This window comes from Tachyglossus aculeatus, chromosome 18, assembly GCF_015852505.1.
Source record: "Tachyglossus aculeatus isolate mTacAcu1 chromosome 18, mTacAcu1.pri, whole genome shotgun sequence".
NCBI classification, from domain to species: domain Eukaryota; kingdom Metazoa; phylum Chordata; class Mammalia; order Monotremata; family Tachyglossidae; genus Tachyglossus; species Tachyglossus aculeatus.
The window spans coordinates 30,607,249-30,679,337 of NC_052083.1; the positions used below are offsets into that span (position 1 = coordinate 30,607,249).

At 43.1% G+C, this 72,089-nt stretch overlaps 1 long non-coding RNA gene across 1 annotated transcript; it reads left to right on the top strand.

The window, feature by feature from the left end:
- Window positions 1–26,743: 26,743 nt before the first annotated feature.
- LOC119939988 lies at window positions 26,744–53,147 on the top strand. Its single transcript, XR_005454869.1, has 5 exons — window positions 26,744–26,942; window positions 30,932–31,073; window positions 49,936–50,000; window positions 51,089–51,281; window positions 52,671–53,147. It is a non-coding gene; the product is annotated as an uncharacterized LOC119939988 (long non-coding RNA).
- The last annotated feature ends 18,942 nt before the right edge of the window (window positions 53,148–72,089 follow it).

Here is a 72,089-nt window from a genome sequence, read left to right on the forward strand (position 1 = left end):
GTGCTTACTGTGTGCAAAGCACTGTACTAAGTGCTTGGGAGAGTAATATAACAATATAACAAAGTTGGTAGACACTTTCCCTGTCCACGAAAATACAAAAGCCTCAACATGTATTTAATAGTTGTAATATTTGTTAAGTGCTTACTAAGTGCCAAGCCCTGGGATCTAACTAATCAGATCAGACACAATCCCTGTTCCACATGGAGCTCACAGTCTAAGTGGGTGAGAGAACAAGTATTAAATCCCTATTGTACACATGAGGAAACAGAGGCACGGAGAAGTTAAGTGACTCGCCCATAGTCATACAGCAGGCAAGTAGTGGCGCCAGGATTATAGCCCAGGACTCTTGGCTTCCAGGCCTGTGCTCTTTCCACTAGGGTCACTCTGCTTCTCCACATTTCTTCTCTTGGGGACAGAATATGCCGCAGTTAAAGCCATACCTAGAAATCTTATCCAGTTCTGGCTTAGCTGAGCAAAGTCTTGATGGTCAGTCCGTTGGCCAGAGTAAAAAATAACTTGTATTCCTTCGGGTTTTAACTTGCCGAAACTCAGCGTGGTTGCACTCCACTCGTCAAATTCCCACACTCGAAGTGCTTTAGCAACATTTCAGATGGAGTCTAGTCTGTGTGAGGGTAAACTGAAGAACAAAGGGGGCATTTATTTCAAAACACAAATAAAACACTTGAAGTAATAAAGTCATTATAAAAAATGATTTTCCAAACACAGTCTAGGGTGGACAGTGGAGGGGAAAGCAGGGGGGAAGGGATGTGTGTGGATTGACAATGGAGCTCAGCCTATAGCTAAAGTTGACTTGAATCCTCAGGGTTTGTCCTGTTGGGCCTTGGGCATCAACATTGCATCTTCCTGGGGATTTCCTCCCTGAGCTCAGAGGTAGAAGGGTGAGGGAGTCCCCTGGGTTGAGGTGGGACCCACGAAATTGGAAAATCCAGGGTCCTGAACTTTTCAGTCTTTGGTTTTGCACCGCAATACCAATGGTGGTCCCTCCTGGGCCTGGTTCAGCCCAGGCCAACGATGTTTGGGAGACCTTTTCTAATCTCCGCTGGCATTCCGAATGAGCAGTGGGTTCCTAAATAGGGCAGCTCAGACACCCAGAGGCAAGTGGCCAGGGCTACTGTCTCTCCAGCAACCCAGCCACCCATGTCCTGGGCCACCTACTCCCCTAGAACTTATTTAGATTTCCTCATCACCTGCGGGACACCTGCTTGAGTTGTTGTTGAGATAATAATAATAATCACGATGGCATTCATTAAGCACTTACTATGTGCCAAGCACTGTTCTAAGCACTGAGGGAGGAGACAAGGTAATCAGGTTGTCCCACATGGGGCTCACAGTCTTAATCCCTGTGTTAGAGATGAGGTAACTGAGGCCCAGAGAAGTGAAGTGACTTGCCCAAATTCACACAGCTGACAAGTGGCGGAGCCGGGATCAGAACCCATGTCCTCTGATTCCCAAGCCCGGGCTCTTTCCACTAAGCCACACTGCTTTTGCTGAGGTAGTGGATATGGCTCACGTTGAACGTGTCAGGCAGGACAGTCGGCTGTATTGTACTCTCCCAAGCATTTAGCACAGTGTTCAGCACCAGTAAGCTCAGTAAATACCATTGATTGATTCTTAATCGCAAGTGAAAACAGCAATGTGCAACTGAGGCTTCCTGGCACTTTTGTATGCCACTAATGGTCAGAGCAGGGGAACCCAAGCACTCTTGTGATTGCTTTCAGTTGCTTGCCGTTGGTTCCCACGAGCCCATAGACCCTGGCCATCTGTATTCCCCCCCCCTTTTTTTTTTACCCTCCCAGGGGTTATTGGACTCCTATAGTCCTTTGGTTTTATTTGTGGGTTAATAAAATATTTAACCTGCTAGGGCAAATCTCTCTTCCCCCAAACCTCCCCACATGTGGCCATGAAGTTACACCATGTCCCCCGTCTGCTTAGTAACATCACAGAGAGGCATTTGCCGTTGTAAATAAAAATACTTTGCAGCTTTTATTGTTGCCTCCCTTTTAACTTCTGGCCAGCGGTCAAAAAAAAAAAAAGCCTTTGTTTTTTTCCCTCTGGGATGCCGTTTTCTTGCAATCATTACTTTGAATGCACTTTTTGTGTAGTTTTTTTGTTCATACAGCAGGACACCAGCCAAACAAGGGTTAATGCATCATGATGTTTTCCAGCTGACTCTAATTGGTTTGATTTCGGAGATATTTTAGAGCCACCCACCCTCCAATTAAAAAAAAAAAATCTGGTGTTTGTACTTATTTTCTGCTGTCACCTAAATAAAAATCAGAACCCATCACATTCACTATGTCAAAGTTTTTTATTTTTTGATTTTTCAAGGAAAAAAAAAGACCTAAAAAATGTCACTTAAAATAAAACAACCTTTTTCCCAACCTCCATAGTTGTCATTCCGTAGTGTTTTGTCTGTCAGTCCACTCCCTGTTTTAATGTCAAAGTCAGCGTGGTTCTAAAAGTCAGGGATCAATTTGGTGTGTCTACATTCAGTATTTGTGGATATATGAATGGCACGGTAATCATTTCCTGTCCTTGTGGAAATTACGGGTATTGTCTTCCCTGTATAAAATCAGGATATGTTCCATTTTTCCCTTTTGCTAAACTCATATCAAATAGCTTTTGATTGAAAACAGCCTCTTAATGCTGTCGACATAAAACTGATCCTGGTCGAAGGCAGAAGGAATCTTTTTAAGACCAAACTCGGCCTAAAATGATGCACATGTGGAAATGAGCAAAAGATTGGGAACGGGATTTGAAGCCCTCAGATGAAAGGTGCTAAATAAACACAGGATACTGTTCTTATTCTAGGACTATTATCAGCCATGTACAACATTAAAAAGCAAAACATGAAAGAACCACGCTGAACGCAAAAGAGCATAATCTTAAAATATGAAGGCTTCAATTTCCAGGGTTTTTGCGATGACCTGCCTCAAAAGCATTAGACATTAATCTTGGTGGCCTTACCCGAGTTATAAGCTGATCCAGGGGTATCCTAACTATGGTCTTGCCAGCAGTGGAGGGTGATTAGATGCCGTATTTATTTACATATTCCACTGTTTCACTTTTTCTTTTGATGGTGGAATCACCTTTGAGATTCTGTGTCATCCAAATGTTGGATGTTTTGCACATTCACTGGGTGGGAATAGACCAGAGTTATTGAGCTCCTTATTTTTTTTTTCCTCAATTAGGAATTGTTCCCGCCCTTTGCACCGAAGACTTCCAGAGCTTTTCAGATGTTCACCCAACAAGGCTTGATGGTCCTCTTCGTGGATCTTATGCTAGAGGCGACTTCATCTGGTGCTAAAATATCTTGGCCCGAGGTAGGTAAAGTTCATCAGGGGTTCATTTATAACTTTCGACAAGACCCTACTACTGTCTGATTGCAAATGTGACTCATGAAATCCATTACCCTGAAGAGGGGAGCCCTCCCCAGAAGACGGGGTCTCCAAGACCCAGGTCTTTGAGGTGCCTTATCTAAAAGCCTTGCTCAGTGGAGCTCCATTTTCATTCTCCTCCTGTAACAAGCACCATTCTGCATGATCATCTCAAGTGTTCTGATATTTGAGACATGACGGTGAGTATTGTATTTTTAGTACTTCATTTTCTATGAGGTGTAAACACAGGAAGAATAATACTCACCAGTTCTATTCTGGAGGAGGGAGGCAATATTTAGAAGAATTCATCAGTGGTGTTTATTGGACACACTGTATGCAGAGCGCTGTACTAAACCACTGGGAGGGTGCAAGACAGTTGGTAGACAAGACCCCTGTCCTCGAGGAGCTTACCATCTAGTGGAGGAGCATATCATCTAGAGCACTTGGTAAACATTAGAACTTGGGGATGTTGGATACAGTTTTGGAGCCCAGGAAATTTTGTCATATGGGATGTCCTTTGTCTCCTTTCTTAAGTGGTTGAGGCGGGAATTTATTTCTAGGTTTACACTTTTAGGTGAACAACCATTTTTGGTGGAAGTAACATCACTGAGAAAATTCAAGATTTTATTCTCATAGTGGATGTCTCTTCTGTTCCATTTCTTTTGTCTGTTGTTTCTCTCAGGAAGCAAGCATTTCTTTCCATCCCTCTTCAGGCTGCCTAGTCGTTGAAGATTAAGTTTCTCTTGAAAAGGTTGAAATTCCCCAAAATTTTGATTGTATCTTGCCAGATCAGTTCTGCTTTGATTTCTGCAAGGCTGAAGATCTTTTCTTCCCCTCTGCAGATGGTTTCTGGATTCTACTACTATTAATAATAATTGCAGTATTTAAGAGCTTTTTATGTGCCAAGCACTGTACCAAGCTCTGGAGTAGATATTAAGATGATCAGTTCAGATAGTCTGTCCCACAAGGGACTCACCATCTAAAAAAGAGGGAAAACAGGTATTGAAACTCCATTTTACAGGTGAGGAAGCTGAGGCACAGAAAAATTAAGGGACTTACCTAAGGTCACATCACAGGCAATTGGCAGACCCAGTATTAGAACCCATGTCCTGTGATACCCAAGCACGTGATCTTCCCACAGGCTATGCTGTTTCTCAACTTACCCCCATTACCTCTTCAAAATACCACTGCTCCTCTTAATCCTTTTCTGGCTTCCCTGCCGTTTCTCAAAAAGAAATCCCTCATTTCCCTCTAAATCCTCTCTAGAGAAGCAGTGTTGCCAAGTGGAAAGAGCACGGCTCTGGGAGTCAGAGGACCTGGGTTCTAATCCTGGCTCTGCCACTTGACTGCTGTGTGACTTTGAACAAGTCACTAAACTTCTCCATACCTCAGTAAACTCATCTGTAAAATGAGGATTAAGACTGTGAGTCCCCCATGGGACTTGGACTGTGTCCAACCAAATTACCTTGTATCTACCCCAGTGCCGGGCGCATAGAAAGCATTTAACTAATACCATTAAAAAAACAAAAAATCAATTTCCTCCACCTGGGCCTCTGACGCCATCCCCTACCTATCACCTCCTCAAAGTGTTTGCTTTCACTATCCTCATACTATTTTGTTTTTTAATAGTTCTGTTAGTTATCTGAGCATAAGAGCAGTCACCATATGTATGAAATGCAAATTTCATGTGCACATTTCCTAGAAGGCAGGAATCGTGTCTACTTACTCTGTGTTTCCAAATGCTTTAGTAAGGTGCTCTGCTGACAAAGTGCTCAGTAAATACCATTGATTTGTGATTGATTAATCTAGAAGGGCCGTCATACCAAATTCCTTAATATTGGGTGAGGGAAACTCATAACTGTAATACCACCTTGAGGGTGATTCAGGAGACACTTAAACCAAACATTGTTCTCAGACTTTTAAGGAACAGAAGAAAACCCAAATCATTTTTCAGTGGAGCAAAGGGAAACGGCAAGTAAGCACGATAATCCCACCACATGTGAGCAGCTTTACTTCACAAAAGTCCCGCTGGCTAGAGCATACATGCCTTGATATTGCAATCCAAGAAACCATGCACTATCCTCCAAAAAGACATTTTTAGAGCCAGGCATCTCCAATGGAGCATTTCTGTGTGACTCCAAAAAGAGAGGTTGGTACAGTTGGCATGGCTGCAGGAGCTGGCTGAAGAGTCTAAGGTATTCCATAAGAGGTGTTTCCTGGTGGAATCTGGAGTCTTACGCATGAGTGTGTACACACACACACACACACACACACACACACGACCAAAGTGCTTCAGATTCGCACTATTCTTGAAAAAGAAATACTAGGATGAAACTGTAGTCATTTGTGCATTTACTATGGTTGGCCTCTTGTTTGAGACAGGAGATCAGTCAGGAAGTTAACCAAAGGTCCAGATGGTCATGGTTTGGAAAAACACATTACTTGGCTTCTGTGTCTCCTAGCTGCCAAGATCCACCCACTCACTCACCCAATCGCTCCCTCAACCCCAGCTTGCCACAGTTGTCAGATGGGGGATAGATAAATAGATGGAAAAACCTGAAGGAGAACCCACATTCTTCTTCTCCACAGTGAGCCGGAAGAGAACAGACCAAGCCCTTTAGGCCAACTTAGTTCCACATTTAAGCTCTTTCCTCAGGAAATTGGGTTTGAAGAAACCTCTTCACTGCATGTGTTGCCCTGTTTAGGGATAATATCACAAAGCCTACATGATATCCTCAAATGAAGCTTGGAGATCCTAGCCAGAAAGAAAATCCACTAGACTGTTATCTCCTTGAGGGCATGGATCATGTCTACCTGCGCTATTGTACTATGCCCTCCAACCCCTTGGTTCAGTGTTTGGTGCACACAGGATTTTGAGTATATTTTTTCTACACCATCCTGTGTTTTATGTGAGTTTCCTCACCTGCAATGAGGATTCAGTAGCTGTTCTCCCTCTGCCTTAGACTGGGACAAAGGCTGTTTCTGATCTGGTTGTATTAAAGAATAATAATAATAATGGTATTTGTTAAGCACTTATGTGCCAAGCACTGTTCTAAATTCTGAGGTAGATACAAGGTAGTTAGGTTGTCCCACGTGGGGCTCACAGTCTTAATCCCCAATTTTCAGATGAGGTAACTGAGTTACAGAGAAGTTGAGTGACTAGCCCAAAGCCACACAGCTTACAGTCAAGTGGATTTTCTTTCTGGCTAGGATCTCCGTGCTTCATTTGAGGATATCATGTAGGCTTTGTGATATTATCCCTCAACAGGGCAGCACATGCAGTGAAGGGGGTTCTTCAAACCCAATTTCCTGAGGAAAGAGCCAGGATTAGAACCCATGACCTCTTACTCCCAGGCCCGGGCTCTTTCCATGAAACCACAGTGCCTACTTTGCACAGTGCTTGATACACTTGAGAGGATGGTACAACAGAGTTGGAAGGCACGTTACCTGTCCACAATGAGCTTACGTTCCTGGCGTCCGGGGAAGGCTTAGGGGAGTCTCTGGGGTGAGGGCTTGCCCTGTCCCAGGTGGCCCTTTTTAGGCATCACCCCTCTCCTCCATACACCCCACAACTCTGTATAGACACTTCAATCTCAAACACACTCCTCTCTAGAGACACCCTAGTCTCACAAGCATACCCCTCAAATGACACTTCAGTCTCTCACACACCCCAGACTCTCATACACGAGCTTCCATAGACACCCCGGCTCTCTCCCATACACACCCCAATCTCACATATATACACACAAGCCTTCATAGACATCACAATCTCACCCATAGTTTCAAAAGCAGCAAGGTAAATGGGTGGAGAAGATGACAGACGCACTCCCCTCCCCACCAAAGAAACCCAACTAAAAGTGGGCTGAAAAAAAGAAAGAAAAAACTCAGCACAGAAAACAAAGGAGTGTAAGATATACAGATTAGGAGAATAACCTGCAGGAAATCAAAGGGAGAGAAGCGTCAAGCCAAAAGCAGGTGGGTGGAAGAAAACATCAGGTGTGATATGTATATAATGAGGAGGTAAAATATGAAAACTTGAAAAAGAAAAGGGAAAAACAAAAGAGGGAGGGCAGGTGTGATCATAGGCAGATGAATAATACAGAAGGTCTCATTTTGTGGCCACAGGACCTTGCTGTTACTGAATTGCAAGTTTCATTGTCATTAATGACCTAAAAACAGAGAATCCATTTCATGTGTAGAAATTCAATTGATATGAAAAAGTGGAAAGTGGGGAATGGCTTGGAGAGGCCCCAAACACATTTATGGAGCTTTTAGCCAGGCAGAGTTGGCCTCCATGCCTCTGACCCCACTTGGCCTATGATCTTGGCTCTCTCCTGCGGAGCGAAGGTCTTGAAGTGAAACCACGCAAAGTTTTCCTGTGTTTGATTCTGTGCAGGATATCCAAACTGTTTCATCCAAACATTTTCTGGTGATTTCAAAACCTAATTTAGCTACACCTTGAAATCAATCTGTTCTGGGCTTCCCCCCCGGCCTGCAGGAATACCCAAGAATGACACCTCGGGGCCCCCACTGAGGGACTGCAGTAGGATGGTGGCGGGTCAGAGGGCGGAAGTAAGATCGATTGAAATCCCCTCCCTTCCCTGGTGTGTTTCTGGGAAAGGTGGGAGATGGAACGGGATTAGGATGGGGCAGAGAGTAGGGGGTGGGGATAAGTGGAAAGGGGGAGAGGGAAGATGTGGGGAAAAATGAGGGAGATTGGGAAGGGAAAGAGGGCAATGGAGGGAGAAAAGAAAGGGAAGAGGGGAGAATGGGGAGGATAGAGAAATGGGAAAGAGGAGAGAGGAACAAGGGGAAAAAGGGGGAGAGGAGGGTGAGGAAGATTTACTTTGGCCACTGGAAGCCAACTGCTGTTGACCTACTGCCCACCACCAGCCCAGCAGTTTGGCCAAGGCATGACTGCCCCGCTGCTGTTGCCGTTTTATCCACCCTGCTGTAAAGCCTTAAGGAGGCAGTACCCCATTTTTGGGTACGGGCTGAGTCTGATCTGATTGTATTAGACCCCAGTGCATTGCCCAGTACGTAGCACATAGTAAGGCTTAGCAAATTCCTTATTGTTGTTGTTATTGCTATTATTTTTATTGTTACACTCTTCAGGGGGTGAGACAGAAGCCCCAGAAACTTGTTAGTTCTGCCTAAATGTGGGGTTGTCTGGCCACTTAGGGAGAAGGGAAGGGAAAGTAAAAGCCAAGTGGAGGGGGAAAATCTGGTGAGGGAAGATTTTTCCATCACCACTAACAGCATAGCTCCTACAAGCACTCTTGATGGTTTGCTGCTTTGCTCGCCGAACCTCAGTAAGTTGTGAGTTGGACTTCGGAAAAGGCTCACTAATTTATGGAACAAAGAAATTAGTTTGTTGTTTTAGTTGTTCTCCCTCCCCCCTTAGATTGGGTGACTCATATAGGACAGGGACTGTGTCTGACCTGATCATCTTGTATCTATCCCTAGCTCCTAGAACAGTGCTTAGCACATAGTAAGTGCTTAAGAAATACCATAATTACTAGGCTGGAAAGGGCAGAGGCAGGTTACGGGATTAGTGTGACCGTGGTGCCTCTCTTCAAAGCTGTCCAAGAACCGGCTTCCTCGACAGCTCTGATTCAGGGTCCCCAAAATTCCTGACCCGGTGAATCATGCTTCCCTCTGGAAATGACAAAACTTCCTCCTCCACCTTCTCCAAGCCATCCTCCCTATGATTTCTGAACCAGCAGGAAAGGGTTGTAGGATATGGTGCATTTTTTCCGTGGTCAGGAAAGAGAACTATCTTTCTGAGTCAAAGGGTGACACACTGAAAATCAGTCCCTGGGCCAGGAGGAAATAGCAAATTGCCTCCTCTCTCCTCTCCCAGCCTCATCACCAACTTCAGATACAACCATCTGCTGTACAAACCTCCAGAATGGAGAATCCACTGGGAAGTATATTGTTGCCCTGCACCTCTCTCCCCTGGTGCCACACTTTTCTTCCGCTATGTGCCATGATCCATACTCTGCCTGGTCCAATACCTCCCACCCCACTCTCTCTCTTTAATGCCATGCTCCTCTCTTTCCCCAACATAATGCACCCTGCCCCTCTCCCTGCTGGTGCCAGGTCCCTTCCTCCCCCTTGCCCGTTTCTCCCCCTGGTGCCAGGCCTCTTCTTCCCTGTGGTCCCTTTCTCCCCCGGTGATACGCCCCTCTCTCTCCCCTTGGTGCAAGAGTTGATCTAAAGGTTTCTTGTTTTGGAGAAGTAGAATTAGGATTAAAGTTGCAAAGCTTAGAGTATTTTTCTTCTTCCATAAAAGAGGTCCAGAGTTCCTGAATATTGTAGGGCACTAGTAATTTGGAAAATGAACAAGAAATCAGCTGCTCCTGCCTACATGTCCAGGAAAACTAGTCTGACAGTGGCCTTTGAAGGGTAGAAGGGGGTGGTTGCAAGAAAAGGATGGGCTTGCCCAAAACATTTTGTCCTTCTAAAGTCTGTGCTACCAACAGTTCCCTGTCAGGGCAATAACAGACTTCATATCTGAACAGTAGATTGGGCCACACGGCATCCATTAAAAATGCTCAATTTTCAGAAGGGACATTAATTTGCATTGAATTCTTTGTCTTACATGAAAATAAGTTCTAAAGATGATCATTTTAAGCCACTGATTATACTTCTCAGGATCGTGTTAATGGTCAGTGAATAGTTGAGAAGATTGATATTTCAATTTTGTGTCTCCAGTGGTTTTCAAAAGTGGAATGCTTCTGACTTTATTTCTGAGCACAGAGCATTCCTTCTTATCTGCCTTATTAATTTTTCAACCTTCTTGTGAAGTGGGTCGGGGTCATTATCTTCCCTTTGAAGACCTGGAGACTGAGACACTAAGTCTCATCATTAGGGTGAAGGACTTTGCCCTCTGTGGGTACCCAAGGGCGGAGAGGCCGGGATCTTATCATTTAGGTCTACCTCAAACAGTCCTGATTGGATCGCAGGTGGTCCAGGTCTGGGGCCCCAGCCCCCACGTCAAGCTTGCCTGCTTGGCCACTGAGGTGGCATTTTGGAGCAAAACATGGGGGACACAGCCAGGGCTACTGGGAATCATGGAAGTCCCTGCGTAGTCCCAGTGGTCACAGGAGCTATGGAGGCAACAAGGAGTGGAGGAACAGTGTATGAATCAGATTCCCCACCCCCTATGCCAGAACATCCCCCTTTTTCTTTCCTTTTGTCCATACCAAAATTCCCTCCTCCCTCAACATCCTTTCTCTGCTCAGTTAAGTATCTGTCCACCACACTTTCAGCCCCATCTCTTCTCCCTTCATACCAAATGTCCCTCATTCCTTCCCTTTCCCCTCTGAGTCTGTCACCCCCTCACCTCCATTCCCTCTGTTGAACCTGCATTATTGTATTTATTGAGCACTGTAGTAAGTGCTTGGGAGAGTACACTATAGACAAGGTTGGCTTACCAGTCCCTTCTCCTCCTTCCAGTCCTAATTGTGAAAAATCCCTCTTCTCTCTCCACTGAAACTCCTTCCTCCTTCCATCTCCACACTCTCCACCTTCCCATTCTTATCTTCCTTCCTTTGCTTTTTACCCTCACTTCTCTCCCTTCCCCTTTTCCCCTCTTCCTGGATTCCTTTCCACAAGCCCGACTCCATTTGGGGCTGCCCCCTTGGAGGTCTGTGTCCATTTTCCCAAACAGGTCCAGATTTCTGGTGGCCTCGATGCTGAGAAGGAAAGCAGGACTGTGAACCCTACGTGGGACAAGGCCTGTATGCGCCTGATTTTCTTGTATCTACCCCAGTGCTTACCATCTAGTAATAATAATAATGATGGTATTTGTTAAGCATTTACTATATGCCAGGCACTGTACTAAGCACTGGGGTGGATTCAAGCAGATAGAGTTCGACACAGTCCCTGTCCCATGTGGGGCTCATAGTCTCAATCCCCATTTTACCTATGAGATAACCGAGGCACAAAGAAGTGAAGTGACTTATCATTGATTATTATCAGGAGCTCAAGTTGCTGCTATGAACCTCTGAGGTGTCCTTCCTGTCAGAGAATAATAAAGAATTGGATCAGATAGTAAGCTCCCCAAGGGCAGGGATCATATCATAGTCTCCAAGTACAATAGTCTGCATGAAGTAGAGGCTTGGTAGACGATGGCAATAAGTATAATGAATTAATCTGAGAGCAATTTCTGCATTAAATAGGGATTTGAAGGATCTAGAATTCTAGCATTGACTGACATAGGTATTGCAGTATGATTTTCCAGAACCAAGCCCCCTCGGTTTTCTTCCGTTTTTGTTTTTCTTTAGAGGGTGGAAGAGTAATGATCGAACCAAAAGATTGTTTAGACATAGAGCTTCTTTGTTTTAGTATCAACTGTGGTATTTGTTGAGTGCTTACTGTGTGCAAAGCACTATGCTAAGCGCTGAGGTAGATACAAGACAATCAAGATGGACACAGACCCTGCCCCATAAAGGACTCGCTGTTGAAAGGATAGGAAGAACAGGTATTTAGTCCCCATTTTACAGATGAGGAAACTAAGCCACAGAGAAGGTAAATGACTTGCCCAAAGTCATCCAGCAGGCATGTAGCAGATTTAGGATTAGAATCCACGTCTCCTTGCTACCAGGACTGTACTCTTCCCACTAGGCCACACTGCCTGTTTTGTGTTTCAGTGGTCCCCTAGAGAAAAAACAGCCTTGGAAAGCCTAGGGAGCTTTCACATCCTCTACTGATACCTCAGAATTGTACCACCCTTTTTAAATTTCTCTTTCCTGTAAAACAAAATGGGAGTGGGAAAGAGAAAGTTAAATCTCAGTAGAGCCCCTTCGTCTTGATTTTGATGAAGCTTTTTTTTTCCAACAGAAAGTGAAATCTCTGTCTAGTTGGCCCCAGGAAATGGTGAGGACTTCAGAAAGCAAAAACAGTGGTGATTTTTTTTTTCTCAGAATACCCCAAAATCGGGTGCATTTTCAGTCTTGCTCTCAATGCATTGACGGGTTTTTTAAAAATATTTGTTAAGCTCTCTCTGTGGGCCAGGCCCTGTACTAAGCACTGGGGTGAATACGAGCAAATCAGGTTGGACACAGTGCCTTTCCCACATGGAACTCACAGTCTTAATCCCCATTTTCATTCATTCATTCATATTTATTCTGCACTTACTGTGTGCAAAGCACTGTACTAAGCGCTTGGAAAAGTACAATGCAGCAATAGAGACAATCCCTGCCCACAACGAGCTCACAGTCTAGAATTTTACAGATGAGGTAACTGAGGCACAGAGAAGTTAAGTGACTTGCCTAAGGGCACCCAGCAGACAAATGGTGGAGCCAGGATTAGAACCCAGGTCTTTCTGACCCCCAAACCCATGCTCTATCCATTAGGCCATGCTGCTGAATGGTGGTTTCTGTAAGAGTTGCTGAACGGCTGATATCCATCTTGTTTCTCCCATTCAAGTGGGCGGCTTCTCCTGCCTGGGCCTAGATAGGTCCAGAAAGCTGCCTCATGGACACTTTAAGTCTTTCTATTCCAGTTCCCTTTCCCCACCACACTTCATTCTTCAGAGAAGGGTTGTGCAAAATATGAAAATGTGTTTTTCTCATTTTTTTAAAATGGCATTTATTAAGCGCTTACTATGTGCAAAGCACTGTTCTAAGCGCTGGGGACGTTACAAGGTGATCAGGTTGTCCCACGGGGGGCCCTCAGTCTCAATCCCCATTTTACAGATGAGGTAACTGAGGCACAAGAGAAGTTAAGTGACTTGCCCAAAGTCACACAGCTGACAATTGGCGGAGCTGGGATTTGAACCCATGACCTCTGACTCCAAAGCCCGTGCTCTTTCCACTAAGCCACACTGCTTCCCTCATTCTTAGTGGAGGCAGAATGCAAGTAGTTGGTGACACTCTAGATCCAAAAGGCAGCTTATGCAAGCACCGCTGTAGTACAGGAATCCAAACTATAGGATCAGGGAGGTATAAACTCTGAGTTTCTCAGAGTTAACCAGATGAATCAAGTCCATAGAGGTGAGAAGTGAGAAACCATTTTATGCTCTAACTTGGGCCTCTCTTCTTCCTTCTCCTCCTCTTGTTCCTCCTCCCCAACTTCTATCCCCTCATCAGTCAAATCAATCAATCAATCGTATTTATTGAGCACTTACTGTGTGCAGAGCACTGTACTAAGCCCTTGGGAAGTACAAGTTGGCAACATATAGAGACAGTCCACTACAGCATGTGTGTCCCTCCTTCTCTTTCTCCTCCTCCCATCTCTTCCTTCTCCTCCTCCTCTTTGTCCTCCTCCTCCCCAACTCCTTTCCCCTCATCTATGCCACATGGACCACATGAGAGAGGACTGAAAAACACGAAAACCAAGACCCATAAAGCTCAGAGCAATACCAGCAGAACTTGAATGCCAAGGCAGGGCATGGAACTCCCTGACTTTCTATCCTGCGGAGGAACTGACCAGGGTCACGGGGGTAGACTGTGTGGGAAGACTGAAGGAATGTTGACTCCCAAACCCTTGCTTTCATTTCACAGAGCAAACCCTACCATCAATTTTTTTGGCTCTTTCAGGAGGTCCCGTGTCCCAGCCAGATTTAGGACAGAATTGTAGCCGGCAAAAACAGATCAAATTAGACTTGCCCCTTCTGAGTATGGAAGGCTTTCCGAAGATCATCCTAAGAGCTCTGGGTCCTGGGCACCCAGAACTGACCCATGAGCTTTTACTGATTTCTCCAGTGCTTTTTATCAGCAGCATGACTGATTTTTTCTCTAACTTCTAAATGCCGTTCACACTGGCTCTAAGTTCCTCCCTTGCACGTTTGCCGTGCTTTAAGATTTCTGTAAGGATCCAATTGGTACCGTGGGCCCATAATAAGAGTTACTGGGGCCAAACGTTTCTCTTGAAAAGAAGTCCTCGGAGTGCTTATTTCTTGCCTGAGAAATTTCTTTTCAGATGATTAGATAAGTCCACACCTACAGTTTAAATATTGCAAAAAGGCTCCCAACCGCAGCATTTTGGACATCATGGGTGCTCAAGAGATATGAAACATGTGGAGATGAGCAACATAGTGTCCATTTTCCCAGAATCTCTGTCCACTGGGGAGCTGTGTTAAGCCATCTGCTTTCTTACCTTGCTCGTGTGTTCTTAGAGGATTTCACTGACAGGACACTGCGTCCCACGGCCTTAGATTTTGGGGGTCTTGGGGTTTTGTACACTTATCTAAAAGACTTTTAGTTTATTACTCCCGTGGTTCCAGCTCGAGTCCTTTTTCCGAGGGGAGGTAATGAAACAGGGGAAAAGGGCTGGCCTCAAATGAGAAACTTCTGTTTCTGTGACTAAGGACTTAGTCAGCTACCTGGTTTAGGATCTGTTACTTGACAGTAAATAGTTTGGAAGGAAACATCAAACTTTGGCAAGGATAATTAGTGCATTTTTCAGGCATGAAACTCCAAAAGAACGGAGGGTCAGTTTAACCTTGTGGTTGTGGTTGCAAACGAACAAGGAAGTTTCAATTATGGCCAAGGAGATCATTCCTTTGCAGAGCGCTACATTCTCCTTGGGCTCTTTATAAAAAAAACGAACGCATTTGGGGTTTCGACCAAACACTGGAAAAACCAACAAGACGCTATTGTCGTCTTGTTGCATTATATGGGTTGGGTTTTCCTCTCAGGAAAAATCAACAATTCCCTTGGTGAGAAAGGGCAAAACTTTCAATTGTTTGGGGATAGTCAGACATACAGTTTGTGGCTTTATAATTGTGGTACTTCTTAAGCACTTACTTTGTGCCAAGCAGTGTACAAAACTCTGCGTATCTAAACACGATAATCGAGTTGGACACAGCCCTTGTCCAAGGGGGAGGGAGACTGCTATTGAAGCCCCATTTTACAGATGAGGAAACTGAGGCCTGGAGATTTGCTTTGACTTGCCCAAGGTCACACAGTAGACAAGTAGCAAAGGTGGGACTAGAATCCAGATCCTCTGACGCCCAGGCTCTTTCCACTAGGCCACACTGCTTTGCTCCTCCTCCAATTCTTTTCTTCCAGCTGCCCATCTTTGGGCCATTTTCGTACTCCTTCGTCCCATCCCGTCCCGTCCCCCAGCCCCCAGGAGAAGTATGGAAAAACAGAAGCTAAGGTCCCAGTTTGTTCATTTTTCTACTTGTTTAACCATTTGGGGGGAAAAAAAAGATTTGAAAATTTGAAACTATGAGCTAAAGCAGTGGTTGGGATTTTCTCCTGCCCCCATTAACACAGATAAGTCTTCTCTGTCCATGGAATTAATTTAATGAGTGGAGTGACTGAATGCTTCATCAGATGGTTTCCATTTCATCTGGATTCCTTGACTCTACAAAAAAAAAAATATTTTAATTAAAATTCAAAAGTATTAAAAATATTTTAAATGTCATGCTTGGCATCCATCAATTGCCTTTCCAAGGTGTGGAGGTATTAATGTAACGTCAAGGAGGTTAACAAAAGAAACCTTGATGTTAATTAACCCAACCACTGGTGAATTTTTTCCTTAACAGTATGAGCTGCTCTAAATCATTGGTTTGTGCAAAAGAGGTTGTTTCATAAGCCTAGGTTTCACAGGCCTTATTTCAGGCACTGAAATTCTGTGGAAACTCATGTCTCTTATTACTAACCACATGTTTGGGTTAATGTGCATTTACTCACCTTCCTTCACTCATTTATTCTTTGCCTCTCAGTCAAAGCAGTGTTTTTCACAAGACAAGTTCCCCTTGGCTCAAAAAGCTACACTAGAGGGTTTTTAATGGGTCTGGCTTTTACCCAATCATCTTACATGTTCTGAAAACTCTGCTAGACTGAATACTCCTTGAGGGCAGGAATCCCGTCTACATATTATGTAGTACCCTCTGAGGCACCTAGGACGGTGCTCTGCACAGAGCGGGCACTCAGCGAATACTATTGATTGATTGACCCTGTTTACCCCAAAGCGGCCGGAGTGACCCACTTCTTTCTCAACAATTTTTACCTCTTGGAAAAAGTTTTCTTTGGAAACTGAATCTTTTCCAAGTTGTCTCGAAATAGTCTCCACTGAGAGGTATGTTTCCTGGAGGCAGCCCAGGGAGGACCTGAAAGTAGAAAACTTCTACAGCGCTTTCAGGAACTTTATGCCAAGTAGGTGGTTCATTTTCCCCACCCTGAGCCTTTGGGTTAAGCTTCCAAAAACACCACCTCAGCATGGCCTAGTGGATAGGACACAGGCCTAGGAGTCAGAGGACCTTAGTTTTAATCCCGGCTCTGCTGCTTGTCCGCTGTGTGACCTTGGGCAACTCACTTCACTTCCCCGGGCCTCAAGTTACCTCATCTGCCAACCTGTGACTGTGAGTCCCATGTGGGACATGAACTGTGTCCAAATTGATTAGCTTGTATCTACCCCAGCGCTTAGAACAGTGCCTGGCACATAGTAAGCGCTGAACAAATGCTATTATAAAAAAACTCACTAAAAGCTCACACATTCTTAGAGAGATAGCAGTATGGTATTTTTGGAGTGCTCATTGGGTGTAATGCGCTCTACTAAGGGCGTTCAAAAGAACAGTACAGAGCTCCTGCACACAAGGAGCTTACACTCTTCAGGGAAGACGGACATCCCCCCTCGAGATTGTGAGCTCATTCTGGGCAGGGAACGTGGGAACTCCATTGTATTGCACTCTCCAGCGCTCTGCACAAGGTAAGCACTCAATAAATACAATTGGTTGAGTGATTGCTAGGCGGATCTACAACTAGAATAATCAGAATAAATACTGGAATGTCCACTTGTATTAACTGATATACCCAAGGGATGGGTGGGCTCTTAAAAAAGCAGCTTTAGTATTTAAGCACTTAGATGCACAGCACTGTGCTAAGCACTAGAGTAGATACAAGGCAATCGCCATGACATAGGAAAGTAATGTTGAAAATGAGCATCGAAACTGAGAAATGCAATATTAAGGCTCCCAAGCACTTAGTACAGTGCTGTGCACAAAGTAAGCACTCAATAGATTGACTGATTCAGCCTTGAATCAAACTAGACAGTGGTAGTGCCCCAAGGCCGTAGAGAAGTCCATTTTCTAGAGGGAGTTTAAGGCACCTCTCTTTTCCATTGCTCTTTCACCCCCCAAGTACACCCATCCTCTTCGCAAGTGATATCTCCTTCTAGACATAAGATGACATGTGCCTTGTCCGGACAAGTTCAAGGGGTAAGTGAAAGAGAAAATCCTTGTTGGAAAATGTCAGCTCCTCTGAATTTCTTGGGAATCTGGCTCCCATTCCTCTAGCCCACTGATCCTGCTTCAGAAAACCATTTTAGTAACCCCTGCACACTTAAATGGCTTTATCATAGCCGTGATTCTTTTTAAGCGCTTACTATGTGCCAGGCATTCTACTAAACCCTGGGGGAGCTACAAAATAATCAGGCTAAGGCAGAAAGAGAATAGGCATTGAATCGTCATTTTACAGATGGGGAAACTGAGGCGCAGAGAAGTTAGGTGACTCACCCAAGGTTACAAAACCGGAAAGGGAAAGAGCCAGGATTAGAACCTAGTTTTCCCAACCCCCAGGCCTGTGCTCTAAGGCCAATCTGCTTCACCTTTATCTTTTGCAGATGAACATTTTCTACTGGGGAAAAAAAAAATGTTAGTACATTGAGAGGGAAAATGAGAATATCTGCCATTCTTTGATATATTTATGTGTTGTATTATAATTTCCCCCTCCTTAACTACAGCATGGACTTCAAACCCGGGAGCAGTGTTTCCTGTGAGAGAACTCTGGAATCAAACAGAAAAAAAAAATAGCTCATTAGAGTTTCTTAGCTAAAGAACCAGCTGTCGTTCACTTAGACTAATTGTTGTTGTAAGGAGGTGGATTTTGGGTTTGTTTATTTGCTTTCTGCCGGGGGAGGAATGAGAGAAAAGGAAAACCACATCTTCCGCCCCACCGGCTCCTAACCTCAGTTGATTTTCATTCGTTGTCTCTGTTGAAAGAAGGAAGACTGAATTGCCCAGCTAAAATGCAAATGCAGTTTCTGAATGTCCCTTCCAGTCTGGCTTTGTTTAGGGGTGGGCAGTGGGAACTGAGCTCCCAAAAAGTCTTTCCACTTGTTCTTAAAACCTCTCCCCCCTCTTACCTTTGCTCCTCTCCAACCCTTTCTACAGCCCAGCTCATTCCCTTCGCTCTTCTATCACCAACTGAAGGAATCAGCATGGCCTAGTGAAAAAAGCAAGTACCTGGGAGTGAGAGGACCTGGGTTCTAATACCGACTCTGCCACTTACCTGCCGTGTGACCTTGGGTGAGTCACCTCACTTCTCTGTGCCTCAGTTCCCTAATCTGCAAAATGGGGATTTGACACCTGTTCTCCCTGCTATCATTCACTGATTGTTTGATCATCCCTGTTGACTTTGCTGGAGGCAGAATTCCTCCATCCTTAGATGGTTCATTGCTCTGGCCAAGTGTGGCACCCCTGATACTCTTCTATACTTCGGAAGTGAGGTTGAAGGACTGCAGATGTTTTTGGAGAGGAGGGGCATTATCAATGCTCCGTGCTTCACTCTACCTACGCATCTTGGTTAAGGAAGATCTACGTCCAAACTTTATCTGGGCTCGGGTCACTTTTCGAAAAAGATCCGTGTTGACTGAGCCCATTCATCTCTGTTGCCCAACCATATTGTTAAGTGACTTAACGATAGCCCTCCACCTCCTCCATTAATAAATGACAGGTTGAATTGGGGAAAAAAAGAACAGTTAAACTGAAGAGAATAGTTGAAATAATTCGGTGGAAAAGAGATGGGAACTGGCCTAGCGTTGTCTTATCTTTGGCTGCCTGGAGGTTGTCGGCCCAGGTGGAGGGTGACGTAAAACATTTTCAAGAGGATAGATCGCTGACATCAAGATCAGTAGTACACTGTGTATAGTCAGTTCTGCCAAAGCATGTGTTTTCATTAAGTGTTTTGGATGTAGATTTGTCCTCCGGTTTGAAACCACGATGCTGACGATAAGACAACATCCATGAGCATGACTGTCTTTGCCAGAGAATCTCTTGTACGCTTGCAAAATTCAGTGAGGGAGCATTTCTGGCCACCTGGCATAAGCCCCGAACCCCCTTCTGGTTGAGAAGCAGCGTGGCTTAGTGGAACGAACAGAGGTCCTGGGTTCTAATCCCGTCTCTGCCACCTGTCAGCTGTGTGACTTTGGGCAAGCCACTTCACTTCTCTGTGCCTCAGTTACCTCATCTGTAAAGTGGGGATTAGTACCGTGACCCCCACGTGGGACAACCTGATCACCTTGTATCTATCCCAGTGCTTAGAACAGTGCTTGGCACATAGTAAGTGCTTAACAAATGCCCTCATTATTATTATTAAGAGGGGGAAAGGTTTGTCCTGTCACCAGCCCTGTGTACTCACAACCACCTAGAACACATCTGTGCGCATCATATACACCCTATTATCATCTGTATATCCGTTTGTCCTTCTTCCTCCTATTTATAGAGGATTGGTGAGTCAGAGGCAGAAGGACCTGGGTTCTAATCATCATCATCATCATCATCAATCGTATTTATTGAGCGCTTACTGTGTGCAGAGCACTGTACTAAGCACTTGGGAAGTACAAGTTGGCAACATATAGAGACAATCCCTTCCCAAAAGTGGGCTCACAGTCTAAAAGGGGGAGACAGAGAACAAAACCAAACATACTAACAAAATAAAATAAATAGAATAGATATGTACAAGTAAAATAAATAAATAAATAGAGTAATAAATATGTACAAGCATATATACATATATACAGGTGCTGTGGGGAAGGGAAGGAGGTAAGATGGGGGGATGGAGAGGGGGACGAGGGGGAGAGGAAGGAAGGGGCTCAGTCTGGGAAGGCCTCCTGGAGGAGGTGAATTCTAATCCCTCCTCCGCCACTTGTCTGCCATCTGACCTGGGGTACGTCACTTCACTTCCCTGTGCTTCGGTTACCTCATGTGTAAAATGAGGATTAAGACTGTGAGCTCCATGTGGGACACGGACTTTGTCCAACTTGACTACCTTATATCTACCCCGGCACTTAGAACAGTGCCAGGCAAGCACTTAACAAATGCCATGGGGGGAAAAAATGGTGGGTTTCTCTCCTTCACTAGCTTTAAGGAAAACTTTTAGGGAAATGAATTGGCACCTGTCTAGTGGTTCAGTCACTCACTAGTCTGGAGACTTGGGCCTGGACCAGGTGGTGTCTCAAGGTTATTTAGGATTCTTTTTATCCATGATTAAATAATAAAAGCAATCACACATAACTTAATGATCATACTGTGTACAATAGGATTATAACGACGTACTTCCCTGATGATGATCTTTATATAGTAGAATTATTGCTATTATTATTATTGCTGTCATTATCATTATTTCCAGAAGGGTTGATACTCTTCCCCCGCCCCCCGCTTTGTTAAGATTGGAATGAAATCCATTAAGAAGAAAACTGTGGTTTAAACTAGCAAAGCCATGAAGGTAAACACAATATCACTAGCCATTTGTTCTATATGGGTGATTTGTGGCTCTTTTCCAACTCCCAAACTCCAAAAATAGCATTGTAAACCATTAAAAATGTCAAAGAATTTTAGAAATGGATAGGGACCAAATTGATGCCAGTTAATACAAAAGATTGAATGATACCTTACTGTAATAATTGAAATCTGTTCATTCATTCATTCAGTCACATTTATTGAGCGCTTACTGTGTGCAGAGCACAGTACTAAGCGCTTGGGAAGTACATATAGAGACGGTATCAATCAGTGGTATTTATTGAGCACTCACTGTGTACAGAGCACCATAGCAAGCGCTTGGTAGAATACAATACAATAGAATAGGTAGACATGATCCCTGTTCACAAGGAGTTTACAGATTAGAGGGGGAGATCATTAAAAGATATTAGAAGTCAGTACAGTGCTCTACACCCAGTAAGCACTCAATAAATATGATTGATTGAATAAATGACTGAAGCGAGTGGTGTGTGCTCAGCACAGAGTTTGGGGGATTACAAAGCCCAAGCCCTGCCTTCCTGGATCCTACCGTCTAGTTTACTGGAAAGGACACTCACAAACAGTCGTGCTCCCCACAGTTGAAAGAGAGGGGATGACTTAATTCCCAACCCAGAAAAAGAAAATTAAAAAAGCAAAAGGAAACCTTCAGCTACACATGGAGAAAATATTTATAACTAGCTTGATAGGGCAACAAATAATAATGATAATGATGGCATTTATTAAGCGCTTACTATGTGCAAAGCACTGTTCTAAGCGCTAGGGAGGTTACAAGGTGATCAGGTTGTCCCACGGGGGCTCATAGTCTTAATCCCCATTTTACAGATGAGGTAACTGAGGCACAGATAAGTTAAGTGATTTACCCAAAGTCACACAGGTGACAATGCCTCAGCAGGAGCTGTTGTAGCCTATTTTTTCAGGCTTAATGATCCAACATTCAGACCTATTGCAACTAGGTGAAGATGATTTTGAGAGGCTTAGCTGAAAATAGAACATAATTGGAGGATATTCTTTCTTGGTTATAATTGGGTTGTGCTGTTCTAACTGGTAGAGTAATGAACAGTGTGACAACACGCTGAACAGTTGCAGAGTTTATTGTATCAACTGCTCATTTCTTTCCCTCATACCTGCTAATGTGATAATTAATGTCGTCATCATCATCAGTGGCGTTTATTGAGCACTTACTAGATGCAAAGCACTGTACTAAGCTCTTGAGAAAGTACAACAGAGTTGGTAGACAAATTAATATAGATAATTCATAATATAAAATTTCAAATGTAGTGTCAATTGATCAATCAATGATTGCCTGACACTATTACTAAATGTTTGGGAAAATACAAATGTAGCAAGTCCCTTGACCTCAAGGTCCTCCAGTCTTAATGAAATTGATCTTTTTTACTATCTCATACTCCTTGGTAGAGATTGTTTCAATCTGACTCATTTCTGAGCACACCCTCCCAGCTTCTCTTTGAGACCCTGAATTTCCACTCTGCTTTCCACCAGCACTATCTTTTATTAGGCACAGAGGTTTCATTCAAAACAGAATTAGAGCTATGTGAACAAATTTCTAACACCACATAGGGGATATCCACCACAAGATATCCAGTGCTTAACAAACACCATAAAAAAGATTGACCCTTGTGCAATCAATCTATTAATCGAGGGTATTGATTCTGCACCTCCTGTGGAGAGCTTGACACTAGAGAAGCGGTGTGGTCTGGTGGAAAGTGCAGCCAGCTGGGAGTCAGTGGGCCTGGGTTCTAATTCCTGGCTCTGCCACTTGCCTGCTTTGATTTTGGGCAAGTCACTTAACGCTAGCTGTGTCTGTTTCCTCATATGTAACATGGAGATATCTGTTCTCCCTCCCTCTGTGACTGTGAGCCCTATGTGGCAGAAGAACCATGCCTGACATGATTATCTCTACCTACCCTACTGTTTAGTACAGTGAATGGCACCTAATAAGTGCTTAACAAATTATAGTAGTAATTGTGTTATCTGTTAAGCATCATCATCATCATCATCAATCATATTTATTGAGCGCTTACTATGTGCAGAGCACTGTACTAAGCGCTTGGGAAGTACAAATTGGCAACATATAGAGACAGTCCCTACCCAACAGTGGGCTCACAGTCTAAAAGGGGAGGACAGAGAACAAAACCAAACATACTAACAAAATAAAATGAATAGAATAGATATGTACAAGTAAAATAAATAAATAAATAGAGTAATATTAACTTATTAATATTAACTTATTAACTTATTAACTATGTGCCAAGCATCCCTTCTTCCTGTCTGGAAATTATATTTGCCCCTCTCCCTGGCTAGACTGTTCACTCCTTGAGGGCAGGGGTCATGTTCTCTTCCTCTCTTGTACTCCCGCAAGTGCTTAGTATAGTGCTCTGCCCACTGTGGGCACTCAATAGATGCTATTGATTGAATGATTAAAAAAACAAACACATAAACTGTCACCAGGAATAGGTATGAAATTTCTATATGGTTTTAGACTGTGAGCCCACTGTTGGGTAGGGACTGCCTCTATATGTTGCCAACTTGTACTTCCCAAGCGCTTAGTACAGTGCTCTGCACACAGTAAGCGCTCAATAAATACAATTGATTGATTGATTGATAACAAAACTTGGATCACTCCTTGCTCTTCTGGAAGTATATGCTTTTTCCTCTTCGCCAGTCACTTTTAAACTCTACCTTCCTGCTTAATTGAATGTGCAGAAGGTTCTCTAAGTAAAATCTAATTGAAAAGGGAGAATTGCATGGTCATTATGACCATAGAACTTTGACTGGCAACGGACCCTTTCAACCTTAGGTTCTCCGAAGGCCCCAGGAAATATTTGGGGTGGCCGGTCCTTGAGCAGAACAAAAACAATTTTTGCCCAACTGTGATGCCCAAGCGCTTAGTACAGTGCTCTGCACACAGTAAGTGCTCAATAAGTACGATCGAATGAATGAGTGATGCGAAAGGAAAAGGTTTTGCTCTTCATTTTCCAGCAGATGGCATCAGGATTTTAGAAAACAAAGCTCCCCACACTTCCTTTCACCGCTCTTTTATTCAAAATTCATGAGAGTCTTCTCTCATGATGAAGTACAACTTCAGGGCTAAGAGAGCCCACTAAGTAGTCTGTTTGCTGGGGGCTCTCAGCAAATAGATTATTGGGAATGAATTAGACCAAGTAAATACTCATCTGAGTTGTGTCTGAATCAGTGGTAGTTGGATGAGACAAGATACTAAGATTGGGCAGAATTGAATACTTTAGGACAAGTACTGGGGGGGACAGTCTGACAAATAATGGTATTTACATGAAAACTTACTGTGTGCAGGACACTGTATTACATGCTAGGAAAATACCACAGAATTAGTAGGCAAAGAGCTTACAGTCTTCAGAGGAAGACAGATATTAAAATAGGTTATGAATAGAGGAAATAATATAAGAATATTTTTTAAAAGTTCAGTGGGTTTAAACCTTCCATGAAGGAAAGGGCATGGATTCCTTACTCCATCCAAAGTGTGTGAGCTTAGGTATTTATTTACACTCATCTTCAGCATTTATGCCTATTCAGTGGTGCATTCATTAATTCTGATTATTTATTAGTACTTTTCCGTCTCACTCCCTCAGAACTCCTTGTGGGAAGGAAATCTGGCTCTTGCTTGTACTGTACTCTCCCAAATGCTTAGTACAATGCACAGCACCCAGTGGGTGCTCAGTAAATGCTATGACCACTTGTATAAAATCCATCTTACTCTGCAATGCATTTAATTTGTCCATATGTCTTAGGAAAGGACAATCATAGTTTTACTCATTTTTTGAAGTTCGTTACAGTACTAGGTTCTGAAAAAATCTAAGATAAAAAGGGGCTTAGGGAAGTAACTGCCCTTTCCTTCCCTACCTAGCCAGATCCTTCAAACTCCTATTCATGTTAATTTTGAAGCTGAATTCATTTAGTATTGCTTAGTGTGGTGTAAAAGAAACGGTGCGGGAATTATCAGTAATAGTCTTAAGTGTTTGAGTTCCAGCAAATGCCCACTGGGTACTTTGTAGAACACAGACTTAGACAAAGTAACCTGTCCAGGGAGTTTTACAGTTAAAAATCCAGGCTCTGCCACTTGTCTGCTGTGTGACCTCGGCCAAGGCACTTCACTTCTCTGTGCCTGTTACCTCATCTGTAAAATAGGGATTAAGACCGTGGGCCTTGTGGGAGACATGATACTGATTGTTTTATATCTACCCCAGTGGTTAGTTAATCTGGTACGTAGTAAGGGCTTAACAAATACCATGTAAAAAAAATTGGAAAGGTGCGAATATGGAAAGATGATTCCTTTTTATTAAAACTAGAGGCAGTAACTAGCTAACCCTTTAATCACTTGGTGACACAACAATTTGCCAAAGTGAATTTCAGCTTCAGGAGGAGGATGTCATTGAGGGGAGGAAAAACTCCAGTTTCCTGATCTCAGCTGAACTCCTTCAGCTGCTGCTTTTATGGCAGTGATAGCTAATTAGGGCACAACTCATAGGTACCTCCCTGCATGTAAAACCTCAAACACAGTGGAGGGGACTTCAGTCCCAGAGACTTGGAAGGAGGAGAAAGGACAGAAATTGCTCCTTCTTTAATTAGTTTTCAGTGGGGAAGAAGAGAAAGATCTTGATATTCACTTGTTCGGCATTATTCTGTTTTATCCTCGTGTTTGAAAGAGCCGAGTACGGGTTGGTAGATGCTTGTAGCTATGAGAGAAATTCTGAGTCACTGGTCTACCTCTGCTCCGTTGAACAGTGGATCTAAACTCTGATCACTCAGTAAATACTTGTTGATAAATGACCTCCATTTGAAAGTAGGTAGCACGATAAAAAGCTAGAAAGGATTAATTGTTTCATGCTCTGTGGGAAGTTCACATGAGGTTTAGTTTTGTCATCTGTTGCCCTTAAGGATTTCTCCTTTCTAAATAGATGGCTTTTATGGATCATTCTGCCCCTCTTGCTCTTGTTCACACCCTCTCCCCTGCCAAAAACTGCCTCCCCCCCTCAGATCTGAGAGACCCCGGCTGTCCCCCTCTCCAAAGCCCTTCTGAAATCACATTTCCTCCAAGAGGCCTTCCCTGATTTTTAATTTCCACTCTCCCCACTGCCACTTCCAGGGCTTGAGCGGCAGTAAGCACTTGCATTTGCACAATCTCCTGTGGCACTTATGTGCCCGCTGCAAGGCCTTATTACTTAAAACACTCACTCATATACCTACCCCTTTTCCTTATTCCTCCTATCTGTAAATTAAGTTTCTCTCTCCTGCTAGAGTGTAAAAAGCAGGGATCAAGCAAGCAACGATATTTACTGAGCTGTTACTCTTGAGAATAATTCAGTACAAGAAGAGTTGGTAGACATGTTCCCTGCGCAGAAGGAGCTTATAGTCTGGAGGGGAAGACAGATATATTAAAAAAAAGTAAGTAAATCACGTGTACTAACTCTGTTCTACCCTGCCAAGTGGCAAGCATCTCTCAGATGCATGACATGTGGAAGAGGCATGAGAAGAGTAAAGACTGGATTGGCTTTCTTTAGGATGGAGAGTTGTTCTGTGAGGTTAATGGTGGTATTTGTTAGGCATTTACTAAGCACTTGTGTAGCTATGGTGCTAAGCACTTAGTAAAGCGCTCTGCACACAGGTAAGCGCTCCATAAATACAATTGATCGATGCAGTGTAAGCAAATCAGACGTATTTCCTGTCCCTCATGGGGCTCAGTCTAAGGGGAAGGGAGAGCAGGTATTTAATCCCCAATTTTCTTGTTGTCCTTTTTCTTGAGTGTTTCCTCCCTCTCTAATTCGCTATTCTTCGTTCAGTTCAAGGCATTTCTGGTTTAACGGCTGCCAGTGCTACGTGGAAATGAAGCCTATCCTTCAGCCAAGGCTGCCTGGAACCTGGATACCACACGGTGTCCCAGAAGCGATGGTGGACCAGAAAAGCCTCCCCACCCCAGGAAACCAGTGAGACAGCATGCATCACAACCCTTGGGCAGAGTGAGAGACCCTGGGATGGTACCGGCAACCCCAAACGTGGTAAGTCTTCCCGCAGATATCAGCTGGGAATCAATCACTTCCATCAGTGGTACTTATTGAGCACTTACTGGGGGCAGAACACTGTACTAAGCGCTTAGACATGTTCCCTGCCCACAACGAGCATACAGTCTAGAGGGGACCAATTTCCCCCTCTGCCCTTCGTCGATTTGTGTCAGAAAAAAATACTCTAGAAAACCCATCAAAAATTGAGTAAACGAACTCACCTTGGGCAGGCACCACCATTTCCCCAAATGGTCCAAGCCCTCATTAGCAGAACTTGCCAATTAGCTGATGAACAGCCAATTGAAAACTCTTCCCTGTCCCTTGTTTTTAAGAGAGTTTGCAAGAAACAAGGGGTAAACTCTTTGGTGGCAGGGAGCTTGTCTGTTCTTTAGCATTCCCCTAGTACAGCATGTCATGCATACTAGGAAGGTGACTTCCATGCACCGATGGGGTCATCAAAATACAAGCCACTTGCCCCAACTCTGGGATCCAAACCCAAAGCCCCAATCCACATCCCTGCACCACTCTCTCTCTCTCTCTCTCTCTCCAACAACAGCCAAGGGTGCAATGTCCAAAAGGAACCAAGCACTTAAGTCTGAAAATAACACAGGAGGCATTATGTACAGTATTCACCATTCATGTAACTTTTAATAAACTCATTCACGACAACAACAATAAACAATACATCCCAGGACAAAGTTGTCAGGCAAAAAAATCTCACAGAGCCAAACGCTTTGGCGACTGGCCAGGTGTCCGCGATCTGGTTCTTTCGGAAAGGATCATGATTTCTTTCACAGCTGTTGCTTTCAGGGAATAGCCTCTGTCCCCATCTTCTTCGCCATGGATGGGATAACAGTGGTCTTCTCAGAGTCTAAAAAGGCTTGATGATTATTGCTAGAGTAATTCTAGTTCAACATCAATCGGGGTTTCAAGTCCCACCACCCTGGCATTATTTTATATAATTATAGAGCTATTTGACCTAAGTTGCATGACTGTGTCTGTATGAAAGACTACTTCCTGCTTATGAGCATGCCTTGGGTGAACACAGAACACCTGTTTTGGGAAGTTATCTCTGTATATATTCTGTTCCAGGACCCTTTTATCTTGTACCCTTATAAATAGACTAATAACCACATGGATGGTCCCCTAATAATCTTTTAGTACTGCATTCTACATGTGACATGCTTTGGGCGGCTGGTATCAGGGGACGAGTCTTTTTTAGGCCCAGTGGCTCTTAGGCTGCCTTCTGTCAAGTAGGGATTGTCTTCACACCTGAACACAAATAAAAATAGGGAACTTTAAGAAGGGGCATACAAAGGGGATTTCAACATCAGGAGTTTAACTGAAATGTGGTGGGGAAGTGAAACCCAGTGAGGAAGGAGGTTCAGTTGTAGCTGTCAGACTGGTCTAATATTTGATTGCCGAGAGGCACTTTGAAATCTTCCCTGGCGGCTGTTATGAAAGGCCGCCACAGAAGAAGCCGAAACCCCCAGGGCTCCCCTCGCTCCTTTCTTTCCCAGGTTCTTTAATTTTTGCTTTGGAGGGGGGTTAACGAGAAGCCATGTGCACTTTTCTTACTGAGCTGTGGCACGATCTCTCGGATGAATAGTAAGTGGAAGAAGCAGGAGTAAAAATCGGATGGGCTCTCATTAGGGTGAATGGTTGTTTCTCAGAGAATAACAGTGTGTTATTTGTCAAGTGCTTACTAAGCACGCAAGGAGATTCGATAGAAGCAAATTAGGCAGTCCGTGCCCCGCAAGGGATTCACAGTCTAAGGGGGAGGGAGATCAGGTATTTAATCCCCATTTTACAGATGAGGAAACCGAAGCTCAGAGAAGTTGAGTGACTTGCCCAAGGTCACACAGCATTCAAGAGTGAAGCCATTTTGCAGATGAGGAAAGCAAAGCTCAGAGAAGCTGAGTGACTTGCCTGAGGTCACACAGCAGGCAGGAATGGAGCCAGGATTAAAACCCAGGCTTCTTGACTCCCAGGAACCTGCTTTTTCCACTTGGCCAGGCCACTGCTCGACTGGGGTTTTCAAGAGAAGTACTGTTGAAAAGTCAGGGAGCTTTTGAAAGAAACACTTGAAAAAGGGAATCAATTTCCCTCCAGATGCCTGCTAGGGGAATGGGTAAGGAGAATGAGCATAAGGAACAAACAAATGAGAAAATAATCCCCGAATGGGAAACGAGCTTGTAAATAAACATTCACTGATGGGAATTTACAACCCTTGCCAAAATGAGCAGTAGATCTGTGGTTTCGGCAGAGGTGAGAGCGGCTTTCCTCTCCGTCAGGAGCAACAATGGCCGGATCTGTTTTTGATAACGGCAAGGTAAATTGAGAACAGGAAAGGGAACTTTGAAACTAACAGCCAATATCCAGGGGAATCCAGAACTGAGACAGAGTTGGATGGGACTTCTGCCACCCAACTTTGTCACCTCTGTACAAGTCCCCCCCGGCCAGATTGTAAACTCCTCGAGGGCAGGGATCATGCCTACTAACTCTATTGTACTGTGCTCTCCCAAAGTCATTCCTTCATTCAGTCGTATTTACTGACCACTTACGGTGTGCAGAGCACTGTACTAAGTGCTTGGGAAAGTGCAATACAGCAATAAAGAGACACAATCCCTGCCCAAAACGAGCTCACAGTCTAGGGCAGGTAGGAGAGACAGACGTCAATATAAACAGACATCAGTGTAAATAAATATATCTTTAATTTATCTCTCGCTAAACTTTGGTAAGGAATGCTACTTAGCCGTTTTAATGTTGAAATGCCCAAATGCTTAGTGCAGCGCTTGGCAGACGGTAAGCCTTCAGTCAATACCGTTGGTTATCAGATCTCACAAAATGGCATAGCTGGTGGATTCAGGATCTTTAAGTCCCCTACAATCAATCCATTAAGCTCATTGTGGGCTGGGAATGTGTCTGTTACTGTTATAATGTACTCTCCCAAGCCCTTAGTACAGCGCTTAAGTAAATACCATTGAATGAATAGTACTTATTGAGTCCTTACTGCGTGTAGAACACTGTACTACGGGCTTGGGAGAATACAATACAACAGAGTTACAAGGAGAGAGGTGAAAACAAACTGAGGGGGGATGATGGGCGGGTGTGGACAAAACCTTTGGAGGAAAAATGCCAATCGATGCCTGCAAAGGTGACCTGCAGAATAAGAGGAGGCCCACCCAGAATTGAGATGGATAGACAGATTTAAGGAATAACGATACAAGAAATGTAGACTGAGATGACTGTTACACATCACAGGGAGTGAGAAGTTAATAAAGCAGCCAGAGGGCTCCTGTTTCACTGCCTGAAAGAATGGGTTAGCTACCCCAGGCTCATTGCTCCTTAAGTTTTAATAGAATGGCCAAGAAATAGGACTAGCTTGTGTTTTTAGCATACTTCTTGGTTGGGATGTCATTCCCACATGAACATAAAATGTGATTTCCTTTCTAAAAATCATATGTCCTCCAAAAGATCATTACTCCTCCCTTGGGTGTAAGCTCCCCACCTCTCCGCATAGCTCCTCAGACCTTTGCTCCAACTCTGACTTACGTATGCACAGCCAGCAGTGGCACTTTGCTGATACCCGCCTTCTTAAGCAATCACTTGCATTCCAGTTCACTTTCCTTCTTCCTCCTTCTCCATAATTTATTTCAGTGTTTTTCTCCCTTCACAAGACTGTAAGTACTGAGAGAGTAAAGATTGGATCTCCCAACTGTACTTTACTCTCCCAAAGGCTTAGTACAGTGGTCTGAACACAGTACTATTGACTGATGGTGAGCACAACAAAGAAACTGCATCCTACCACTGTTAAGAACAGAATTAACATAAACAGTAATAATGATAATAATAATAGTGGTAGTTAAGTACTTACAATGTGCCAAGCACTGTGATAGATACAAACCAATCAGATGGAGTCCCTGCCCGACCTGGGACTCAATCTAAGATGGAAGGAGAACAAATGTTTAATCTCGATTTTACAGGTGAGGAAATCGAGGCCCAGAGAAGTAAAATGGCCAAGGTCACAAACCAAGCAAATGGCAGAACCGGGATAAGAACCGAATCCTGAGCTCTTAGAATGTCCTGTGTGACAAGAAATACAAGGTCCACCTGGATTCTCTTAAGGTATTTGTAAAGCACTTACATATTATATGTCAAGCACCATTCTAAAGTCCTGGGGTAGATAGATACGAGTTAACTAGATTGGAGAGAGCTGAGATTAGAACTCAGGTCCTCGAAGCCCAGACCTGTACTCTTTCCTCTAGGACATGTTGCTTTTCGTGGCTGTTCTGCTGCACGAGCAAACTGCCCAGCCCAAACAGCAAGGAATTCAATTGTCTCCTCTTCCGGCCCCCACCAGAGCTGTTTGTCCTTATTGCCTGCTACAGCCCTGGACTCCTTTAATGGGGCTGTGAGCACTGGGCCGGTCAGAAGGCCCACAAAGAGAGAACCTGAACCTGATTTCCAGGCCGGTTGTATTGCTTACCCTTTGTCTTCAATTCCAGAATGCCAGGTGCTTTGTGAGATGCAGCCTTTCATTCATTCAGTTGGATTTATTGAGCGCTTACTGTGTGCACAGCACTATACTAAGCGCTTGAGAGAGTACAATATGACAATAAAGAGACACATTCCCTGCCCACAACAAGCTTAGAGTCTAGGCTGTCAGCCCTGTTTCAGGTGTCCCCGAACAAAAGCCTTGTGCCAACTCGGCTCTGCAGAATTATGAAAAATACCGACAGCCAGCCTCTGACCAATCAATCAATCAATCAATCGTATTTATTGAGCGCTTACTATGTGCAGAGCACTGTACTAAGTGCTTGGGAAGTACAAATTGGCAACACAAAAATGACCAAAAAATGAACAAATGATTTTAGACTGTGAGCCCACTGTTGGGTAGGGACTGTCTCTATATGTTGCCAATTTGTACTTCCCAAGCGCTTAGTACAGTGCTCTGCACATAGTAAGCACTCAAATACGATTGATGATGATGATGATGATGATACTCTGCAAACCACAGCAAGGGAGAGGGTTAAATGGATAGGGGTAAGTGACTTATCTTTTACACCCTTAAGGCTTTTGAATGCCATGCTGGCCGCTGGTATTATTAGCACTGTCTTGGTTCCGTTCCATTGTAAACTCCTCAATATCGGGGACCGTGGCTGGAATTTCCTTTCTAACTCTCGCCACACCACCACTCAGGAGGACTCTAGTTTATTAACCAGCATGCTTGATGATGGAAGTCAGTGCACCACGACTGGAATTGACTGGACACTCAGACCTCATCTGAGGAGATCTCGAGGAGACATAGCTCTTTTAAATACTGCAGTCCCCCCCCCCCCCCCCCCCCCCACCAGAAGAAACAAAGTGACAAATGATACATAGGGTTTTTTTTTAAACAGGCCTAATGCAGATGGTCATCACATAGGTTGCGCTGTTATGGTTTGGAGTTCCACGGCCTTAAAAGTATTAAATTGGAGCAGATGGGAGAAGACATTCACCAGATACAAAAGCAGACAAGAGTGTAAATATAATCTTGGGGGTTGACGGGCTCCCTGCTCTACCTCGATTTAGCATGGGTTTTATCCCGGAAGTCGAAAGCTTTCTGAATTGTGACTCTATGGTTGCTGCTGGTGCAATCTGTTAGCTTCAGTTTGCTGAGATCTGGGAAATAATGAGGAACTGGTCCTGTGACAGGTGTGCACAGCCCAAATATGAGGTATGTTTTTGACTTGGTAAGGTTGGAAGTTTTGTTTCTATAGTATCTATAGAATTTGTTTCTATAATATCGTATGACTTTTAGACTGTGAGCCCACTGTTGGGTAGGGACTGTATATGTTGCCAACTTGTACTTCCCAAGCGCTTAGTACAGTGCTCTGCACACAGTAAGCGCTCAATAAATACGATTGATTGATTGACTTGTTGACCGTGGGTTTGAGAAGTCTTCAGACGCGTTCCTGCACTCCATCTACTCAGTTCCATCATCTCCATCACTCTTGGGACTTGTTTCCGGTCAGTATTTTTCAGAGTATATAAATGGCCTCATTTATGTGTGTGTGTGTCTGTCTCTCTTACCTGCCCTTTCAAACAGAGGGGAAGAAAATCCTTCTCATTAAGGGTATGTTTGCCGCACAAGTTTTCGGTGGGGACTTGGTTTGTGAGTAGGAGGCTTAGATCCTGGGCAGGGGAATCTGTCTGTTTAGATATCACTAGGTAGAATAGCCTAATAAGAAATGCAAAATTTGGGAGAGATCTCGCTCCCAACTCGTAGTTAGTGAGAGCAATGGAAAAAATGGAAAATAAAAATTCATTTAAAAATAAAGGGAAGCTAAGTGAATTGACATGCCAAAATGTTACATCCAAACAGTGCTAAAAATTTAAATTGAACGCAGTGTAAAGGGATGGATTACTCTGTTATGAAATTAATGTAGGACCAAGGAACCTTTCTTAAACTCTTTAACTCTGGAGAACTTTGGAAGTTTTAAGTGGTACCAATTAAGAAAATGAAAATTCTCAATACTGACCTGACTGAACAAGACTTATGTGGTGTTATCTACTTCAGTGCTTATTACTGTGCTCAGCACATAGTAAGCACTTAATAAATACCACCACTATGATGAGGATCAACCAGGATCTTTTAAGCACACTCAGGGTATTAGAGTAGAAAAACAAAATAACACCTCTAGCAACATGTGCAAAGTTTCTGATTTTTCTCGCTCCCAAATGACTGAGATTTCAATTTGGAGTGCAAAGTGGTAAATAATAACCTTTATTTCCCATATCCTACTTATCATAAATCATTACCGTTAGAGCTTAAGGTTCCTTAGTCGGTTTAGATGCTACCCAAAAAATACTGCCCTTTAATCAGCCTTAAAATATTAGCAGACAGACATTTTTCCACGTGCAATTTTACAATTTTATTTTTATTCAAGTGCATGGAACTGTGAGGCAAAAATGCACTTCAGGATCATTAAAATCCATTTGCTATCAGGCAGAGGTCCATTATGCCACTTACTGCTTAGAATACAAATAGAACTCTTTTAATTAACAGGAATAATACCATCCCCCACAAATAAACGAACATCAATGATAGTCTCAAATATCTATTAAACCTTGCCTGTAATGAAGTTCTCTTCCTTCAAGGGGGGAGGCTTTAAATTCAGCCTGGAGCTATGCAGTGCCTGTTGTTTGAAAGGAGCTGAGGACTGAGCAGAGAAGAGCCAGGCTTCAGGGGGGCTTCAACTCCAAACTGCCGGTAACCGTGCACGGCGATAATTAACCTTCTCCTGGTTCCTCTATTGGCTTGAGAAGCTGGCAGAAGAGGGTGAAGAGGAAGCCGTGGGTCTCCAACCCCCCTAAAAAAAACAGGCTGGGAGCTTTGAAAAAGCAGTGCATTAAGAGGGAATCTGAGCGGTCTGGATGTTGGCCACGGCAGCTCTGGGTCAACTGCATGGAGCAGCATTGAGAAAATAAAAATAACTGTAGTTTTTAAGTGCTTACTATGTGCCAAGCACTGGGGTAGATACAAGGACACAGATTGGATTGGACACAGTTTCTGTCCCACAAGGGGCTCACAGTCTTAATCCCCATTTTACAGATGAGGTAACTAAGGCACAGAGAAGTGACAACTTGCCCAAGGTCACGCAGCAGACGTGTGGCAGAGCTGGAATTAAAACCCCCATCCTCTGATGCCCAGGCCTGTACTCTTTCCACTAGACCATGCTGCTTCCCTGAAACCGATTGAACAGGAAGGAATCACCCATAGTCAGTGGACTGGGGAAAGAAGAGGGGGGGGAAAAGTAGTTATTCCTCAAATGGACCTGGGCTTTGCAAAAATGACCCCAGAAATGAAAATGAACAGAAAGGTAAACTGAGGAGAATTAAGGCCCCTGTTCATTACAGGCCCTTTGGGCTTAAAATCATTCTTCTGGCTCTGTTATTTCCTTTGATGGGCCACTTCTGACAAAACCCTCAGTGATGAAAAACAGTTCGCAGCATTTGAAGTTCTTTGTTCCCCACCCGATGCCCAAGGATACAGTCCCTCCGATTAATCCTCTTTTGTGTCCAGCACAAATCCACGGAGAGTAGATATGAATCAGAGACCACGGGTAGTTACTGAGTGTATATTTCCAGGTAGCTTGAAACCCAGCAGACAATGTAGCTGTTACTTAACAAATACAGAATTCTACATTGTATGCCAGGTTCATGCCTCCAACCTGAATGCTCATCCTACAAAGTATACGATCAGCATTGGTGGCACGCAATCACTTGCAACACTCCTAAATAACCGGGCTTTCTCCAAGCATCCCTAATAGCACCCACTATTTTTCACACCCACTGGCATTGCTTTTGTGCTTGGGGAGTACTAAATCTGCAAGTGACGCACTCCCTGCCCACAAGGAGCTTACCCCTCTAAAAGCGGAGATGGAAAACCACGTAACCTAGAAGAGGCCTGATAGAATAGATCTTAGAGCTCCGCTCGCCGCAAAACCTGCAATTCTTAAATCCTAAATCAAGGCCTAAAAGCCTGGGAAGGTGCAGTAGGTTAAAAACAAGGGCACAAGCTAAATAAATGAAAATCAACCGCTGTTCCAAGATGCTCAATCTTGGCTTTAAGAACCACAGATCAAGGGCACATCTGGCGTGTCCCGGTTGATACTATATAACTCTTTTTATCTGCTGTGAATCTGGAAGACGGGATTGAATCCACATTATCCAAAGATGCCTATTATAGTTTCTTCCAAAATATCCCAAGAGAGAAGCTAGAAGATACCCTCAGAGACCCAGTAGCCAGATGTAGCTGCTGATTAGAATACAGGATCTACACTGACTACTGAGCGATTGAGGGGCAGCTAGAGGCTCTTTGGAGGAGGATGCGCTCGGTCCTCAAGGTACGCTCTGTGGAGGCAAAGTGAAAAACGTCAGTTTGATAAAGTCAACCCTGAAAAATCTAGCTTGTGCTCCGTTCTGCTTTACCTCTGGGTAACCTCCTGCTACCAGGGATAGAATCACACCTGCCCAATGGAAACAGCTGCCTAAAATACCTCTTAGGGGAGACAATGCATTTCTCTGAGAACGAATCACAAAGGGATTTCAATTTGCGCTTGCACGGTTAAAATACATAAAGTGAGACATTTAATAACGAGGCGGCCTTGGAGAGTCTTTTACCACGGACTTGGATGCCGCAATAGCTGGCAAATTGTAGACTCTATTCAAACCTTTCTTTATATAAGAAAAATGACAGCGGTGCGACCTTGTGAGTTATCACTGCAGTCCTGTTGCGAGTGGAGGCAATGTAACCTTCTACTGCAGCCACTGAAAGGGACGGAAAATAAGCTTTCCTACAAAAGAGCCATGTGAATCATTCAAAGCAGTGGCTCGCCAGTGTGTTAGAAATGTATGGATTGTAACGAACCAAGCTGTGGAATTTGCTGCTCCTGTGGATGGGAAAAGTAAGGAATGGTAATTCACTCAATGTTATTAGTGTGGGATTGCTCCCTGGCCTAGTAATTTTTTAAATATCTATCTAGACACACATACACAAACACACTCTTTTCCTCCAACTCCTTTTCTGTCAGCTGCCTGCCTTCCTTCATGTACAAAACTGGCAGCTTATTCAGGCCAAAGCCTCAGGTCAAAGAGCACGGGCTTTGGAGTCAGAGGTCGTGGGTTCAAATCCCAGCTCTGCCAATTGTCAGCTGTGTGACTTTGGGCAAGTCACTTAACTTCTCTGGGCCTTAGATACTTCATCTGTAAAATGGGGATTAAGACTGTGAGCCCCCCCGTGGGACAACCTGAACACCTCCCCAGTGCTTAGAACACTGCTTGGCACATAGTAAGCACTTAATAAATTCCATTATTATTATTATTAAGAGCCCAGGGCTGGGAGTCAGGAAACCTGGTTCCTAACCCTGGCTCCGCTGCTTGCTTTGTTGCGTGACCTGGAGCAAGTCACTTACCATCTCTAAACCTCAGTTTCCTCATCTGGAAAACGGGCATCATCTACCTGTTCTCTCTCCGGGCAGTTGTGAGGCATGGATCGTGTCTGATCTGACTGTAGTGGGCCTTCACCCGCTTAGTACGCTGCTGGTCGCATAACAGGCACCTAAATACCACAATCATTATTACAAAGCTTCGTTGAGGACTAAATTCTAACTGTCCAATAAGGTGCAGCAATATTACTGTACTCACATATTTAATTTTCATCAGGGATAGGGAAGAGTTTTGTCGCATAACCGTTTTGAGCAGTGAGTCCTGCAAACCTTAGCCAGTCCGGTTGTTTAATGAAATAAACCAAATATGAATTCAAACCCTAAATTAGCAGATCAATGCCAGTCTTGGCTGTTACATGCTTTAAAAGTCCTTTGAGGACAAAGAAACTTTTTTAAAAACCAAGTTTAAGGTAGAGGGCGGGATCGTGACAACTTACACTGTTGTACTGTCCCAAGAGCTTAGTACAGTGTTTATATACAGTATACGCTCAGTAAATACCATTGATTGATTAGTTTAAGGCTGAATATGAGCCAGAACCCTTGAGGACAAGGATAGAGTCTATTGTGCCCTCCCAAGCACTAAGTGGAGTGCTCTAGCTAAACAGAGTAAGCACTCAAATACTACTGACTGAATTTATAGGTCGGTTTTAAGGTTAAATAACCTGACAACATTTCCTCAATAATCTTGTTCTCTGGTTACTAGAATGAAATGCTATTATTCCAAGCAGTCCTGCACAAAGCACCAAGGTTTGGGGGAAAGCTTCTTTTAATGTTAGGCACCCAGATGGGGCACGTTCAAAGAGAAACCTAGTTAGGAAATCTTATACCATTCGCCATTTACTTTCCGCATACCAACCCGACAATGGTGAGGTCAGGCCACTAAGTAGCGAAGAGGTTTAAAAAAAAAAGCGGTGAGTTCAGGCAAAAACTGAAGGAAAGTCAGAGGTTTCTATTGTGCAACAAATACAAAGGCAGCTGACTAAAGGGCTCGTGAGTCACGGCCAGTTCTGTTTCAGTCGACATCCACCTTCGGAATCAGATAGCACCCCCAGATACTGTTGCAAAAAAAATAAAATAAAATTCTCAGATTCGAGTGAGGCTTCTGTTCTAGGTATATTTCCAGAGGGAGCAGGGACAACTCCTGCTGTTACACTATTTGGAAATGATTCATTTTCAAGAGCCTGGTCTTGGCGTGCTAAGCCCTGTATTTGAATAGATCACACTCCCAAATTAGAACCCCGCACCTATGAACTGGACCAGCGTCTGGCATGTTGAGGTTTCAATCTGAGAGGGCGGCTGAAAAATGACGGTTATCTGGAACACAAAACACCTCACCGCTCTGCCGCTGATCTGCATCCTGGGATCGACAATTCAATCGTTTTTCCCCATTTCTTGCATTTGCTGATATCCTTTCACTTACTAAGTCTGTAGGCTCATAGTGGGCAAGGAACATGTACCAACTCGGTCAGTTACCTCATCTGTAGAATGGGGATTAAGACTGTGAGCCCCCCGTGGGACAACCTGATTACCTTGTAACCTCCCCAGCGCTTAGAACAGTGCTTTGCACATAGTAAGCGCTTAATAAATCCCATTATTATTATTGTTATTATTGTACTCTCCCAAGCACTTAGTACAGTGCTCTGCACACAGTAAGTACTCAATACCATGGATCCATCTGCAGATATTCAATCTATTTTTGTCTTAGAGTACTCTAAGTTTACTTAACTGACAGTGCTTTTGCTGCAAATGGTTGGATGTTGCGTGTTTAAGTAGAGAATATAATTAAGTGTAATTTTACTGATACTATTTACTATGTGTGCTAACACACACCACACTCCACCCCCACCACTGTGCAACAAGGTGAAATCAAATCAGAGGTGAAACCGAGATTTGAAATACAGGTGTCTAATTAAAGTACATTCTTGTGAAGTTGAATTCCTGGTACATTACATAACGCCATGAGCCTGGCAGGGTATCTCCAGAAACGCGTGCATGTTTCAGTACTCTCCCACCTCTCGCATTCCTGAACCGTGTGACTGTATTGATCAAAAAAACACTTCTACCAGCTGATGGTCACTTGACTCTCTGCTCAGTGTTTGGTAAATGACCCTGTAGGTTTAGTTTTGGATTGGACCAAAGATTTTCCAAGAAATCCCGTCCCCACGACATTTGCAGAGCGCCCTGCCAGACTATACTAGCCCGAGCAGGCCTGCCGAAGGGCAGGATTGGCACGAGTCTCTGAAACAAGTTTCTAAAGGCAAATCCACTAGCCTACCCCTAAAGGCAGCCTACAACTAGTTTTTAGAAAATATTTATTAGCAATTAGGTAACTGCCTCGTAACCTCTAATCAACCAGGCCAAGCTTCCTGACAACCATTCAGAGAAGACGGGAATCTTTTTCTACACAACACCCAGAAATGAGGTTGTCTCAGATTTCTGTCTTGGAAATATATAAAGGGGGGAGGGGGGGAGTGTGTGGGTGTGTGGGTGTGTGTGTGTATAAAGGTGGGGTGTAGAGGTATGGATCACTGGCACTCTTATGCAGAAAATATATCTGCAAACTAAAGCCCTTTTGCAATAAATACACCTTTATATATCACAAAGACACACACACACACACACACACACACACACACACACACACACATTTCATCTATGGCCTTAAGATTCTTGTGGGCAGTGATCATGCCTACCAACTGTAACAATAATAATGATGGCATTTATTAAGCGCTTACTCTGTGCAAAGCACTGTTCTAAGCGCTGGGGAGGTTACAAGGTGATCAGGTTGTCCCACAGGGGGTTCACAGTCTTAATCCCCATTTTACAGATGAGGTAACTGAGGCACAGAGAAGTGAAGTGACTTGCCCAAAGTCACACAGCTGACAATTGGTGTAGTGTAATCTCCCAAGTGCTTCGTACAGTGCTCTGCACAAAATGAGCCACGCTAAGCTGAAACAGAGGTTACTCTGGAAGGAGACTTGCCTGAAACACCTTGGTGAATCGTCCTGGGCCTTTAAAGGCAGTGGAAAGAGCTCGGGCTTTGGAGTCAGAGGTCATGGGTTCAAATCCCAGCTCCGCCAACTGTCAGCTGTGTGACTTTGGGCAAGTTACTTCTCTGGGCCTCAGTTCCCTCATCTGTAAAATGGGGATGAAGACTGTGAGCCCCCCGTGGGACAACCTGATCACCTTGTAACCCCCCCAGCGCTTAGAACAGTGCTTTGCACTTAGTAAGTGCTTAATAATTGCTATTATTATTATTATTATTTCAGAGGATACACATTACAACACTCTTCCAACAGAAGGTCTGATTGCGGGAGTGGGGAGGATTCTAAGAATTCTGGGACGCAGCGTGGCCTAGTGAAAAGAGCAGGAGCCTGGGAGTCGGGGAACCTAGGCTCTAATCTCAGCTCTTCTGTGCCTCAGTTTCCTCATCTGTAAAACAGGAATTAAATAAATACCCGTTCTCCCTCTCCAACAGACTGTTAGCTCCATGTGGAACAGGGACTGTGTCTGACCTACCTACCACAGAGCTCAGTACACTGTTTGGCACAAAATAAGTGCTTAAATACCACAATTATTATTATTATCATCATTATTATTATTATGAAGTTCTAAGGTGTGGAATGACTTTGTACAGTTTAGGTAACAGAGGAATCCAAATGCTTAGCTGAACTCAATATTTTTGGCACACTGCCCACGATACAAACAGGAAAGGTTCGTAAGTCTATTTTTTTTCTTTAAAGAGTAATAAGTAGTCATGGTAGTCAGCACAGTAATAGCACTTATTGCATCCCCACTGGGTGTATCATCATCATCAATCGTATTTATTGAGCGCTTACTATGTGCAGAGCACTGTACTAAGCGCTTGGGAAGTACAAATTAGCAACATATAGAGACAGTCCCTACCCAACAGTGGGCTCACAGTCTAAAAGGGGGTGTAGTCTACTTTACCAAGAACTTAATAAGTACAAAGCCAGGAAATAAGTTACCTGCCCACAAGGAGGTTATACTTGGGGAATACGTACATTACGGGTAATGGGTTCAATGCTTCATAAATCATAAGTGGCTGTCGTGAAAATGACCGCCACGTCTCTTTCCATGCTACCAATTTCTCCTTCAGCACAATTTCCATTTCTAAGAGTTCTTTACGTGAATCCCTTATTATACAGCTCAACGCTGTAGACAGAACTGGCATTGTAACCACTCCGATAACACGTGCATCTGAGCCCTTGCGAACTAACGAGTTGCTTCATGTTTCACCATATAGCAAAAATGGACGTAAGTCGATAGTCATATACATCTTCTCCACTGAGCTTCAAATGGGACCAAAGAAACAGTGATAGGAAGTAGGATAATACCTCCTGAGGGAACAAGGCTTGAAAAAGATAAAAAGGAGAGAAAACTCCCTATATTCAGAGGTAGCTTTGAAATACAAATCTTTTCAAATTTCTCCTCACTCGCCTTCCATCTCCCTGGTGCACTGTGGTGGGACAAGAGGTTATTTTATAAAATTAAGTGCCTCCTAGCACAGAGAGGTGAACCAGACCCACCCAGTGCTTGCATAACGAGGGGATTGTATTCTTGCAAAAGCCCGCATTAAGGAAAAATCGAGCTGTCTCCCTCACCAGGCTTCTTCCAACACAGAGGACTGTATCCTAACAGGCTCAAGTTTTAATATGGACATTCCCTAACACCCTGACAAAATTATAGTCAAAACATACGCCGACAACACACATCAGTTAAAGCCGGGCAGAACGAATGTACTGCTGGGAAATACATCAAGGGAAATTTGAAAATTTCAGTCCAACCCCCAGCCTGTGTCTACCCAAGTGGAGAGCTAAGCAGCTATTCAGACTCTAAAACGTCCAGACCAACTTCGTACTGTGCACTTTACCTTACTTGAGTGGTCTGTGTGCACTGACAGAATAACCTGCTCAACACCCACCCCTTCACTTTGTATAGACTGTACACCAAGTGTGATAAGGTTTCAAAGGGTACATTTTCCACCCCCTTTCCACTGGAATTCCGAGGGGACCGGTGTTATCTCTTGCTCTTAAGGATGACAGCCTACTGAATTATTAACGCAGGATGGCGTGCTGACAACACTAAGGAAAAAAACTGATTATATCTTGGTAAGATCTGAAGGCTACAAAAGATGGAGTGGTTCTAACTGGAAACAGCAGAGGATGAGTTAAAGTCGAAGTGCTGGGACTAGAACCCAGGTCCTTCCCAGACCTCTCACACTTCCTTGCGCCTACTTATTTTCACCATCCCATCCCCATAGTTTGTTTTTTGTTCCTACGTGACTGTCCTTGCAATTTGACGTCACCTAGTGTTCGATGGATCTTTCCTCTAATTTACTGAGGTCACCTTGAATCTGTTCTGGCTTTCCCAAGTCCCAGAAACCCCACTGGAGTGTCATCCGCACACTTGCTGAATTCCTCCATCCAGATCACTGATGAAGATGTGAAATAATAGTAGCTTAAGAACCGCCCCTTACGATGGACCACTGGCTAAGAACTTTCAGGTCAGTGCTGAGTCACTGAGAACCATCTTCTGAGTCAGACTCCAGGCCGGTTCAGACTTCATTCGATACATGTACAGTCTAGACCATATGCTCCCAGCTTGCCAATGAGAAGCTCCCATGGATCAGAATCAAATTCCAGATTGATTGAATAGATCTTACCCAGTCCACATAAGGTGGGTGCCATCATAAATGAAAAAGAAACTGGCTGGCTATAACTTACCCTTCCCAAAGCCATACTACACAACGCCCCTTCAGGGAGTTTCAAATGTGTTCTCAGGCTATTAATTTGATTCTCTTCTTGGATATTGAAGTTAAGGTGATCGGTCTGGTTCTTTTTTCCGCCTAAAGACAGGGCTGACATCAGCCCCCTTTGGGGCGGGGGGTGGAGGGGATTGCTCTGTGTTGGTGAGTGGTGTTCTGCTAAAACTGAAAAAATTCTAAGATCCCACACCGACAAGATTTCCTCCAAGGTCGAGTGAAACCACAGTGGGGAAGGGTCTGGTCTGGGCATTCATGGGGGTTGAGTTCAGCAAGATGAGGCTGAAGGATTTCATCTGGGACTCACTGCCTGAAGTTGGTTACCTCCTGCGTTAGCCCACGGTGGGGCTGCCAACCCGAATGTGCGTCCGGTGTGGGGAAAATGGAGGGGCTGGTCAAGGAAGGATTGTAAGCTCTTTGAGGGCCGGAATCATGTCTACCAACTCTACTGCATTGGACTCCCCCTCCCAAGTGCTTAATACAGTGCTCTGCACACAGGAAGCACTCAACAAATATTATCGACTGATTGTTTGCCCTGGACTTCCCACTAGGCAGCACGGAAAGAGCACAGGCCTGAGAATCAGACAATCTGGGCAGGGAATGTATCTGTTTATTATTGTATTGTACTCTCCCAAGGGTTTAGTACAGTGCTCTGCAAACAGTAAGTGCTCAATAAATATGATTGACCCACTGACCTGACCAGCTCTGCCACTTAGCTGCTGTGTGACCAAATCCCCTTAAACTATTTTCTTCATTATTCTGGTTAGGCTTTTTTTGCCCTCCCATCAACAAGTGGTGCAGGACATGACTAGCCAAACCAGAGATGACCTCTTTTGGAACCCTGGGGTCAACTGTATTCCTTGAGCTCTTACTGTGTGCAGAGTACTTTACTAAGCTCTTGGGAGAGTACAGTAAAATAGAGTTGGTAGACATGTTCCCTGCCCACAACAAGCTTATAGTCTAGAGGGATCTGGACCCCCGCTCCCAAATAGGAAGGTGGGTGATCCTCCCCTTCTGCCTTTTGCCAGTGAAGAAAGTTTTTCCGCTAAGATTGGGGAAGAAGAGCCCTCCCTGCCTAGCCCCTTCAAAAAAAAGGGTCCTCACTAACTACACACAAAGGAGAGGAAGGTGATTATGAGGAGATGTGTTCTCAGGAGCCCAGCCTGGGCTTTGGTGTCGGTGGTGAGGAAGGACGGGGACTGAGAGACGATTAAGATTACAAGGCAGCTGGGGAACTAGGTGCTCTGTGAGAAACGGAAGGCTAGCCAGAGGGGAAAAGGTGGAGTCCAGAAGACATGACTAAATACGCTCTCTTCTAGAGAGAATGGACAGGTGATGGTAAGTTTGTGAGAGAAAGGAACAGAAAAAAAAAACTTGTTCACATCAGTCAAATTTAATGAGCACTTACTGTGTGCAGAGCACTGTACTAAGTGTTTGGGGGAATACAGCAAGAGTTGCCAGATGTGTTCCCTGCCCACAAGGTCCTTACAGTCTAGACAGGAGCATGGGACAAACTTTATTCCTATTTCTAGGAAGAACAGTAGTCATGAGAAGAGGTATTTTATCTTAGAAAACTGCCTGATCTCACAAAAGTTCAAGAGGAGGAGGAGGAGGAGGGGGAGAAAAAGGGGAAGGAATAATATTGGTGCTTATGTGCATGGCAGAGCCAACAGAGCAAGAAGAAGGATGTATAGACAAGGAAACCACTTCAAATTGGAGTGGCAAATTCATTTTACCTAAAAGGAAAATGAGAGTGGGGCTGAAGGAATTGCACAGTTGCTAGCTGTGTGACCTTAGGCCAGTTACTTAACTTCTCTGTGCCTAAATTTCCTCAACTGTAATATGGGGATTAAATATTTGTTCTCCCTCCTCCTTAGACTCTGAACCCCAGGCGGGATAGGGACTGGGCCCAACCTACTTAAGTTGTACCTGCCCTGGTGCTTAAGCACGCTGGACACAAAGTAAGCACTTAATAAATACCATAAACAAATACCATAAGGAATTGTTGATAGAAATGATAGAACTGTCTATTTATGATCTATTAAAAAATCAAAACATGAATTAAACAGTATTTTCAAACTCCAGAACCGCCCCCCCTCTATTTTCATTTTCAAAGAAAAGGGTCGGCAAGTAATTGGCTTGCTGTAAAAAGTCTGACATCATACAACTTGTCTAAATCAGATGATTAAGTATATTGTAAATTCAATGATAATAAATAATAATAATAATTAGTGGTATTTGTTAAATACTTCCTATATGCCAAGCTGAAATAAGTGCTGGGGTAAATACAAGCTAATCAGTTCAGAGAGACAGTCCCAAGTCACACCGGGGGCTACAGATCTAAGTGGGAGGAAGAACAGGTATTCAGTCCTGTTTTACAGGTAAGGAAACTGAGGCTCAGGGAAGTGACTAGTCCAAAGTAATACTCAGCAATGTCTGTACAGAGGATGGCTGTGGCTAGTAAATCAGTCCTGCATATTGTACTCCCTCCTAGTAATTTCCCTGCCTAGTTTTATAAATTTTCCCTTAGTTTGTTGTGGGCAGGGAACATATCTATTAACTCTGTTATATTTTACTCTCCCAAGCGCTTAGTATGGTGCTCTGCACACAGAAAGTACTCAATAGATACCATTGGTTGAACTGATTTCTAAATTACTCTCTATTATTATCATACCATGCACCTTAGTCCCCAGCATTGCCGACAATACTTCCTTTACATCACAGGCATTCAATGGAACAAGAAATTCCATACTGTGAGAGATCTCCATACACCAGAAACACTTTATAATACAGCCTATTTGCCAAAAGAGATAGTAAGACTTTAGAGCACTCCTGCCTCCTTCTCTGCCTTTCATCCTATTTCTTCTAACCATCATCCACAGCACTGACTGAGCACCTCACGTGTACAGCACTGTACTAGATGCTTGGTAATGTACAGTAAAAGACCTTGCCCTTGAAAAGCTTACAGTCTAATGTGGAAGAGAAGCAGACCCAAATTCCCAAACATACAACAGGTGAAAAAATTAAGAGCAGAGATGCAAAAGACAAAAACTAAGATATTAACACACACACACACACTCACTCACAAGTGCTCTGAGGTGGTTGATGGCATATGACCTACCTAAGTTCAACTTCCATTTTACCTTTCCAAGTGTTTAACGCATGCTCTGTACCATAGAAGACCCTTGATAAATCGAGCAACAAATTATTTTGGCTTTGGATCCCGCTAAGAAAGAAAATAGCTACGTCTAAGAGCATACTATCCCATCTGCCACCTGAGAACTTGTCTCTTTCATCTGTTTCCCAGGTGCCTCCAGCCATATGGTGGCTACTGAGACTGATTCACTGGGAATGGGGAAAAAGCCTGGAGTTCCCATGATCAGAATTGATTGGTGCTGTGCCTCACTACTGCCCAGTCTTAGGATCCATATTTCTATACTGGTTCCCAATCTCTTAGCTGGTGACGAGGTGCCAGCCGAAAGTCAGATCCACCGTGCACCGCTGTAAAACTATAAGACAGCTAGCAAATTATTTCGGGCAACTTGAACGTGGACAGAAAACCCCACAATCCTTAATGCACTAGGGCTCAAACCGAGAAAGCCCAAGAGAACAACTTGAAACCTTCCATAAGTCACTACCCTAAACAACCACGCCGCCGATGCTGACAATCATGGGTGATATATTCCACCCACCTTATACTAACTTGAATGTGTTACGGTACTCCACGAGTTGAAGTTTCAAGGTTGTAGAAACCAGTGATAACTGGGTTCCAAAAGACAAACAAGCCTCTAGACCATAGGCTCATTGCGGGCAAGGAGTGTTTCTACCCAGCTCTGTTGTCTTGTGCTCTCCCAAGTACTTAGTGCAGTGCTCTGCACACACTACGCACTCAATAAATACCATTGATGAGGAAGGTGAGGTCAGTGTTACAGTGAGGAGGCCTTCCCAGACTGAGCCCCTTCCTTCCTCTCCACCTCGTCCCCCTCTCCATCCCCCCCATCTTACCTCCTTCCCTTCTCCACAGCACCTGTATATATGTATATATGTTTGTACAGATTTATTACTCTATTTTACTTGTACATATCTATTTTATTTATTTTATTTTGTTAGTATGTTTGGTTTTGTTCTCTGTCTCCCCCTTTTAGACTGTGAGCCCACTGTTGGGTAGGGACTGTCTCTATGTGTTGCCAACTTGGACTTCCCAAGCGCTTAGTACAGTGCTCTGCACTCAGAAAGCGCTCAATAAATACGATTGATTGATTGACTGATTGATTGAGAAGAACAGAGCATCCACAGGTAAAGGCTTGGTTAGCCACAGTGCTACCTAGGATTCTGGACGGAGCAGTGCATATAGAAGCATTGTTTACTGGCACATCTTGACAACTTCGAACCAACAACTCCTCTCGGCTACCAAATTTTAATCCCAACTCCTCTCCTTACAAGATTGATTTTAACCTCATCTAAAGCGTCTTGCCTCACGTTATTGCGACAGTGGTTTTCATGTGATATTTTTACATCATTCACACAAAAGATAATACAGAAAATGAAACATTCGTGGGTATTTTGCTAACGTTACTCCATTTATGTTATCTTAAAAAAAGGCCCGGGTCCCAAAATTATAGAGCTTTTGATGAGATACCAAGGAGCTCTCCTTGGCAAACGGTCCGACAGATCTGTTATTGTACGGCCACCAGTTCAAAGTTCAATTTTTACAGTTGATGTGGGTTTCCTTTTTGTGCCTGAAAAATGACTCTGCTGACCACATCCACATTCTGAAATAGTTTTTGAGAACTTCTAACCAAACTGCAGGAACTGACTCATTCCTCAGTGCCTGGCCACTGCATAATCGTTTCAGATGAGTCTGCCTGGGACAAGGGCTGAAGTATCAGGAAGACCAAACTGAGCTGTTTCTTGATGTTGGTTACTTGCTAATTTACTTGGGGGGAAAAACAATTCCCTGAGGTACCTGTGGCAAAACTGCTTACATCTAGGACAACTTTAGAGGCCAGCAGACAGCCCAATGACCAGAGGAAGAGGGACACACTACCAAAACATTCTATAAAATGTGAAGCAGGGGTGGCTAGCCCCAGTGGGAGTGAAGGAACCATGTCAACGGAAAAGGAGCTTCAAGTAGTACAGCTTTACATCAATCAACGGAATTTATTAAGTGCTTATTTTTCTATGGCCTTTTTTTCATTCTATGTGCCAGGCACTGTTCTAAATGCTGGGATAGACACAGGCTAATTCAGTTGGGCACACAGTCCCTGCCCCACATGGGGCTCACAGTCTCGTTCCCTGTTTCACAGAGAAGCTAAGTAACTTGCCCAGGATCACACAGCAGACGTGTGGCCCGTGCTCTATTCACTAAGCAGCACTGCTCCCTAATGAAGAGCACTGTATCAAATGCTTGGGAGAGTGTAACAAGGTCAAACACACTCCCTGCCCTCAAACAGCTTAAGCCTAGTAGGGGAGACAGGCTATAAATTAAAATAAAGTGGGGCTGGCCAAGACCTAAGGAAATTATATCCCTTCAATACAATTCCTTACTATTTGCCTAAGATAGAATATTAGCGCTTTAAACTTCTAGAGTTTAAAGTCTCTTGAAGAGCTAGCCTGGTACAGGTCTCTAAATGAGAGAGAACTGTCTTTGAGGACCTCTAGTTTGTTCTTGCTAAACCAAGTCAGGTATTGTTAGTACCTCATAATGTGAGCTTGGTGGGGGAAGTTGCTTGCAACTTTTGTTTCTGTTCTTACCTACAGATGCGTTAACAATACGTACTTAGACGGCTGCAAATCACCAGAATACATGACACGTAGCTATTTAGAGGGCCCAGAGCAGGATTTAGGCAAGGCAGAAGAGCACAGTTTTGACAGTCAGAAGACCTGGGTTTTGATTCCAACTTCGTTACTCTTTTGCTCCAACAGCAAACTGGGAATGATAAGACTTGGTTTTTCTTTTGGGGGGGATGGCAAGTCAAGCAAAGATGAAGTTAGACTACACGAACATGTACACGAACGCTTAGAAGATGCAGCCGCACGTATGTTCACGGTCAGAATCAATGGTCAGAATTAGAATCCTTCATTCCCCCTTTCCCACGCTATCCCGGACGCTGAACAGGGGCAGGCTTAAAATACCCTGTTTGAAGGGAGGGCGGGTGGGGTGCGTGGAAGAAGAGGAGACGAAGATGAAAGCTATAAGAGTGCCTGGATTTTCCTTTCTGACAGTGATTGCCATCATTGTCACCAGAATTGATTTACTCAGCGCTTTCTTTATACAGATCACTGTTGGGATGGGACTGCCCAGAAAGGTGGGGGTTAATTGGGGAATGTCCCCGAGAGGGGGTGGATTTTTTTTAGAAGGGCCGTGAGCCAGGAGGGACTTAGTTTGGAGAAGCCGAAGAGGGAGGACATTCCATGCAGGGAGAAGGCATGAGTAATGGGATCAGAGGCGGAAAAGACGAGAGGGAAGAGTGGATGGGAGGAGCAAGGAGCTCAAGCAGGGGTGAAGAGAGCAGATGGGAAAGATGGGAGTAAGCGCATGGAGAACCAGGAAACTGCCTATCAGGGTCTCTTCCACCTCCTCCCCCTGTTGTGGACTTAGAGCAGAAATGGGATAAAGATACCCCACCCCAATTCCAAATACCGTATGCAAGGAAGAGAAGGTTTACAGTAAACTCATATAGCTTGAAAAGAAAATGTGGACAGCTGAAAAATTGGATTTAATGGAGAGATGCTACGATTTTCTGGTGCTTTTATGGTTGTCAGAGTTTAAGGGGTTGGGAAACCTGGGTGCTTATGGTCCCTCTGTGTCAGTATGTATCCCTGCGATTTCCGCTTCTGCCTTGTCACTGTGTCTGTGAACCTTGTGTGTTCGGTGTTCCTGGATGTTGTTCTGCGCATGCAGGCTTCTGCCCCTCTCTAGATGTGTTTTCCTGTGTGGAGGTTTGCATCCGCCCCTTTGAGTATTTACCTGTCTAGGTGTCCATGTGTCATGTGTGTCCACATCCCCATGTCCAGATCAAAATCTGAGCTATCTTTTTTCTCCTTTGAGGGGAATTTTGAAAGAAAATCTGGTTCAACAAAATTCTCATTTTTCTACAGCTGATGGTTTCTGGATCTCCATCATCATGCTGTTGTGGTATTCAAGATATTTATTTGTTGATAGTGTCGCGTGTTTTGTTTGACCTCACCAGTGTTGTATTTTTCTTTAAAGCTCTCAGAGGGAAGAAACTGGGTGTGTTAAACACCTTGATACTCACCCGGCCCCACAAAACTTAGGTAACTATTCATATACTCTAACATTTCTCCTATCCCTGATCTATTGTAATGTCTGTCACCTCCTCCTCCCCACCATATATTGTAAGCTCCCTGTAGGCAGGGATCATATCTACCGACTCTATTGTATTATACTTTACCAAGTGCTTACTACAGTGCTCTGCACTCTTTAAGTGCTCAATAAATACCACTGATTGACTGATTGTGTTAACTAGGATTCTCAAGTGCTCACCTAAGCAGTATCCGAAAGTAGGTTTTTGGTGATGCTAATGGTGATGGTGGTAGCAATCATAGCACTCTGTTCCACACAAACAGGGTCTGTGCCCGACCTGATTTATTCCTATCCCAGCGCTTAGAACAGTGTTTGACACATAGTAAGCGCTTAACAAATACCATTAAAAAAACACAAAAAACTCTGATTTGGTGATTTGCAATTCATTTGTACAGGACTCCGCAGCCCTAATTAACAACTATAAATGTGGAAAAAGCTCAATTGGCACATAATAGAATTCTAGATGCAACAGCACAAGAATTCTGTAAACAAAATTCACTGGACAAGAAAACTAAGGAAATAGAAGTGAAATACACTTTGCATGTTGTTTAAATAAGTCAAAATTTCCTTCTAAATTATCATTTATTCACCACCCATGCAAAGGCAGTAAATGATTAGTTCTGAAAGGGCTGGTTTTTCTTCAAAATCCACCACGAATTTCCCACTGCCTAGGTAATCATGTTCCCTTAGCCTGTTTGAGATCAGAAAGATTGTGGGTGAAGAAATACATAACCATTACTCTGGATTAAAATTATGCTTCAGATAAGTCAGTTTGCCAAATTGCTGATTTTACAGTAATCTGTACCACAAACACATTTAAAAGACATTTTGCAGCAAGGATATAGGAAATTAAAAACTTCCCCACCCACCCCAACTAGTGAATAAAGTTTCTTAATTACAAGAATGCCAATTGCACACAGTACTGTATAAAGCAGACTGACTTATTTTCATAGGGTCGAAGAACCCAGAATGCATTGTTTTTTTGGAATAGTGACAAGCCTCTGATTTTCATTTGTGTGTGGGTCTTTTTTTCATCCAGGTTAACACGGCAGTGTCGAAACTCACCATGAGACACCACAGTCTTGTCACTAACATGGCCTCTACCACCTGCTACAGTTTCTTTTTTCAAACAGTGCAACACAGCAATGACATCTTAATAACTATTAAATCTCAGCAGCTGATTAACATCCGGTGAATTAATGGAGAGTACACAACCGCACAATAGTAATATGGTGAGAATCGGAAAACCCCTTCTACTGTTTCAGTATTTGATCGGCTGCTGAAATGAAACTGAGAGGCAAAATCTTCCCAAAAGATCTGGCTCATTAATAGGTTGCAGTAATGGGGCTTTCAGACATTAATAATATACTGATGTACTGACAGGGCAGAAGTACTTCATTTGGTCTATTTAAATTCTGCTTAAAACAAAAGACATATATTTTTTCCCCAACGTGTGTACAGAAGAATCTACTGCAGTGTAAAAAGGGCTATAAAGCTAAGCTACTTCAAGAGTTTGTGAGTTCACTCGTTCGTAAGCTCCTCGAGGGCAGGAATCAGGTCTACCAACTCTGTTTCAATACACTCTCCCAAGCAGCCTAGGGGACCACAACCAGAAAAGAAATGGTTCATCTGGGCAGAAAGTCAGAGCCGTAAGCCTAGCAAAACCAGGGCCCGGTAACGCAAACTAACAAATACAGCCAACAAACATCAGTCTTTGTGTGTGCACAAGTGTGGTCAGGACCAAAGAGCCCTTCATCCATCACCGTTAATGGTGTGCGCATACACACACACACACACACACACGAGGATTACTCAACGACTTTCCTGTGTTAGAAAACATTTGCAGTTATTGCTCATGTGTAAGGCTACCAAAATAGGGAAGTGAGGACCTGAAGAAAAAAAATAATATAGGAGTGGGGACAGGTAAAGAAACAATTTTTATAAAGAGCAAACTGTCACCCTTGCCTGAGAAGAAGTGTGAGAAGCCAACTGCCCCCAGTCTGCATAAAAGAAAAAAAAAAAATCTCATGGTGGAACTCTTTAAGGTGGTATTTATAATAATGGCATTTATTAAGCGCTTATGTGCAAAGCACTGTTCTAAGCTGTTCCCTGGAGGAACACAGAATAGGAACCCAGCCTCGTCAGAGGCCGGGGCACAGAGTCAGGGGTCCACAGACAGATAAAGACATGGAGACACAGACACGGCAAGATAGGGACAGACAGAAGACGGTGAGAGACAAAGTGTTGGAGCCCAGCTGTCCAAGTGTAGCCTGTTGAACTGGGAGGGAGGCAGAGAAACTGAGTGACAAGTTATGCTGTGGAAGGTTGAAGAGACTAGGTGACTACATTTGACATTCATCCACGCCAATAATTAATCACCCCAACAGAATTGTTCCCCTAGTTTACGAGCACTTTTGGGGTGCTTATTTACACATTTGCTCTTTCTCCACATACTCACTCTCACTCTCTCTCTCTCTCTCTCCATCAAAAAGTCATTGGGAAGTACTGTAGCCTAGTGGAAAGAGCATGGGAGTTAGGAGACCCAGATTCTAATCCCAGCGTTTTTACTGGTCTGCTGGGGGGCCTAGAGCTAGTCATTTAACATCTCTGTTTCTTCTTAGGTAAAATGGAATTGTGATGTTCTCTGAAGATTGTGAGCTTGCGCAGGACATGGGCTATGTCTGATCTGCTGGATCCCCCCCTGGTGCCTGGTACATAAATGCTTAATGAATAGCACAACTACCTACCTAAGGAATGCACCCCCAGATTCCCTCCCTGCCCATCCGACTGGTAGAAAAGATGAGGACCTCTGGATCTCAAGAATTGAAATGTGGATTTTTTTGCAGATAAACTAAAAATGATATTAACAAAAAAATTCTGGTAAGGTCTAATGTCTTTGGCTTTAGTTGTGCAAATGCAGATCGAGTCCCATTCTCCTGGAATACTGCTATCTGGGAATTCCCTTTCTTCAGAAAGGGGAGGCCAGGGCTGGCGCCATTCCACTGTCTTACTGGTCCTGTGCCTGAAGCTGAAAAGAGAGGTCTACAAACTCATGGAAGGCTCCCGGGTAGGAGCCGGACCTCCTCAATCCCCTCCCTGGGAACTACAGTATTCCTCACCCACTTAACCACCAATGGTACTGGCTGAACACTTAATAATAATAATAATAATAATGGCATTTGTTAAGTGCTTACTCTGTGCAAAGCAGTATTCTAAGTGCTGGGGGGGATACAAGATGATCAGGTTGTCCCACGTGGGGCTCACAGTCTTCATCCCCATTTTACAGATGAGGGCCGTGAGGCACAGAGAAGTGAAGTGGCTTGCCCAAGGTCACACAGCTGACAAGTGGCTGAGCCGGGATTCAAACCCATGACCTCTGACTCCCAAGCCCGCGCTCTTTCCACTGAGCCACGCTGCAAACCACCGCACTAAGCACATAGGAGAGTACAAAACAATCAAGTCCACAGACCCAGTCCCACTCCCCACACGGAGCTGCCATGAAGACACAAAGTCCTTGGTCGTAATGGGCTGTGTCCTAATATTTCCTAGGAATTTAAATTTCAAAGTCACTTTCCAACAGAAAACAAAGTACGCTTGCCAATAGAAACCGCAGGCACCTCAGAAGTAGCAATCTTCATTGGGGAGGAAAGAGTCGATTATTGAAATGAAATATTGGTTCATTCACTTATTTATTTTGAATCCCCAAGAACTCTGCTAGCCACTAGAAGCAGCTTTTTAAGCCAGATGTTTCCCTTCAATGGGCAATATTCTTTAAAAATACATTTTCAACATTGCCTTAGCTTCTAGACCACATTCTGCTGTACAAATGGAGCTATTTATAGTATCTGTTTTTGCTAAGGAAAAGTGGAAGTTTCTCAAGAGACATAATAGTTTAAAACATTTCAACTATATGATTTCAATTTATGGGAGTATACATTTTAAAAGTCAGAAATTTAAGAACTGCAGAAAAATCAATATGCTTGTATCAAAGCACTGCTGTGCAAACAACCTAACATTATTAGTAAGATTTTACCTAGGAAGATTTTAAAACTAGACTTCATTTATTAACTTACTACAATGGGTTGAGGTTGAGAATTTAAGTCAGGAAATTCCAATATTAACATTACTTAAATACTGTTCCTAAATATCACGCTTAAAGTAATTTTTGCATTAAATTTCCTCATATTTAAGGGGAGGAATGGTGTCAGTGGGTGGGAAGGGATAATACTTTGGCAAGAGTAAAAGTTACAGTGCTTAAATTCTCTGCCATAATTTGAAAGTAGCCTAGAAATTACCAAAACGTTTTGCTCTGAGTCTCTATCCTGCAATTTGAAATAATAGTAAACTTTAAACATGCCTAATGACTTTTGTAAATTCAAATCCAGCTAGGTTGCTCTTGCTGAATGAAGGCTGTACTTCTTGCCAAGTCTGAATTTTAGTTCTAACCATTGGAATTATATAACCAGTCATATCATAAATAAGAAAAGCAGTCTCCATTAACTGGGGTGCTAATTAAATGTGTCATGAATTATGGCATTAAATGTGGCACTCTGAAAATCCATCCAGTTGATTTCACTCAACAGCAGTACACAGAAAAGAAGGCACTTCTCACAACTTGTAGTTGTGGGGAGAAAAGATTCCCATGAGCTGGCTCAAAACTTAATTTGCTGTTGTTTGACAAGTAACCACTGTTCGACTATTAAATGCCAATCTTTTACAGTCGGGTCTTATTTCTCAGCCAGAATCGCCAACAATGAGGCTCTGAAACAGTCGATTCAGGGTTGAGGAAATACAATTATACGGGGAAGTTTAGTTCAACTGATAAAGAGGTTGGCACTGTTAGCACTAGGGCCTTGGTTTTGAGCCCTACTATATCCTGAAAGCAATTTTTCATGTGGGGCTAAGTCCATGAAATGTGTTTCACCACAAGAAGCTGTGCAGAGCCAAGATAATATCAGTAGGTTAAAGAAGAATTTGGATATATTCTTGGACGAAAGCTCTAAAATAGGCTGTGTAAGAGAAAGTTAGGGGTGTAAAACAGTACATCTAGAACTGAGATGGATGTCAAATATGGCAACCATTGCATTGATTCTATATCCCAGACCAAGTCCTAATCTCCCTTACTCCCTCTCCTTTGGGTGTCACCTATACATGGGGATCTGCACCCTTTAAGCCCTTGGTATTCACCCCACCCTAAGCCCCAGAACACTCAGTCATTTGTTCATTATCCATAATTTACTTTGATGCCTGCCTCCCCCTATAAACTGTAATCAATCAATCAATCGTATTTATTGAGCGCTTACTGTGTGCAGAGCACTGTACTAAGCGCTTGGGAAGTACAAGTTGGCAACATATAGAGGCAGTCCCTACCCAACAGTGGGCTCACAGTCTAGAAGGGGGAGACAGAGAACAAAACCAAACATACTAACAAAATAAAATAAATAGAATAGATATGTACAAGTTAAATAGAGTAATAAATATGTACAAACATATATACATATATACCGGTGCTGTGGGGAAGGGAAGGAGGTAAGATGGTAAGACTATAGGCGCCTCTTTGGGCAGGGAATATGTATCTACCAACTTTTATTTTGTACTTTCTCAAGCCCTAAATGCAGTGCTCCGCACACAGTAAGCATTCAATAGATCACACTGACCGTCTGATCCTACTGTCACTGGCGGAGCAAGAACACTGGGTTGGATGGATCCATGAGGTAAATGTATGACAAGGGGATTATTATACTCTGTGGTGAGCTGAAAAGGGTGAACGAGCAAGGAAGTGAGAAGAAATATCTTAAAGACTTGATGAAATAGTGGACAGCTAATGATAACAACAACGTAGAGTAAACCGTTACTATATACTAAGCTCTGGGGTAGATACAAAATAATTAGGTCGGATGCAGCCCCCGTCCCACGGGGACTCACAGTCGAAGATGAAGAACCAAAGAGAAGTTACGTGACTGACCCAAGGCCACACGAAAGGCAAGTGGCAGAGCTGGGATTAGAATTTGGGGAAGCAACTGCAGTTGTGAGGCCAGTGAGGCGTGCAAAATTAAGGAAAGGGAGTTCATTCTACGAGCACAGAAATTTGCTGTGATAGCTATTTATTAAGCCCTTTCTATGTGCCAAAGCACTGTGCTAAAGGGTGGGCAAATGCAGGTAATCAAATTAGACCCACTCCCTGTCCCACACGGGATTCACAATCCGAGAGGGAGGGCGAGCAAGGTATCTCAATTCCCATTTTACAGAAGAGGAAACTGAGGGTGGTTATGTGTCTTCAGACTGCAAGCGACTCGTGGGCAGGGAATATGTCTACCACCTCTGTTATACGGCAGTATCCCAAGTGCTTAGTACAGCACTTTGAACACCTTAAGAGCTCAATAAGCAGCGTGGGTCAGTGGAAAGAGCACGGGCTTTGGAGTCAGAGGTCATGGGTTCAAATCCCGGCTCCGCCACTTAGCTGTGTGACTTTGGGCAAGTCACAACTTCTCTGGGCCTCAGTTACCTCATCTGTAAAATGGGGATTAAGACTGTGAGCCCCCCGTGGGACAAGCTGATCACCTTGTAACCTCCCCAGCACTTAGAACAGTGCTCTGCACATATGAAGCACTTCATAAATGTTATCATTATTATTATTAATAACTATGGCTGATTGATTCACTGACTTGCTCATGGTCCTACAGGAAGACAACGGCAGAGCTGGGATTAAAACCTGGGTCTCTCGACTCCCAATTCCGTGCTCTTTCCACTAGGCCACACTGCTTCATCTTTAAGCAGAAGACCATCATTTGCAGTTCTTATTACTGCTTTCTACACACAACGGTGCAGCAAAAGGCTACCTTCACACTCCCATAATAGTAACTGGGGTACTGGTGGCGTGGAAGTCTTTTTGGCCACATCTCCGGACACGATCCCAACACTGATCGAATCGGCCTCAAAAATGAAGGATAATTCACTCCCAAGAGCACACTCTATTGAGGAAAACTCTTGGTGCAGTGTAAAATCAATCAATCAATCATATTTATTGAGCGCTTACTGTGTGCAGAGCACTATACTAAGCGCTTGGGAAGTCCAAGTTGGCAACATATAGAGACAGTCCCTACCCAACAGTGGGCTCACAGTCTAAAAGGGGGAGACAGAGAACAAAACCAAACATACTAACAAAATAAAATAAATAGAATAGATATGTACAAGTAAAATAGAGTAATAAATATGTACAAACATATATACATATATACAGGTGCTGTGGGGAAGGGAAGAAGGTAAGATGGGGGGGATGGAGAGGGGGAAGAGGTGGAGAGGAAGGAAGTAAAACCCCAGCTGAGCACGGAGAAGCCACTCTCCAAAAAATGGATCTTTAAAACATCTGGGTCTGACTCGTTTTCCAAACAAGGGGCAAATTCTATATTTTTTCCAGAAACCTATACTTGCAAGTGCCTCTGCAATTTTGATATCACTTTCACTACTGTTCACAGCAAAATGGGAATGTAGCTGAAAGCCAGTGATTATTTTTTGTTTTACTCAATATCGAAGGGCTACAGCAAGAAATATTTCCAATAGGGCCATGTCTCATTTAAAACAACAATGGACCTTTGATTGCCTGGTTACATTTTACAGTCAACGGCTACACTGATTAAAATTCAAAGGTGGAATTAAGGGTACACGCATCTTAGGGAGCAGCACCAAAATCCCTCTGAACTTATTAAAAAAAGTTTGATAAACAATAGAGAACAAACTCTTATCCTAAATCTCTCATGTCACTATTATACTCTTCTGAGTTTCTCCAACATGGGGAAAGATTCAATAAACTTCTCAGTTTCTCTTGATTTTTTTTTCCATCACTGATTCAGTCTACCTCCAATCTTAATCTTAAATTCTACCAACGGGTAGTATCACAAAGGTAGCGTCACTGGTGCTTGAAGAAAAGCTTCCTTCTTACTGTAAGCCCTTGTGGAACATGTCTACCAACTCTTAAACCAACTCTCTCCCGCGCTCAGAACAGTGCTCTGCACACATTCAATAAGTGATTAATTGATTACCTCATTTCAGTTTTGGCAAGAATACCGAACTGGTCCAGATCCAGTCCAACCAGTCAATTAACAGTATTTACTGAGTGCTTACTGTGTGCAGAGCACTATGCTAAGCGCCTGGTACAGCAGAGTTGGAAGATACATTCCCTGTCCACAAGAAACTTACAGTCCAGGTAACTGGATCTAATTATATCTAAATATAATGCAATGAATGGAGAGGGTTTCTCAGCCCGGAATGGCTCTTGGCTAGGTGTAAGTGCTTAGTACAGTGCTCTGCACACAGTAAGCGCTCAATAAATACAATTGATTGATTGATTAGGCTACTGATTAGCACAGGAGGACAAACGGGATCCTGGGAGAGTGGGGGTAATTCAACTCCACAATTGATTTTGACCAACAGGTTCACACTCCCCCCTCACACGCTTCTAACTAAAGCTGCTAACAGGCAAACCAAAGTCACTGACTTGTGTCCCATTTCCTTTCCACCATCTCGAGGTGCTAACAAGAAGTGAAAGCACCAAATGGGAGAGAAGGAGGAAGGGACTGGATAATCAAACCCTTGCATCAATTGAGAGTTGGCTGGAGTACCATGTTGGAGTAAGGAGAATAAAATACTTCTTTTAAAACTGTGCAAAATGACTGCAGTTTCATTCCAGAAAACACATACTAGGATATGAAATGGGCAAGAACACATTTCGGGGGCTCTTTTACAGCAATGTCCCTCAAAAGAACAGAGCCACCTCCAAACCCAGGCTAGGGGAGATGAATAAATAGTGTACCAAGTGGTAAACCAGACTGCTACCAAAGGAATTCCCCTCCCATACCACATTTTAGGGAAACCTTTTCTGATGTTGAGAAGACATAGTCCATAACCAGTTCAAGATGTTACCACTGCCAGTTAAGCTGAAAAAATGATAGCTACCCAGGAGCTTTGGAGACCTCCTTTTATAGAGAAGTCTCTTGTCTCTGCCACTTCATTTCCTGAACACCTTTCCTCTACCTGCTCCCCCCACCCGCAACTGCTGCTCACCTCGCTGCTCCCCAGATCTACTCATTTAGTACGCAAATCCCGTTTGTCCTCTAGAAGTGCTTAGGACCACACTAATCCCCAGGTAAGTTTGCTCTGAAAAATAAGGCCCACTAATATGGGCCTGGCTCCAGGGGCTGCCTTTCCTTCCTTTCCTCCCACCTAGTGAGACTGCAGTGGGAGGTCTGAATGACATTACCAAACTCGGTGCTTAAAGCTATATTTCAAAACACATAACTACGCTGTTGCCATAGGAACATTATGAGGCGTATTTGGGTGCAGCTAAATGATCATTGGTTTAATTAATGATTTAAGTTCCCCTCAAAAATGCACACTTAAGAAATACGGCATTTAATCACGCATAAATTGCATGTGCCACATCCATTTTTTTTTTTCAATTAAAGGCCAAGCAAAATTTCTACTCCTGTAGTTAATTAGCAAATAAGGGTTCTTTCTCCCCCTCAAAATTAAGTCACATGACAGACACCTAGTGAACTTTTCTTCTGTCCATATCATTTCTTTTTCACATGGGGCTTAAATTCTGGAATAGACAACCATGATTGGAAAGATACATGCACAGGGAACAAGTCTGCCAACTTTATTTTACCGTACTCTCCCAAACGCTTAGTGTAGTTCTCTGCACATAGTAAATGCCCCAAAATACCACTGATTGACTGATGTGCCCAACCAAAGGCAGGCAATGTTAAATACAACAGTTGGCTAAGGGTCTCATCAACTCTTTCCCTAAAATGTTTTAAATAGACTGGGAGCTGCCATCAACGTGAACAAATCAGGGCACAGATCTAATAGCCACGATGTAAACAAAATACCACCGGGACCCCCATTTTTAATTTCTGATACTTCAGTCTGCTCATGAAGCACACATTTCACATTCAAATGCATATTTCCAAACAGGATGGAGAATGAGTCGTGAGTAGAATAAAATTTATCTATATTTTATTTCACTCCCAAGCCTACTTCAATGAAATATTCAGAAGTATATCCCAATGGATCTTTCACCATTCACTGGACTACTGGATCATATTACGCGAATTAGCTGAGGTGATAAATAAGCTCCCAGCTACTGAATTTTTATGGATCACTACCAAATGAGATGAAAGAATGTGGAAATTAAAACACTTCAAGGCTAAGTAGTGGCATTTTACCAGGTTTTCTGCCATTGCTTAATCAAGAAAAAGAAACATCTGAGATGCCCGAAGAGGGGTTTAAATTCTTCCTCATTTGCTTTGGAATATGCCCTTATCTTACTTTCCTTATTAGACATTTCCTGTTCTCTCTCCCTCCGCCCCCAATAAATTTAGCTATACAAAAAGGCTTGAGTTCTATTTTTAAAAAACAGTTTTGTTCAAAGACTTCCCAAATGATGTGTAGGGATAAAAAGTAGTAAACTGGTAAAAGAAAATCTATTTTGTTAGGGTCAGTTCTCCACCTTCTTCTTTACAATAGTAAAGCACGTGAAAATAATAGTCCACAACAGAATAATGGTCAACAGGAACTTTAAACTATGTCTGATTTTAAAAAAAAGAAGCTTTAACACACCCAATTTCCCCAACTTCTAAATTTTGCATATTTGACTTGAAAATTCATATCTGAACACTGGTACACCACATGCATGAGAATGCCTTCAATTGCAAGGCTTATCCAAGTTAGGAGACAAAAGGAGCAAACATAACTTTGCGGTTTAGAACCGATATGTTAGGCATGATGATTTTTCATTCAGTGGACCAATGGGAAACCTATAGCTATGCATACACCACTCCTGTTCTATTTCCTGTTCTATTCTACATTTTCAGCACAATCATTTACTTTAAAAAAAAAAATCAAATTAAGTGAAACATTCATGCTCAGATAAAAAAAAAAAAGTGCTCCCCTAGAGCCTGCGAACAAGAATGTATTGTATTAAAATCCCATCAAAGTTTTATTATGTTTTATCTGGAAAATTTTAAAACCAGAGTAGCTTAGTTCAGTTTTGGAGAATTAAACTCACTCAGGTAAATATTAGTTTTAAAATAATCTGACACAGGAAGGATTAATTAGCACATGGGGTTTCAAAGTAAGATCAATCACTTTTCAACTCCCCCAGACATATCCAAGTAATAAAGCAATCCTGAAAATCATGGAATATGTTTAAAATATTTACCATCATTTCAGTCTAACACATCTAGTAAAACTTATCTAAAGGCCTAAATTAAACTTCTATTTCATGAACCACCAGCCAAATACCAACATCTCTTCAGATGACAAGTAGACTGCAAGCTCGTTATGGGCAGGGAACACTTCTGCTAATTCTGTTGTAGTGTACTCTCCCAAGTGCTTAGTACAGTGCTCTGCACATAGTACACAATCAATAAATACGATTTATTGATTGACAGACACCTTATATGGCATGAAACGATCTCGGTGCACTTACTCTAAAGGAAAAAAAAAAGGATTTACAGAGCATTTTGTGTCGACTGAAAAATCTTTTCACAGAAAGTTTTAATCAATCCCTTCCCCCGGTACACACTAAATCCCACCCTAAAAATCATCTCCTTGCTTATATAAAACTTGCAAAACTAAATAAACAGGTAACACACAGCTGTATTTTTCTTATTGCCTGGTTTCATTCCAGGGCATTATTTTATATTCCAGCTCTACCCGTTTTGTAATTCCTCCCTGTGCTTTTGTGTCCTCTGCTTCAACATAGTTATTAGGAATCTGCAAACAATTTTACCATTTTAACATGCACCAGATGATATTCATTAGAAGGGCAATGCCATTTTTCACTTACCCATTCTGAATAAAGCAGTACTTCCTGGTGGCAGAACGCTGCAGCTTCTGTTAGCTAAAAAAAAATAAAAAATACCCTCTTCCCAGCTAGATAAACCAGATTATAAAAAAGCCTTTGTTTCACTCGGCAAGGAACGCTCTCTCGACGGTGCTTCTCCCAAGTCAGAAGCTCTCGGCATTTCATTCCTGTGACAAAACAAAGAGGGAGAAGGAGGAATAAGTCCACACAAGTTCCTGGCCAAGACTTTTAAAACTGCATTCTTCCAAGTTTAATCAGTAAACGTTCTTAAAGTGACAGTTACCAGTTCATAGGGATCTGTCAGTAATCCCAGTCGCCCATTGACCACTGGCCCATCCCCAGGCCGGATCACTGTGTTATCACATGTTGCTGAATCACTCTATGTTGGGACCCGATGGTAATTCAACAGAGGAGCAGAGTAAAGCTTCTGTTAGCTCCAGTGCGGGCAGTTCTTATAGAGAACCGCCAATTAGCCCATGACCAATCGCAGCCTGCACCTAGTACCTAAGTCACATGATGGGGCAGTCCCTATTACATGCAAGGAGATTTCTGAATTACTGGGGTTACACAAAGGACACTCATTCAGGAAAAGAAAAAAAAAAAAAAAAAGAAAAAGGCAGTACACTCAAATTGAAAACGCCCAGGCTGAGACAGTTTAGTGCCTTACACCCTCGCCTCACACAGAGCTCACCAGTATCTAAATAAGAGGAATGTCTGGCACCTATTAAATTAATGCCAAGGTTAAGACTGGGTTTGCAAATCCCCTACAGACGTAAACCTACTCCCCCCTGCCCCCCGATTCATTCTACTTTATGTTCTAAAGACAGTGATACGTACAAGCGAAGGAGTTGCTGGAACATTGTGGGGAAATGGACTGTGATAACCCTACTTTTGCAGATGATAGTAAAAGTTGGTCACTCTTGAATAAGCATTCCCCCGCCCGAGTGCCTGGATAAATCACGCAGAAACTTCTACAGCGCTTGAGGTTCTATCAGATCAAAACTTAAAATGATTTCTGAACTTCACCAAGCGAGACCAAAAAAATAATAATAATAATCGAGTTTTAAATCTTCCCTTGTAAAAATCGATACGGCACTTAGTTTGCGGTGAAACCAATTCAGCCTTCAAATATTTTAAAGATGTGTTCAAGGAAAACAAATACACAAAAAGCGCTTAGTACAGTGCTCTGCACATAGTAAGCACTCAATAAATATGATTGATGATGATAACCATCCATCCTACCCTCCAAGAGAGACAGCCCTCCACCTCACCCCCAAGGTACTTACAAACATTCCTCGTTCAACGTGTCACTATCTCTGCCTTGTCAATGTCACTGAATTTATCCATTCGAAATCAAAACGGGCTCCTGCTTCATCCTCCACTTCGAAATCTACTCTGCACATCCCAAGATTGGAACAGCTGCTTTTAGATGCAAGCCTGGAACACTGCTGCAGCTGCCAATCCCAACTTATGGTAGGAAGTTTATGTCAGACAAACCATGCAAGATGACTCAAGCTGCCTCACCCCCACCTCTACTCCCCTGCTCCCTAGAACAAGAGTGCTTTTTAAGTAGTGGGGAAAAAGGGGAAAAAAAAGAGCCTATGTACCTATGACTCCGTTTCATTAGGCTTTTAATAGCCCTGTGAATATCACTCAATAGCATTCAACTGATGGCACTGCTCTAGATATCTGAGTGGAATCTGAGCAGAAAACAGCCTAGTTGGTTTTCTAGAATGTGGATATATTCAGAAGAAAGTCTCGGCGTTACAGAACAGAAAAGTTATATGACAGATCATATTTGATTTAAAGATGGCAAAACTGGGGGGGGGGGGTTGATCTATTTCATTACTAAAATTTCTAGTTCACATGCTAAAATTAAGGTTTGCTTTATGAAAGCTAGCTAATAACGGCAAACACTACATAGCGGTAATGAAGGGATACTATGGAACATTAAAACAGCATTTCTTGCCAGGAACCGAAAGAACAGGAGATGTCCCCTGCCAAATGGGACTGGAATGATCCAATGGGGTAGGAAGCCTAGTCAGGCCAGAAAACACAAGAGGCAAAAACAAAAAAGCACCTGGCACACAGTAAGCACTTAAATACCATTAAAAAAACCCACCCCCAACTCCAGAGAGGCTCCAATGTGGCCTTCCCTGCCTTCATCCCAGAACTGCAAGGGGTGAACAGAGATGAACTTGGGTCTGGAAAGATGGGCTTTATTTTAGAAGTCCGTAAACTCCTTGATATTTTCCTCACCCCCAACCCCACAGCTCTTACGTACATATCTTTAAAATATAAATATCTTTTGCTTAGTCCAGTGCTCTGCACAGAGTAAACACTCAATAAATACAACTGATTGATTGACTGAAGGCAGGGATAGTGTCTTTCATTTCTGCTGTGCTCTTTCAAGAGCTCAATAAGTACCACTGAGAGATTATCACAAGTTTAGATGCTGGCCACACCTAATCATTTCTAGAGGATTCTTTTACTTCCTGAATGAGGAAGTGTTCTGGGGCTGAAAGTTTCTGTGAGACTTTTGCTAATTTTCATAACATGCTAGGCATCTTTTTCTCTTTTTTTTCCTTAATCAGTAATACCTGGGGAAACAGCTTCTTTCAGCACACAAACTATTACTGATGGTGAAGTCCCCAAGGCAGCATGAAGTAAATGGCTGTTTAAGGGTTTTGGAATTACCCCAATGGCATGAAAGAGTTAACGTAGCCTGGTTTCCAACTGCTTAATTTACTCTCAAGAATAACCTGACAATGATCATTTTTTCTGCATCTGTGTTTAAATATTTAGGTTCAGGGCAAACATGACAAGCCTTCCTCCCCCCACCCCTAGTAAGTAGTGACTCAAAGTAAAGATTACAATTCAAATATTCTTGTCACTTTCTCTCTGCGCATGCGTGCACACACACACACACACACACACACACACACACAATGTATACAGTTGAATAGCTATATACAATGTGTCTGGGTTCAGAGTACTACCTACCACAAATGCAGGAAACATTCAATATCCAACATTCCTATTTTAACCATTTGGAGATCATTCCATAATCAATAAGCAATTAAATGTTAAGCATACTCCCACAGGGAGCAAATAATAAAGCGTAAAGTCTTGCAAATCTTCATTGATCTAAAATAAGTTACACACACACACACACACACACACACACACACACACACTCGCAAAATATTACCATAGATTTTATACCAAAAGCAACCAGGAAACATAAGTTGGCTAGATATCACAGTATATTTTAGCATTGGAAGAAGTCTATATAATGTTTAGGCACTGCACTACAGAATAATTGCCCCTTATATTCACTTGCATTAGGATGATTCAGACCTGTGCAATCCAAAACTGACATTTCTGAATAAGGAAAAATACTACAATTCCATATGTTTTATTACTTGTGCTTTTTTATGCATGATCACAAATTACAAAAGTATTCCATCATTTTATTTTTGTGATCTGAATGATTATACTAGATAAGAAAATACAAGTCCTAAAACCACAAACCTTCAGTTTTCCAAACTCTCCATATTTTCACACTGTCCTGAACTTAGTGTTTGGATTGTCAGGCTAATAGGATCTATCACTACCTTCATTCATATTAATGTTTTATTCATACTAATTTCTGTCTCCCCCTCTAGACTGTAAGCCTGTTAGGGCAGGGAATGTGTCTGCTGATTCTGTTGTACTCTCCGCACTGTACTCTCCAGCTGCCAATAATCTTAGGATATGAATCTCACAGGAACCAAACCATAAGAGGAGCTGGAGAAGAAACTATTGATAACTACTACTAATAATAATAATAAAAATGATGGAATTTATTAAGTGCTTACTATGTGCAAAGCACTGTTCTAAGCACTGGGGGCATACAAGGTGATCAGGTTGTCCCACGGGGGGCTCACAGTCAATCCCCATTTTACAGATGAGGGAACTGAGGCCCAGAGAAGTGAAGTGACTTGCCCAAAGTCACACGGCTGCCAGCTGGCAGAGCCGGGATTTGAACCCATGACTACTGACTCCAAAGCCCCGGCTCTTTTCCACTGAGCCACGCTGCTTCCATACTACTTCCACAGGCATAAGAGTGAGGGGGGTGCTGTGCAACTCATTTGGGGCCTTGTTAAAAGTTAATTTTTATGACCTTTGAGGAGACTGCATATCTTCTACTCCAATTTCCCTTTGCCCTTTTAATAAGAAAAAACTTTTTATAACAGTTAGACGCTAGGTTCATGGACCTTTAAGTGTGGGGTTCCAGGAGGTTTGTGCTTAGGCCTCCCAAACAATGCTATATATTAAGTGCTTTTTGGAGGGCACTGTACTAAGGGCTTGGGAGAGTTCAATAGAGTTGGTAGACATGATCCCTGCTCTCAAGGAGCTTACAGTCTAACAGGGGAAACAGACATTAAAAGAAATTACGGAAGGGGAAGCAATTGGGTATAAGGCTATGTACATAACTGGTGTAATGAGAGGGATAGGTCCTGTCGGCCGATCTCCAGGGGAGAGGTGGCATGGGTCACGCCTCTCTTTAGTCCACAAGGTCGGCAGAATTGGTTCCACATGAGAATCGTTAACGTGGCTGTGTATCCTTACGAGGGGTAGTTCGTTCTTTCTCCCAAACACACTCATAGCATCCCACTGTTTCAAGACACGCTCCTCTAAGAGGAAAATAGCATCCACCACGTCTCCCAGGGTGCACCTGTCTTCCCTTTTCAACCCTACCTTTCCCTTGATGGCCAAAAAAAAAAAAAAAAGACACTTTTAAGATTTCTCCGGCTATGAAATGTATGAAGTCTCTGTGATCGGGTCCCTTTGGGCAGCTCTGACAGAAAAAGCTGGAACTTCCAGTCTGCAAGAAAATATCTGAAGAATGACTAAAATGGCAGTCTCCGGATAGATGCCATCTCACCTGATCAGCTGGGGTTTGGGCTTTTAGGTTTTTTGGGGGAAGGTTTACTGTTGAGTGGGTGCAGAAAGAAATGTTCTCTTGGAGGGTATATACTCCTGCACAATTCCACAGCGGGCATATTGTGACTATCAATCTTGCTCTAAAGGGAAGGGAGGTGCCGATGTGTTCGCACAGGCCATAAGACTGCCACTTGGTGCTCCGATTCACCACTCTGTAGCAGTGCACCAGTAAGCAATGCAATAAAAAGCCCTCAGAGGCGAATTGTGGAGGGGTAGGTCACCATTACCAGAGTTCACGGGGGTGGCAGCCAGGGAATGCTTAAGCCTGCTTTATCCGGCACCAGGGGAGAGCCCAGGAGTTTTCAACCACTACTTTTACTGCCCACCCAGGGCCCTGGGTCAAAACGAGCCAGATCGCCAGCCAAAACTATTCACCCGCCAAGATGAAAAACCAGGAAGTATATCCATTGGCCAAATTCTTTCATTTACCAGCTCAGTGAGAGAAGCATATTGCTCTTAGAAATAAAGCCAGAAGGTACAGCTATCAACCAAATTCTTAAATTGAAATATATTATATTATCAGGTCGTTCATTAGCCTCTCATGAACAGGGTATGTTTCCCTGCATCCCAGAACCCAGGGGCTAGCTCTTCCCAAGCCTCAGAAACTTCTGCTTCTCTTCATATATCCACAAAGCCCCACAAAAGGTTCCCCCTTAAACATAAAATAGCATACCCTACGGAGTCAATTGACACATTCTTTTTTAAAATGATACTTGTTAAGCCCTTACTAAGTGCGAGGCACTGTACTGTACTAAGTGCTGGGGTAGATACAAGCTAACCAGATTGAACGCAGTCCATGTCCCACATGGGGCTCACAGCTTTAATCCCCATTTTACAGATGAGGTAACAGGAACAGAGAAGTGGCTTGGCCAAAGTCACCCAGCGGACGGGTGGCGGAGCCGGGGTTATTCATCCATTCATTCAATCGTATTTATTGAGCGCTTACTGTGTGCAGAGCACTGTACTGAGTGCTTGGGGAGTACAAGTTGGCAACATATAGAGTCGGTCCCTACCCAACAACGGGCTCACAGTCTAGAAGATTAGAACTCAGGTCCTCTGGCTCCTGGGCTCTTTCCCCTAGGTTGCTTCAGACTTCTTACGTATTTATTTGGCAATAGAGGGTGCTTTAGATTCGCTACATCTGAAAAGAAACTTCCAAACCATTATGCATTTACAGCTTTCATGTTTCTTAACCTACAAATGCTTCCTTAAGTCATGTTGTAGAGTCCTTGTGACTCAAATGCGTTCAGACCTAAGCACAACATTTCCCTCCAAAAAGGGTTTTTTATTCATTTTCACTGATTTAACGAAGAACACACTGACTCAGTTTTTAGTCGGCAATGACAGACAAGTATACAGTGGGTGGGGGTGGATATGGGGTGGGGCTGGGTGGGTGAAAGGGAGGGGAGGGGGCGATGGTTGGAAGCCAAGAGCTGAATCACAGCCATGTGAGTAATTTCAAGGGTTTTTTTTTTCCTAAGGGTATGAATCAAATTAAGTTTGTTTTGCTGTGGGTGAAGGAAGAGAGAATATAATAGCATGAATCAGAGCAATTATCAAATATGTGGCACACACTAAAAATTAATTACAATCACTGCCGTCTCTCAAATGTCTGCCAGAAAATGCAGATACTTTGTGATTTTTTTAAAAAGTCTTAGTTCGAACTTTTCAATTATCCATCGCCTCTCTATTATTATTTTTCTTCCAATTTCATGTTCAATTCCAGAAACAAGAATTTGGGAGAGTCTGTGAGATCATCCTAAGTATAAGAAAAACACTATATGTAATCAATTGTATTTATTGAGCGCTTACTATGTGCAGAGCACTGTACTAAGTGCTTGGGAGAGTACAATACAACAGAATTAGCAGACACGTTCCCTGCCCTAACAGGCTTACAGTCTAGAGGGGTAGACAGAAATTAATATGAACAAAACATTAATATGAATGAAGGTAGTGATGGATAGCTCCTATTAGCCTGACAATCAACACACTAAGTTCAGGACAGTGTGAAAATATGGCTAAAGCAGAGTATGCATTTTGCCTTGAGGTCAGGCAGCCCTACTACCCCAAAGGGTTTAACGAAGAACAAAAACGAGAAAAGGCTGATTTTTTTCAACTTTATTTTATGTGGGGGGAATGTAGCCAAGGAAAAGGCTAGTCCACAATTCTGAATTTCTTTATATTTAAGCATCATCTCATTGCATCTGTTATTTATTTACATGATAAGACATCATTTTAGTATTATCAGACCTTCTTAATTTACTTAAGCAAAAAAAAAATCAATCATAAGACGGCCATTTTTGCAGTACGCTAGTGTCTGGAGAAAACATATTTTGCACCCGAAACTACCAGTATTTTAAAATTTAGGGCAAACCAAACAGCTTCACCCACTGGCAAGGTTAGATCCCACCACCAACAGCATCATGTTCCAAATAAAGAACAGCTACATGGAGTGAGAGAGGTACCTCTATAGTCACACCCAATATGGGAGTTCTTAGTTCTGTAGTCAGTGAAGTGACTACAGTGGAAGTAAGTACAATGTAAGTAAGTAAGTATAATGAAAATGAAAATAGGGATTAAGACTGTGAGCCCCAAGTGGGACAACCTGATTACCTTGTATCTACTCCAGTGCTTAGAAGAGTGCTTAGCACACAGTAAGCGCTCAATAAATACGATTGATGATGATGATGATGATAGTAAGCGCTTAACAAATACCATAATAATAATAATCTATTTCTGATCCCAACTAAGTTGGTGTTTAAACATTCTAGGGATACCCCCATCAACTCACACAAACAAACCACAAGTTATGCGACTCTTACCAGCAAATACTTAACCATCATTTTACCGGACTGACACATAAAATTCACTTTTTTCCAACTTAGAAAACATTTTCTATAAACCTTGGTGAGGATTTATCATATTGCCAGTATACAGCTATACCCAGAAACAGCAATATCTTTTTATCACTTCTACAGTTTAGCAAAGGTCATTTACATTTACAAACTGGCATCATCTGAATACCTAAAAAATGCTATGGTGATCCGAAGACTAGTGAGGATAAGTGAAGGCTTTTCAATTGTCAATTTTAAATTTAGTTCCTATTTAGAAATGGTTCACATTTACTAACAGAAATTTTAATGAGGGATAAGTAGTCACCCCCACAAGTATGTGCTCTTGAAGTAAAAATGAAGTAAAAAAAAAAAAGTGCTTTGTACAGTCCTCTGTGCACAGTAAGCAATTAATACCAATGACTGATAAAAATAAGTCCACATTTATTCTACTCATACCAATCTACGGGTTGTAACACTAAGAGAGAGACTCAGCAAACACAGAAACACCCACAGAGGAGTGTGTCAAAAAGACTCAAGTCAGTAGAGTCGGTCAGTCAGTCCATCCATCATATTTATCGTCTGATGTAGTGGGTTCCCTGGTGCACAAGAGTCTCAGGGCTTCTATCCGACCCGAAAACCCTGCAACGCAGGGAGAGAGAAAGCTATGCTATTCAAATTGCTAAACTTACATGCCAATGCTCACTTGTTCTGGAAACCACTTTAGATTTCTTACCGGGGACAGCACGAGCTAGTGGATATTACTGTACTCTTCCAGGCGCTAAGTAGAATGCTTTGTAAGTAGTACGCACTCAAATACCATTGGCTGATTGACCATTTTGCCTGGAAACCAAAGGTCTGTTTATGGCAAGTGACTTCAGCATAATGTCAGTGTTATTCCACACAGCACCAGCCCCGTAGACGGGTAAGCATTTATAATCAAGGAAGCCTTGATGGTCTTCTGATCCTGTGCACCTTGTAAGACTTACTAGGTCTGGGGGTCACTTATGGCACAAGAACCCCAACACTTCTGGCTGTCTCAGCCCCACATTCCCAACCAACTGCAGCGAGGTTGAGTAATTGCGCTAATCTTATTGAGTGAAAGTTTCTAAGAGGAAAGGAACTATAGAAATCCAACCTATTATTGTTATTATTATTAAAGAAACAACCCTGGTATTGTGACCTAATTTTCCATGAGACTTCCCTCCTCTTCACTATATATGGGGCTCAAACCATGTTCCTTCAGATGCTACGTGAGGTGATTTGACTATTAATACAGTATTCACCTCCTCCACCCACTCCCATTCCACTTCTTCCCTTTTGTGTTCGGAGATTGGATTAATTCCAGAGAACGCTCTGAACAAGGAAAACTATTCAACATAGGATTCCAGCTCCATATTATCACTACCTATCCACCTCGCTTTAAATCAACGCGTGCATTGAGCACAGTGAGGGAAACACTGTAGTAACTGCTAGCACATTGTGGACATTCCGTAAATGTTCATCACAAAAACAACGTGGGGCTTCAATGAACAGAGGAGCCATGGTGCTTGCAATTTGAAGGAGGGAAGTTAAAATACACCCCCGCATCCCCCAATGACACCCACATTTTCTAGAGGACAGAGATGAAAATAGGCTGGTGACGATAGGATTAGGAATTTCCACCCTGTCCCGCTGAATCGAGGAAGGTAGGTTTGAGTTCAAAGGAATTTCTTAATCCCACAGAAGCTCAACGGACAAAATTGCCACTTATTTCATCGTCTTTTTTCTAGTGTTCCGGAAAGGTCCGCATTAGCCAGCGTTGGAGGGAAATGGCTGTGCCGTGTTTATTTTTTAATAATTCTTCCAATTTTATAAACTCCATAAACATAGTTCCTGAAATCCCCCAGTCAGCAGGCTGTTGGCGTCATCGGGTACAAAGAGGCAAGCGCCTACACTTTCAAAACTGAAATGTGGCAATCCCACTTAGAGAACTAAGGAACTGTTAGTTTGCTCCTGATGTGTATAAGGCCTTCTTTCAACTCCCAACAAAACAGACCCATATATCCACCGCAAAGTGCATAGTTCATAAATTTATTTTTAAACGATGCCCCGAAACATAACCAGAAGTCTTCTTGGCAGTATTTTTCACAAATCTGCCTTCCTTTTTTAATGTCACAATGGAAAAGATGGCACAACGGTGAGGGAGTTTGAGAAAGATTAGGAAATTACTGATATCTCTGTCTGCAGACACACTCAAGGGTGGTTGGGGGGGGGGGGGAGGGAGGCGGGGAATGACATTTTCAGGATTAAGAATTAAGCATTTTTACCAGTAACTCAGGAAAATGACAAATTGAGATTTACTAGTTAAACTG